The sequence below is a fragment of the Diospyros lotus genome, chromosome 6 (genome assembly GCF_014633365.1).
Source record: "Diospyros lotus cultivar Yz01 chromosome 6, ASM1463336v1, whole genome shotgun sequence".
NCBI lineage: Eukaryota > Viridiplantae > Streptophyta > Magnoliopsida > Ericales > Ebenaceae > Diospyros > Diospyros lotus.
This window is the reverse complement of record NC_068343.1, coordinates 12,199,136-12,271,224: the sequence shown is the minus strand read 5'-3', so window position 1 is coordinate 12,271,224 and position 72,089 is coordinate 12,199,136. Positions and strand designations below refer to the sequence as shown.

The 72,089-nt window shown below is 31.0% G+C and overlaps 4 protein-coding genes and 1 long non-coding RNA gene across 6 annotated transcripts; 4 read left to right on the top strand and 1 right to left on the bottom strand.

Annotated features, from left to right (window-relative positions):
• The first annotated feature begins 8,072 nt into the window (after nt 1-8,072).
• LOC127804818 (uncharacterized) lies at nt 8,073-8,957 on the top strand. The gene is made up of 2 exons (XR_008023747.1): nt 8,073-8,486; nt 8,646-8,957. It is a non-coding gene; the product is annotated as an uncharacterized LOC127804818 (long non-coding RNA).
• Nucleotides 8,958-19,438: 10,481 nt separating this feature from the next.
• On the top strand, nt 19,439-20,757 carry LOC127804813 (endochitinase-like). The gene is made up of 3 exons (XM_052341842.1): nt 19,439-19,970; nt 20,053-20,206; nt 20,301-20,757. Exons 1-3 carry the CDS (start codon nt 19,538-19,540, stop codon nt 20,668-20,670), a joined length of 957 nt encoding a protein of 318 aa, XP_052197802.1. The 5' UTR covers nt 19,439-19,537; the 3' UTR covers nt 20,671-20,757.
• Nucleotides 20,758-21,703: 946 nt separating this feature from the next.
• Nucleotides 21,704-23,846, top strand: LOC127804812 (protein trichome birefringence-like 34). Of its 2 annotated transcripts, XM_052341840.1 has the most exons (4): nt 21,704-22,334; nt 22,465-22,661; nt 22,870-23,028; nt 23,424-23,846. In XM_052341840.1, the coding sequence occupies exons 1-4, from the start codon at nt 21,783-21,785 to the stop codon at nt 23,761-23,763; spliced, it is 1,248 nt and encodes a 415-aa protein (XP_052197800.1). In that variant the 5' UTR covers nt 21,704-21,782; the 3' UTR covers nt 23,764-23,846. The 2 variants fall into 2 exon arrangements, with proteins under 2 accessions (XP_052197800.1, XP_052197801.1); XM_052341841.1 differs by lacking the exon at nt 22,870-23,028 and having other exon boundaries at nt 21,705-22,334.
• A 5,708-nt stretch (nt 23,847-29,554) lies between these two features.
• Nucleotides 29,555-30,788, top strand: LOC127804816 (endochitinase-like). The gene is made up of 3 exons (XM_052341845.1): nt 29,555-29,895; nt 29,994-30,156; nt 30,253-30,788. The coding sequence occupies exons 1-3, from the start codon at nt 29,607-29,609 to the stop codon at nt 30,614-30,616; spliced, it is 816 nt and encodes a 271-aa protein (XP_052197805.1). The 5' UTR covers nt 29,555-29,606; the 3' UTR covers nt 30,617-30,788.
• Nucleotides 30,789-32,708: 1,920 nt separating this feature from the next.
• LOC127804815 (basic endochitinase-like) lies at nt 32,709-33,900 on the bottom strand. Its single transcript, XM_052341844.1, has 3 exons — nt 33,543-33,900; nt 33,291-33,444; nt 32,709-33,180 (listed from the first exon to the last, which is right to left on the bottom strand). Exons 1-3 carry the CDS (start codon nt 33,838-33,840, stop codon nt 32,814-32,816), a joined length of 819 nt encoding a protein of 272 aa, XP_052197804.1. The 5' UTR covers nt 33,841-33,900; the 3' UTR covers nt 32,709-32,813.
• Nucleotides 33,901-72,089: the final 38,189 nt, after the last annotated feature.

Sequence of the window (72,089 nt, the reverse complement as noted above, 5' to 3'; positions counted from 1 at the left end):
AGTTTCCTTGACGGGTAAATTGGAGGGAAGTCTGGCCACCTCTAAAGGTAGTCAGACGAAACTCAAAACTTAAAAAAGAAAATAAAAAAGGAAAACAACCAAAAATTCAATTATAAATTTTGTTAACGGGATGTGGAAGAAAAAGAAATATACATAAAACTTGTACATAGTTTTATAATGTGTCCTTGGGGTGCATCGTAATCCCAGCGTCTCCTATTTGCCTACTAGACTGGGAAGAGGAGCTAGAGGAGTTGGAAGAGTCCGAGCTATTCCTATCTGAGTTGCTAGAGGAGGCCATGGAGATTGACTTACCAAAGCAACGTGACATGGGAAGAGAGACAAGAAAAAGCCACAAAAAATAAGAGAAAGGAGGCAAAGGAATACCGGCTGATAAGAAGAATTCCAAGGATGGAAGAAAAACGCACGAGAGAACCCTTAAGAGGGAGCTGGTCCGTCCCTTGATGAACTTGAAGGCACCACTTAGAATCTCTCGAACCCTGTGAGAATCTTGTGCAAACAAAAAAAAAAACAAAAAAACAAAAAAAGAGATAAGGGGAAAAGAGGTCTCAAGGTCGAGACCAAGGGCCTCTTAAAAAAAAAAAAAAAAAAAAAAAAGGGAGTCCCTCGCGCGGCCGAGGCGCGAGGACTCGGCCGACGCGGCCTCAGCCCGCGCGCACGAGCAAGCCCTCGCACGGCCGAGGCGCGAGGGCTCGGCCAGCGCGGCCGAGGCACGAGGGCTCGGCCAACGCGGCCTCGGCCCGCGCGCACGGGCAAGCCGCGCGGCCTACTCCAAACGTGGTCGAGACCTCTGGTCTCAGCCATGCAAATGAGAAAGCGTTTTTAAAAAAAAAAAAAAACTGAAATGAAAAAGCAGATAAATAAAATAAAAAAGAGAAGAGGAAGATGAAAGATCTCTTATCTTTTTGCTTCACCCCCAAATATGTTTTCACTCCAATAGTGTTTGTGAGGAGGGGACCATCCCCACCCCCCTTTTTATAGAATTCTTGGAGGGCCATGGGGAGTGGTGATGGGATGTTTAGTTGGGAAGCGAGCCAACAAAAGCCAATAATAGAGCTCTTTAATCTTATTCATTTATCTTTTTTGTAAAATCTCTTTTTTCAGGAAAGCTGAGAAGACTACTCCTTCAGCTGCCCGAGCTCCTCTCCCTCGCAGCTCAAGGAGTTGGGGGGGCAAGTGATGAGGGAATATTTTACTAAGGGCAAAAATACTATACTACCCTTGGAGATCTCCAATGTGGTGCCGCCACGTGCCTGCCCCAAGAAGTGTCACGTGTCACCTATATCTTCATCATTTATCTCATATTTGATTTTGATCGAGGTTGACCCAGTCAACTGAGATTCTCTCCAACGTCCGGTTCAAAAGTTATCTTATCTCTTTAGAGTGTGCTTTATCCCATCTTTAAATAGAGGTCGACTTCTACAGGTACGGATCATCTGACTCCTAGTTCAATTTCTATTTTGGGCATATTTCTTCTACTGACTTGAGCGTCAGAGTTCTCCCGGGGATTACAGCCCCGCCCCTGCCGGTACTTGGTTCGAAACAGACCTCGGTGATCGGTCCAGTATCATCAGTTTCCTTGACGGGTAAATTGGAGGGAAGTCTGGCCACCTCTAAAGGTAGTCAGACGAAACTCAAAACTTAAAAAAGAAAAATAAAAAAGGAAAACAACCAAAAATTCAATTATAAATTTTGTGAACGGGATGTGGAAGAAAAAGAAATATACATAAAACTTGTACATAGTTTTATAATGTGTCCTTGGGGTGCATCGTAATGCACAGTAAATTAAATTTAAGTTATCAAACATAAAATAAGATTATATATATAGTCTCACCATTACTTCATACTTAAATTATTATCATCACTATTTAAATTCAATATTTAAAATAATAGGATAATGATTAATTAAAGTGTAATAAATATATTTTATTTTTAATGTATAAATATCTTTTATTAGTTGGTTAGAAATATACTTTATTTTTCACCAATAAAAGTGTTTAGACATTATAAATAAAATCCACTTATTATACCATAACTATTGCCTCGTATTTAGTATCTAAATTAAATAGTGATGTTATTAAGTATAGGACAAAATTATAATAGACCTGTTTGGTATCCAAATTAAATATGGGTGAGATTAAGTTTAGGACAAATTTGTGATAGACTAAATAATTATATCCCATGTTTGATATCCTAAGTTTTAATTGCATAAAAATTAAAATTAATTCTGTCCCATGTTTAATATAATAAATTTTGAATTAGGTACACCTAAATTTCAATTGCTAAATATTTAATCACTACAAAAAAAAAAATGATTTTAGAAACGGATTTTAGAGGGGAAATTTTTTTTCTCTTGGAAAAATTGTTTTAGAAATGGATTTAGAGACAAAATTAGTTGTCTTTGATTTAGAAATGGAATCAAAAATGAATTTCTTCTATGTCTAATTTTTTTGCACAGAGATAGATTTAGAAATAGAATTTTCTGTCTCTAATGCCCCCCCCCCCCCCCCCCCCCCCCCCCCCCCCCACCAAAGATAGAAGCCCCCAAGAGAATGAATTAATTTCGTCTCTACCCTCAGCTTGGAGAAGGAATTAATTTCGTCTCTATTTGTACAAAATTAAAGAACATAAAATAAAAATAATTAAAAGTGAAAGTATGCGAGCGATAATAATTGATATTTTAGAATATAAAATAATTAATATTTATATTTTAAAATATAAATATTAACAATATTTATATTCTAGCACATGTTGAAGCATCTAAGTTCAGAGATAGAAAAGTTTATCTCTTTAAACTCTATATTAAGGGTTTTATTTTATAATAAATAATTGATATTTTTTTACATATGATAATTTAATAATAATTTGATTAGTCGATGGTAAGACCCAGAGTCCGACAAAAAATTGAAATTTTATTATAAAGAGTAGAAAAATATAATAGTTTAAATATAAGTCAAGAAAGTAACTGACTAAATTTATAGTTCCGTGGCCAAGTGACCCATGTTAAAGCCTTTGATCATGCCAAATTTTGAATTTGAGTCGTAGGAGAAACATTATTTTTAGAAAAAAAAAAAAATGGGAAGCCATGCGCACTGGCATAAGCCTCACGTCATGTTGCGATTGGCTTAATAATAGTGACAAAAAAATTTCGTTTCCAAGAAATTTTTTTCTTATTTAAAATCAAAATGTGACCTATTCTGTGATCAATTTAGTGACAAAATTTATGCCTTTAGCGGCACATTTTGTTATCTCTAATTAGCAACAAATGTAAAATTATGTAGCTAAGAAATTAGCGACGCCTACTTTAGAGACTAATTAAAATTCGTCGCTAAGTAATTAGTTACAGAATTTTAGACATCTAACAACAGATTTCTTTAGTCGCTAAAAGCCAACTTTTTAGTAATATAGATGAAGGACGTTTTTGTCCATTCAATTAAGATTTTGTTGTTTTTAATGAAACAATTCAATTAAGAATCTTATTCCCACAAAAGTGGGAGAAAATTATAGCTAGAATTTGAATTAATTTATCTCACAGTTGCTCCAAAGAGAGAAATTAAAATTAAAAGTGGAATTATTTAATTTCAACTTTAAAAAAAAAGGACAGTCTCTAACTCTTTTGATATTCTAAGCATGGCTATCGCCTCTTTGATGGTATAATCTTCTCTTTATCTTTATACCAAACATGAGTTACATCACTATAAGAAAGTTTTTGTTAGAGGCAAATAATTTGAGTTAGAAACAAATTTTAATATGTCTTTAAATATTTTATTATGTACATCTCAATTATTCAATGCGTACTTTTAATAATAATAATTTTCACTAAAAATATATTAGAGACATAAGCAAACATGGCACATATATGATAAAGCGGGTAAAACATTTAAGAAAATATTGCTTGCATAAATAATTGGGTGAGGATGACTAAAAGCATCAAATGACAAAAATGCTCTCGACCAATTTATAGATTCACCACTTCTACCCTCATCGCCCCGTTATAGCGCCTCGCTGGACTTTTGCTAAAGCCTTAGCGAGCTTCATTAAGGCTTCATTCGGGCCTGATCAAGTTTCATGAGACCCAAGCTTCTCTCGTTTGTGGAGTCTTGATGTGTAACATTTAGCATCGAGTGATAGGAATGACCAAATCAATTTACCTTGATAAGCTTACGCGAACTTTTCAGGTATTATTCATTCTTGAGCCACCCTAATTTAAGCACGTTTAATCCGGAATTATTTCCTTACTTACTATTCTTTTGATATATATATTAACTTTTTTAGAGTATTTTTTTTATTTGATTTTAGGCTCTCAAAATATTACATTCTCTTTTTTTTTTTTTTAACACATAACGTACTCATCATATCATCATATGACCTTATGATCTAATAAAAAACAAAACAAAAAGAATGAGAAACAATGTGAAAACCGTTTGGAAGAGAAGACGATGGAGTTAGGTGGGTAAGCATCGTGGAGGTCGATCGTGGTCTATTTTATTATTTTGTTTTTGGTAAACGTCACGGTCTGTCCAAGGGTAATGTATGCATAAAAAAGATAAGCACCACAGCTATTCGGAGAATGACATGACTTGCCTTCCTGAACTCATGATTGACCAACTGAGCTTATGATTTTGAAATAAGAATTAAGGTGGGGTTGGGTAGAAGAAAAATTTTAAGATTTTGGAGATGTTAGGTTGAGAATGTATATTCTCATATATGATATAACTTTTTCATAAACAAAATTTTAAGAAATAGGATTCTCTAGAATAATTTTTAATTAATTTTCTCATAAATTTTTTTTTTTTATAAGAGATTGGGAATCCAAATTTTTTATGAACTTAAAAATATTTTTAATAAAGAAAAAGACTAAAACACCTCTTATCATTTTATAACTATATACAAACATATTATATATATGTATATATATTTATAATATATAAATATGTATTATACCCCGTACAAACATATATATTATATATACATGTATATATATAATATGTAAAAAAATGATATTTTTTTTTTACTTTCTAGAGATGTGGGTCCTAGTATTTTATATAGTAAAAATAATTTATTATTTTTAAATAAAAAATTAAATAAATATAATTTTAGAAAAAGAATATGAATTCTCAAGAATGTTACATTTAAACTAAACATAGGAATGTAACATTCTCAGAGAAGAATACTTAATATTCTTGAAAATATTTAAATCTAACCAAATATAAAATTACACAAATCCTGAAAATGAAAGATTTCCAAGAATATTCTCAGAAATAATGAATTCTAGGAATTTAAAAACTTCTTTCGTACCAAATGCCCCCTAAAAGTCGGTATATTTATAGTGTTTTTCATTAATTTAATTATGAGAATTAAGAGAATCATTTTTTTATATAAAAACATTTTAATCAACAATTACACTAATGTAATCATTTAAACACTTATATTATAACATCAAATACAAAAAAAAAAATACAAATTAACAACATATTAAATAAAAAAGTTATGTATAACACGACTCGAACTTAAAGTCTCTAAATATTTGACCGTGTGTTTTTATTCTTTTAAACATGAACTTGTGTCTAACAAATAAGGCTGCGTTCTTTTTACTTTTCAATTTTCAGTTTTGAGTTTTGAATTCATTTTTAATTTTCTGTTTTGATAGTCTATTTTTAGAAAATTGAAAACGCGTTCTGTTTATCATTTTAAAAAATTATTTCTCAAAACAGAAATTAGAAAACGCGTTCTCTTTGAAATTTTAAAAATAATTTTTTAATGATATTTTATTCAATAAATTTGATTATTTAGTAAATTAGAAATATTTAATATTAATATATTATTAAAGATATATATTTATTTTAAAGTTAATGAATTTTATAATATTTTTTCTCATTACAATAATAAAATATGAATAAATAAATAAATAAATATATTTTGAGTTTAGAGTTTGTTTTAAATGAAAACATTCAAAATAATTTTTTGTTGTTTTGAGTTTTCTTTATAATTCTTTTTTATTTTCAAAGATATATTTTTAAAAACAATAAAGAGAACGCGTTTTCATTATTTTAGAAAATTAAAAACTAAAAATAACTTGAAAATAATAAAGAGAACGCAACCTAACACAACAAGAAAAATACTAAAATGGTATTTTATGTTGTTTTTGTTTTAGTTTGTTCGTATTTTTTTTACCAATTAATGCACTTATATTAAGCCAAAAAAATATATAAGCAAAATATATATGCATATATATATATTATGAACTTCCAGATGCTCTGGAGAAAAAATTAATGTAAATTGTCCTCAATTTTTTTATGATTTGAATTATTTGTACAAAAACTTCTTATACGTACTTGTGTCTCTAAAAATCTCTTTGATTTTTCTTTTCGACTTGAACATACCCTTTATTAGTTTTTGGCAAGTAAATCACACCAAAAGTCACAAAATTTTAGCGTTCTTTTTAATTTGGTCACTAAAATTTAATTTCTTACAAAGTAATAACAAATTTTAAAATATTTTACAATGTGGTCACTAAAATGATTTTTTAACCAAAATTGTTGACGTGGCGATGATGTGGCCATTGGCACGTCAGCAATTTTGGTGAGAAATTATACAAAAATCACTTAGTGACCATATTACAAAACATTTTAAAGTTTTATTATCACTTTACAAGGAATTGAAGTTTAGTGACCAAATTGAAAAGGACACCAAAATTTTATGACTTTTGGTGTGATTTACCCGTTTTTTACGGAGTCAAATAAACTTAAGTTATTTGAGATTTAACCATGGTTTCATCTCTTTTTAGACCTATCAAATGACATTTTACATTTTCAATTTTAAATTCTTTGAAATAATAGTAAAAGTCAAATGAAAGATTAGTTTTTTTTTTTTTTTTTTTCAATTGGAAACAAAAACTGAATATAAAAATTTGAAATCATAAACAGAGAGTTCACATATACAAAGTAACAACAAAATTAGTTGGCCCTAAATGAATGTTTTTAGAATTGAAATGGAATTTGATATGCTAAAAATGAAATTTGGTGGTGGGTAACAAATGAATCAAATCGTGTGATATTTCCTATTTGTATGAAAAATAATTATAATGTCATACATCTTATTAGACATAGCAATAGGATTGATGACTACTAGCTATATATATATATATATATATGAACTTAAAATTTTCTAATATACAAATATAAGCTCCAGGTAGCTAACCAGGGCAGGGATTGAAAACTACTGCCGCAAATTAAGCTAGGGCAAGGTTCTGTAAACACCCAGCAATGTTAGAGCTGAATATATATTTCACAAGTGGGGACTGAATTGGAAAATAAAAAGTTTTGTCCTCGTTTTTCAGTAGTTGCCAAAACTTGAATAATAATGTTTTAAAACTTGTATATATAATAATATTTCGAAGCTTCTTTTTTAAGTAAATTTCAAAACTTGTATTCTAAATTTTGAAACGTCAACTCTATTGGTTTTGAAATATATAGCAATATGGTCTTTGAATTCGTGTTGTCACTCTCCCGTGTTCTCTTCTTTCTAAGTCACTCTTTATCAAATACACAAATGTCAAGGACGGTAGCTTTGAAGGCAAGTTTGAAGGTTTCCACGTTATTATTGACCGTAGCTTTCTGGCGATTAGTTTAGTTGTGCTCTAGAAGTGAATTTACCCTCTTATATAACTCTAGGTCAAATTAACTATATGATATCTGATGCAATCAAGAGTTGAGATGGGTCATTCATTAATTGCTTATTGTTAAAACAGTCTTAAAATATAATAATATTGCTGCCCATTCTCATTGATTGCGTGTTTAAGTATAATATCCAGTTGCCTTGTTAAAAGTGTGATGATAAACATGAGAATTAATCATTTTTGTTTAAAATGATTACGCAGAAGACTTGGCAATGAGTCATCGCTCAAGGGCCCCATTCCGCCGTGAATAACGCGGGGGAAGACTAGACTGCCCACCGCCCCCTTCACACGCTTTTCTTTTCTTTTTTTTAATTTTCTGTCCATATATATATATATATATATATGTTCACAAAAGTTAATTGATGAATGAGAAGGATTGGAGGGCATTGTACGTGTATGGGAGGTGTTGGAAACCATGGTCAGTGACAATGCGATGCGCATCACCCTGCAGTGCAGCCAAAAATAAAGCAACAAAACCCCATGTCAACAATGCACTGAACTGAAAAGTTTATATGAAATTTGTCGAATGAAACCTAGGAGAATCCACTATGCTGGAGGAAGATGGATGATCTAATCAGTCACAAAGCCAAAAAAAACAATCAAATGCCTCTCCTTTTTCTGTTCTGTCCTTTCCCTGTCTTACCCAACTTTAATCATGATTCTCTTATCAATACTAATTAAAACCACCCATCTTCTCTCTCTCTATATATATATATATATATCTCTGTCTTTGGACTATGGTATATGGGTGTCAAATTATATGTTCCATGAGCAATGAATTTTGTTTAAGGTATTTTAATATTGAATCCTTACTGCTCTCATTTTCAATTTTTAAATATTTGGGATTTCTTAAAGAAATGACTTAAAAGAGTTTGATATGTGATGATTTTTGTGCTGCTCCGTGTTTGATATCTACTACCCAGCAGCTTCATATATCTTCGTGTTGCAGGGATTCCAGTTTGCCGGTTGAGGTTGGGCCTCACTCTCCCACAGCCCTGTTTCCTTCTGCTGCTTGTAATCTTCTTTTCTAGTCTAGAAATGAAAAAGAAGACTCACCAAGTCCAAACCCTACCAAAGGCCAGACTCCACCCACCCACCCAAATTCATTTAAAAACAAGTCACGCCTTGTGTTGTTTGTTGATTAGATACTTTTTATATCCCATACACTACACTACAGTATGTGTATATAAAAACATACAAGTCTGTGTGTTATTCTGTATCTATTCTATTATTATGCAGACAAATACATCATTTTGATGTTTATGAAGCCTTGTTAATAAAATTATTATTTTTTAAATATTATTTGTATATTTTATTTAAAAAACAAAAATGATGTGAACTCATGGTTTTTAATCAAATATATAGAATTAACTTTAAACTAATTTTATCATTAGTTTATAATTATCCCCTTTTTACATCTCAATTTAAAACCTTTGCATTCTTTCTACAATTTGAAATGAATTTTAATTGAATTGTCGGGGGGGAATGGATGGGTGGTTAATAATGGATCAAACTAGGTCTTTCTTAGAACTTTAGAAAAAAGTGGTCTGTTCAAATTCAACTCATCTAATAAACATAATAAATATAAAGTAGTCATGTTTAGGTTAGTCCAGACTCATTGATAAACCTACTCCTACCAATGCATTCCATTTATATATATATATATTCAAATCTTTATGTATATTCACAAATTAATTTTTTTTTTTTTTTTTTTTTGTATGCTCCACCACTACTGCTAGTGCATTTCCTTAATTTTTTTAGATATTATATATATATATATTCAAATTTATACATTTAGCTTTTAAATATATTTTCTGTATTACAGAAAATATGCTTAGAGAGAGAAAGAGAAAAAAATGTTTAATAGTATAGGGAAAAATAGTGAATTTATGCAATTTTTTAATAGCATCAAAGGTTTTTATTGTTTCCAAAAACACACGAGGGTATCACTTGTATTTTTACTTAATAGATCTATGACCAAAATCGAGTAGAGGGAGGATTGGACCTCTTCCCCGCTTTGGTCTGGATAAAATTTTTTGGGTGTGTTTGATTACATTAAGGTGGAAAAGAAGTCATTTTTCAACTTACATGAAAAATGAGAATCATCTTCTCTTAGATATAATTTTTCATGAAAATAGGCAAAAACATGTTTTAATGATTGTATCATGAAATTCAATTCTATAGAAAATATAATATATCAAATACTAAAGATGGAATTCAATTCCTTAGATATGACATTTTTCATGTATTTTTCATATTATCAAACACACCTTTCTAGTTTGGCCGAATCCTATAAATTGTGAATTGTGATGGCCAGGCCAGCCAATTTGGCGTTAAGAAGCGAACGGATATGATTTGTGTTTCTGGGTGACTAGAGCGGATGGACCATTTTGACAAGGGGGTGTCACAAAGCCATGAGGTGTTGTGATTTGGAACACAAGGTGGTAGTTCCAAGTGGGGTTGATATGGCCATGATGGTCGACAATTTGAGTGGAGTTGAGTTTCTTCTGTTGGGGTTGACCCACAACACGCCATAGCATGGTTTCGTAGTGCTTTGGACGTGAGGTGAGGTTGCAGTGGCCAACTTAGAAAATTATTTCAGCGAGGATGAAGTTGCACTGATAACAATGTTTACAAAGATGAATAAAAAAGAACAAGACATCATAAAAACAATACAAATTTTATATTTTTCTCTACTAATCTTATAATAAACACTTACAAATTTGTCTAAAAATTAAAGAATAAAATTTCACTTGTTAGACATACATCTTCAAGATTGAAACTTGATATAGATGAATAAGATAAGGGGAAAACAAATAAAAATAGAAAATTATAAGGGGAAAACAAATAAAAATAGAAAATTATAAGGGTAAATCAACCATATAACTCCCCAAGTTTGGCCCTTTGGTCTCAATGTAAAGTTCTTCGATTAATAATGGTTCAATGTTTTTATTATGTGCCAATTATGTTGATTTAGCTAAAAAAGTAGAGTGGTAAAATAATAATGGATGCACGTTCTTAATAGAAGAATGTACATATATATACATGGTTTGGTACCTAACATCTATCATATTTTTCTCTTCATCATACACCATTATTCGGGGTGTTTTAAAGTTTGGAAGTGTCAAAACTAACAAAAAAACGTGAGAAAACAACAATGGTAGGAGGTAATCCACAATTTATTTTTATTTTTTTTTTGTTTTTGGTAGACGTCATGGTCTTTTTTATTATTATTATATTCATAAAAGAGATAAGCACCACAGCTATATGGAGAATGACACGAGTAAGGGCAATTAATTATATGGGGGTGTTGACCAAGAAAGCTTATGATTTTGAAATAAGAATGAATAGTCGGTATATTAAGTGTTTTTCATTAATTTAATTTTCAGAATTAAAAGAAGCATTTTTTTTATATATAAAACCATTTTAATCAACAATAACACGAATGTAATCATTAAAATACTTATATTATAACAACAAATACAAATTAAATAAAAAATAAAAAAAATAAATAAAAAATGTATGTATAACACGACTCGAACTTAAAGTCTCTAAATATTTGAGCGTGTGTTTTTATTCTTTTAAACATGAACTTGTGTCCAACAAATAACACAAAAAGAAAAATATTAAAATGGTATTTTATATTAAGCAAAAAAAAATACCATTATTTGCTTGATCACAACAATTAATCCACAATTTATTTTCTGCATTGATCTAAATGTTATTAGATGTTTGTAGCATATTAGATTGGTTTATTTGTCTAACAATTGATATCAGAGCCATTATTTACTTTTGCCTTGACGTTTCCAAAATTCTAAAAAAAAAATCAAAAATAGATTTCGTTGAAGTTTAGATTTGATCTGTAATTTTCTGGAATATTTTGATTATTTGAGTTTAGAAATCTTTAGAAAATTATTTTTTTAATATTCTATAATTTGAATCATCTAATTTAATGGTTGAAATCTTGAGATTTAACCGGGTCTACTTGATGGGTTGAAAATATCCGGATAGAGATTGAGGACAACACTGTTCAGCTGGTGTTTCAATTAGGCCATTTAGTGGGCTGATTTTTTATGGGCTAGTGCTTCAATTTGGCCATTCAATGGACTGGTTTTACACGGGCTTTTAAGTGAGGTGGGCCTTATATGTTTTAATTTATTATTGGGTCTAAAAATTTCTAGTGTTTTCATGGGCTTTTAAGTGGGATGGGCTTTGCATGTTTTAATTCATTATTGGGCTCACATATTTTAATTTGCTATTGGGCTTGCATATTTTTCCACTTTGGACTTGCATGTTTTAACCCATTATTTGCCTGCAAAATTAAGGATAGTTGTTGGCCCATTTCTGTTAAAAAAACAAAAAGAATTTTGTAATTATTTGTTTCAACTTATTTGCATGAATTAATTTATTCTATCCATATTAATTTATGCAATATGTTGAATGAGTTCATTTGCATAAAATTAATAATATGTGCATAATATTATGATTTAATTATGCAATATTATGTTTATGTTTATTGCATGATATATGAGAATATTTTTGGTGCATAATTAAAATATGAAATACATATTATTTGCATAAAATTTAATTTTATGCATAATATTTAAATGTCTAGTGATCCATATAATTTTAATTAATTAAGGATTAGCCACAACATCCTTAATTAAATAAAATTATATATTATGTTTAGGATCACATAAAGAATTGTAATTAATTATATTTAATATTATAAATTTTATCCTACATGAACTTTTATTATATTTATATAATTAATTATGATAAAATATCAAATTATTTTCATAATATTCCTACAGGAATTATGAGTTAGTACATAATTTGATAGTTTTATCATAAAGTTTATTTTTAATAGAATTATTCTCATAATATATCCATAAATCATGAATTAAGTATATAATTTGATACTTCTATTATAAAGAACACATGAATCTGTTTGAATTAAAAATTTAGCCCACATGCAATTTTTATGTTATTAGATTCATTTATGTATGATTTACATTGGTAAAACATGCAATTTATTTAATTAGATCTCAAAATTTTGACATAAGCATTTATAATATTTATACAGCTTCACAACTTGTTAATTTCTCTGATATTCGTTGCGATATTCTTGAATTAACAGGTGATAACTTTAAGATATGAAAAGAAATAATTCTTCTCCATCTAGGGTGGATGGACATTGACTATACTATTAGGAAATACGAGCCATTAGCAATCACTGATACTAACATTATAGTGAACATCTCACTTTATGAACGTTGAGAGAGATCTAATTGTCTCAAAGTGATATTCATTAATACTAATTTTTTTGTTGGTATACGTGGTTTTGTCGATTAGCATAAAAAGGTTCAAGACTTGTTGAAAACGATTGATGATCAATTTATCACTTCTAATAAGGCACTTGCAAGCACCATAATTATGAAGTTCTCATCCTTGAGGCTCACCAGCGTGAAAGGTATGCATAAGCACATCATATAGATGAGGGACATTGGGCTCAACTTAAGAAACTCGAGATTACATTATCCGATTTATTTCTTTAGTGCATTGTATCCTGAATACTCTCCCACCACAGTATGGGTCGTTCAAAATCTCGTACAACACAAATAAAGATAAATGGTCAATCAATAAATTAATGATCATGTGTGTTTAAGAGGAATGGAGGCTTGTGATAGAGCATGGTGAAAGTGCAATGCTGACTACAACACAGGGAAAAGGCAAATCTCAGGCCAATCAGAAGGAGAAGGGTAAAATACCACCCTAAACTGATATTAAGAAGGAATCCAAGTGTTTCTTCTATAAGAAGAATGGACACATGAAGAATGATTGCGCTAAATTCAAGAAATGGCTTGAGGATAAAGGTAATCCAACCTCGTTTGTTTGTTATGAATCTAATATGCTTAATGTTAATATTAACACTTGGTGGATTGACTCTAGCTTTACAGTCCATACTGCAAACTCCTTGCAGGGTATGCAAAATCTAAGGAAGCCAGTGAAAAGTGAGCAAAATATCTTATTCGGAAACAAGATGGGCTCACATGTGGAGGCTATAGGGACGTGTGTTTTGACTTTAAGTAGTGGGTTTTTTAAAAAAATTAGATAAGACCTTCTATGTTCTAAGTTTTTCACGAAACTTGATTTCAGTTTCCAGACTTGTGCCTTTCGAATATTCCTTAAAATTTTTAGATATATCATTCAGTTTGTTTTATAACTTTGATTGTATTGGGAATGGTATTTTGTCTTATGGTCTTTATCGTATTAATTTTTAAGACAATGACATTTAGAGTTCAATGCATGTTTATACTAGTACTAAAAAGTATATTATTAACGAGGACTCCTTTATATTAAAAGATTAATGAATGATGGGGTACTTAGTACTCTAGATTTTACTGATTTTGAAACATATGTGGACATCATTAAGAAAAGTAGGCCAATAAGTCCAAGAAATGTGCTAATAGGAGTTCAAACATATTAGAAATGTATATATTGATATATGTAGTCCAGACATAAACTCACATGGTCAGAAATATTTCATCACTTTCATTGATGATTACTCACGATGTATGTATCTCTACTTGCTTCATAACAAAAGCAAAACATTAAATGCCTTTAAGATCTTTAAGGCTAAAATAGAGAAACAATGTGGGAAACAAATAAAAATTATAAGATCAGACAGAGGTGGAGAATATTATAGTAGATACATTGATGATGGATAAGTACGTGGTCCGTTTGCTAAGTTTCTTCAAGAGCATGAAATAGTTGCTCAATACGCCATGCTTGGTTCACCAAACTAAAATGGTGTGGCAGAAAGAAGAAATCAAACATTATTGGACATGGTGCGAAGTATGCTTAACAGCTCCAATCTTTCTAAATCCTTGTGGACTAAAGTACTAAAGACGACTGTCTATATATTAAACCGGGTTTCAACCAACGTTGTTCCAAAGACAATTTGAATTATGAAAAGGTTGGAAATCAGGTTTGCGACATATGTGCATTTGGGGATGCCCGTCTGAAGTGAGAATTTATAATCAACAAGAGAAGAAGTTGGACTCGAGGACCATTAATGGGTTTTTCGTTGGATATGCCAAAAGCTATAAAGGATACAGATTTTATTGTCCATACTCACAGCACTAGAATTGTGGAATTAAGAAGCGCTAAGTTTCTTGAGAATGACTTGATCAGTGGAAGCGATCATATCATGAACAAAATTCCATAACATGATCATTCAGAATTTTAACATTCCACATCAAATGATAGATTGGTTATAGTTCACAGCACTCTTCAAATTCCAACCGATGTTGAACAACCAATCAATGAAGTTCCACAAGCCGCTAGCAACATTCTAGTGGATCAAGTAGTTCAGGAATTACTAGCACCTCCTGAACAGTCGGTTGAATCACAAGCTTCTCAAGAAGATGTTGATACAACATTAAGAAGATCCACTAGAACTAAGAGGTCGACAATCTCTAGTGATTATAGTGTACCTACAAGAATCTGCCTACAACGTTGAAGCCGAAAATGATCCTGAGTCATTTTCACATGCCATGAGTTGCAAATAATCAAAATTATGGTATAATGCCATGAAGGAAGAGATGAGTTCTATGAAGAGTAACGGAGTTTGGGATTTTGTTGAGTTATCTCATGGTGCAAAAACCATTGGTTGTAAATGGGTCTTTAAGACTAAGAAAGACTCATTAGACAACAGTGAGAGTTACAAGGCAAAACTCATTGCTAAGGGATTCACTTAGAAAAAAGGAATCGATTACACGAAAACCTTTTCTCCAGTATCTAAGAAAGATTCATTGCACATTATTGTGGCATTAGTAGCTCATTTTGACCTTGAGTTGCAATAAATGAATGTGAAAATAGTTTTTCTCAATGGAAATCTAGAAGATGAGGTTTATATGAAACAACCTAAAGGATTCCCCTTTAGTGATGGTGAGCATTTGATTTGCAAGTTTAAGAAATTCATATATTCTCTAAAACAAGCGTCCCATCAGTGGTATTTTAAATTCCATGAAGTAATTTATTCATTCGAATTTGTTAAGAACCCCATGGATCAATATATATACCAAAAGGTCAATGGGAGTAGGATTTGTTTTCTTATTTTATATGTGAATGATATTTTGTTTGCAACCAATGATAAAAGTTTGCTACACGAGGTAAAACAGTTCTTCTCTAAAAATTTTGATATGAAGAATATGGCTGAGGCATCTTATGTCATTGGCATTAATATCCATAGATAGATTTCAAGGCATCTTGGGTCTATCTCAGGAAACTTGTATCAATAAAGTTTTAAAGAGATTTCGGATAAAGGATTGCTCACCAAGTGTAGCTCCCATTGTGAAGGGTGATAGGTTCAATTTGAACCAATGTCAGAAGAATGGTTTTGAAAGGGAACAAACAAAGAACATTCCATATGCTTCTATTGTCGGAAGCCCAATGTATGCTTAGTCTGCACAAGGCCTGACATTATATTTGCTGTAGGAATGTTAGGACAATATCAGAGTAATCCAGGTATGGACCACTTGAGAGCTGCAAAGAAAGTAATGAGGTACCTTTAAGGGACTAAGAACTTCATGCTTATGTATAAACAGACGAATAATCTAAAAATGATTGGTTACTCAGATTTTGACTTTGCTCATTGCGTTGATTCATGCATATAAATCAATATCATGATATATTTTTATGATGGTCGGTGGAGTTGATCATGGAGAAATGTTAAGTAGACCTTGACTATTACTTCCACTATGGAAGCCAAGTTTGTCTCTTGTTTTGAGGCTACTTCACACAATGTATGGATCAAAAGTTTCATATTTGGGCTTAAGATTATGGATTCCATTTCTAAGTCATTAAGAATTTTTCGTGACAATTTAGTTATTGTCTTTAGTTTTAAGAACAACAAAAGTTGACGTAGAAATAAACACATCAACATTAAGTACTTAGTTGTAAGGAAATGTGTTAAAGAAAAGAAAGTGGTCATTAAGCACGATTGAGTTGATAATTGTTGATCCTTTGACTAAAGGCATGCTCCCATTGAAATTCAAGGATCATGTTGATAAGATGGGACTTGGTTCCACCATGTAATTGTATACATTTGATATTTGAATGAAACTCTTATTTATTATGATGTTTTCTCATATTTATGTGCACCTTAATTTATTTGAGAAAACACATCTGTATAGGACCAAGAACAAACACAGGGTTTATTCATTAAGTAATGTTGCCACATGAAGTATAATTCTTGAGAAAATGAATACATTATAATACATGGAAGGTAATATTCGTTGTTAGAGGACTTACTGCCATGATTCATATATTTATTTCTTGAGAAACGACAATCAATGAGATTAAGTTAAGGCATCAAGTTAAACGTATGGACCAAGTGAGAGAATGTAAAGTTCTTTGATTAATAATGGTCTAACGTTTTCATTATGTGCCAGTTATTAGTTCATTGATTGAGTTGTAAATTGATAATAAATGCACGTTCTTGATGAAAAAATGTACATATATATGGTTTGGTCCTTAGGCTCTATCATCATTTTCTCTTCATCATACACCATCATTCGAGGTGTTCTAGAGCTTGGAAGTGCCTTGGATGTAATTCACGATTTATTTTTCGCATTGATCTAAACACTATTAGATGTTTGTAGCATGTTAGATTAGTTTATTTGTCTAACACTCAATACTCTCCAAATATTGAAATCGTCTAATCAATTTTTAAACTTCAAAATTAGTAGTAATACCACCCTAAAATTAAGCTTTTGTGAGGTTCTCATCACTAATTTTAAAAAGTTTAGGAATTGATTAAATAGACCTTAGAATTTAGATGGGGTCTAGGTCAAATGACAAAAATTTAGTCTGATCAATTTACTCCTATAATAAATACAAACCCCAATAAATCAACTCTAAATAAATAAAATCATTCTCTTTTTAACTCGACCAAATAAAGAGTATTAAAACATTGTTCATATAAATCACTCAACTTATTAGAATGATTAAATTTTAAAGAGTAGAATAGTAGAATTATTTTATGTGTGGCAATGCTTGATAACCAAGCTTGTAACTTGGATCCCTGTAACAATATATATATTTTTATAAATAGTTAGAAAAAAACTTGCAATCTAAATTGTCTATAATTAGTTTATATTTAAACTTAAGAAATTAAAATAAAAGTTCAAATAATTGAGAGGTATAAGAAATTAAATTTTAAATAGAAGGACCAAAGCCAAATTGGATTCTAATTGAACACTAAGGTTGCGTTTTTTTTTACTTTCAAATTATTTTTAATTCTTAATTTTTTAAAATAATAAAAACACGTTATTTTTGTTATTTTTAAAAATGTATTTTTGAAAACAAAAAAAAAATTATAAAGAAAACTCAAAATAACAAAAAATTATTTTGAGTGTTTTCATTCAAAATAAACTCTAAACTTAAAACACATTTATTTATTTATTTATTTATATTTTATTATTGTAATGCAAAAAAATATTACAAAATTCATTAATTTTAAAAAATATATATATATTTAATAATATATTAACATTAAATATTTCTAATTTACTGAATAATCAAATTTATTGAATAAAAAATTATTTTCAAAATTTCAAAGAGAATGTGTTTTCTAATTTTCTGTTTTGAGAAATAATTTTTCAAAATGATAAAAGAGAACGTGTCTTCAATTTTCTAAAAACAGACTACCAAAATAGAAAACTGAAAATGAATTCAAAATTCAAAACTAAAAATTGAAAAGTAAAGAGAATGGAATCTAAACTATTCAGGCAAATCACCATTTTTACCAATTTTGTTTTTGCTGAAAAAAAAAATTGTGAATTTTTTAATTAGTTTTTGAATTTTGAAAAAAAAACATTAGTTTTATTCTATTCAATTAATTTTTGAATTTTAGCATAACATAACATATATATAAGGTAGCTTAATCATATAAGGGGTACAACGGATTTCTGTCTTCTCGGTGGCAACAAGACCACCTCTTTATCATATCAATACTAAGAAAGCTCGCACGAGTATCCTGCAGTGGTCAAACATTTAAAGTTTTATATAGAATATCAGGATTCAACTCAATACAGAGATTTACTGGAAAGTTTAAGTTCTACATGAACTGCACTAAACATCCAACTTTAAGTGTGTATAGATTGTATCTGCATCTAAATTTATTCGAAGAATGCATTAGGGGGAAAGGTCACCCGTTCCTGGGGATTCGTCGAGCAAAGTTTGGATATCCCATGTGAATAAAAAAAAAAAATAACGTCAAGCAAATATAAATCCAAAAAAAGTTTAGAAAATAAAGCAACATAGTCATGCAATTGCAAATAAATTTTTATGTATCTTAACACTGTGATTATTATATTTATTTATTAATAATTAAAAAAGTATAATAATATTTTTTAATTACATAAATACCAATCTCTGATACGTCAGCTATTATTTCTTACACGAAAATTCATTAAAATGCTTGTACAAAATGTTTAATGTATCCGAAAAGATATATTAAAATAATTCTTTGATAGAATTATTATATAAAATATTAATTTTCTGTTGGATATTTTTTCCGTGACCAAGCCAGACTTCCCATTCTGGCCGTGACTCAAGTCGTAGAAATCCAGTCAACAATGGCAGGTCGTCTACGTAAGGTATACCATCTTTGACTGGAAGTCTGGAACTGCCAAATTTAAGACAAGTCGATTACGCAATTTCCCCAACAAATATTAAACTATCGCCCTTACCTTAAGCCTCAAGTCCGAATGCCCCATCTCCTGAGTTAACACAAATTCCCACAACAAAGAAAGGAAGAGCAACCCAGCAAGTATGAAGATCTGGCCGCTGGTTTTGTTAGCCTTGGCCACGTTGTCAGCTCTATCCGCTGAACAATGTGGTAAACAAGCTGGTGGCGCCCTGTGCCCAAATGGGCTTTGCTGCAGCCAATACGGTTATTGTGGCGACACCGATGACTACTGCCTAAAAGGTTGCCAGAGCCAGTGCAAGTCTGGTGGCGGCGGTTCAACTCCCACGCCCTCCCCTAGCGGCGGTGGAGGAGGCGTTGCTTCCATTATCACCCCGGCTCTTTTTGACCAAATGCTCAAGCATCGAAATGAGGAGAGTTGTAGCCACGGATTCTACACTTACGATGCCTTCATTGCCGCTGCACGGTCGTTTAATGGGTTCGGGACGACTGGCGATGACGCCACTCGTAAGAGGGAGTTGGCCGCGTTTTTGGGCCAAACCTCTCATGAGACAACTGGTTAGTGGCTGGTTTTTGTCTTTTTTCCTTTTTGTTAGGTGGTTTAATTTCTTGTGCCGGATACTGACGGTCGTCGACGTAGGTGGGTGGCCAAGTGCACCGGATGGTCCGTATGCGTGGGGATATTGCTTTGTAAGGGAAGGAGGTGATCATACCGATCCCTTGTGTACCTCCAAAGATTGGCCATGTCCCCCTGGTAGAAAGTACTATGGTCGTGGACCAATCCAACTAACCCAGTGAGTTCCCCAACTCTTTTTATCTTTCAGTGATGAGACTCGTCTTGTGATCCTGATTTTTTGACCATGGTCCTTTCTTGACTTCTTTAATTAGCAACTACAATTATGGTTTAGCGGGCAAAGCAATTGGAGCGGATCTGATAAACAATCCAGATCTGGTAGCCACAGACGCGATCGTATCATTTAAAACGGCCATATGGTTTTGGATGACCCCACAAGCAAACAAACCGTCATCGCACGACGTCATCGTCGGAAAATGGACGCCGTCCGAGGCAGACAGGTCGGCGGGTAGGGTTCCAGGCTATGGTGTCATCACCAATATCATCAATGGTGGGTTGGAGTGCGGTCAAGGCCCAAAAGACAAGGTGGCAGATCGGATCGGGTTTTACAAGAGATACTGTGACCTACTAGGTGTGAGTTATGGAAACAACTTAGACTGCTACAATCAAAGGCCTTTTGCCTAAGGGGCTTCGCGGCCCATTGAAGTTATTGGCAATTTGCCAAATGTCTTATTTAAAAATAAAGATAAAGCGATATCTTTGTACGCATTATCTATCAGTTGCTTGTACGTATCGTACCTAAATTTATCTGAAGCAAAATATTTTATTTAAAAATATAAAATCTTATTATGCAAGCAAAATTTGAACTCATAACTTTTCATATCTAGTACAAAATTAATTAATTATACCACTATACTCAAATTTATCTCCATATAAATATTATCTAAAAAATTAAACTCCACCTATATATTTATATATGTGCCAAATTCAGCAGTAAAATCCACAAGCACGGGCACGGCAGCATAGACCCCCATTTTAATAACTTGAACTAAAAAGCAAACAAAAATCCAAACTGCCCGATTAATTAATGAAGGCAAAACTCTAATTAAAATCCAATCCATTGGTCATCTATCCCCATTAAAAGTCAATTATTCTCTGCAAAGTTACAAAGTTAATTATTCTGGTATGATGTGACATCCAATAATCATAATACCAAACTCGTCTCTTTTATGAATGAAAAAGTAAAATTGTAGGGCACCCACCACCAGAGGCACCTGCACCTTTTCCCATTTTAAGTGTACCGTTTGTCTTCAATTATATTATTTTACTTACTTTTTACACTACACTCTCATTATTTGAAGCACATTATATTTTTTATATAATTTTTTTGATTATATGGTATCTTAGAGTGCTAGTCCTAAAAATACTATAGAAGAACCCAAAATATACAATGTCTTAACTCTTAATATTGTCTTTTATTAGAGTTTGCATGATTTTGTATCATTATTTATCGAATTTAAAGAATAAAGAGACAAATAATACTGCTAATGACGCCTGTTAAGAGTAGATTAGATTCCTTAAATGTTTCTTAGTTATATATATTTTGTGAAATTTAAAAATAATTGTCTAAAGAAAAATAGATCTCAAATGCACAACAAAAATTTTCATGTGTTAACGCCTCCGATTTTGCCACGTAGCACCGACAGCTTGATTTGGGGCAAGACTAAAGAAGAATAAATACTCTGCTTTCTGGTGGCAAGGAGTAATGATCGCCGGACATAGGCAGGCAGAGAAAGATGACGATGACGATGAGTGACAAACAGGCGGCCCATAAAGTTTCAGGATCTTGGAAAATCAGCTACAGCTTCCATTTACTTGTAGCACTGCCAGTGGGCATCTTCCTCATTCTGGCATTTTACTCAACCAGTAGAGAGAGCCAGTTGGTGGCGGAAGAAGATCATCGCCGCCGGCCAAACAAAGACGGTGCCGGTGGCGGCAATGGGTGCGACTTGTTTTCAGGCAAATGGGTGCTTGACAAGGAGCCTAATTTTTATCCTCTGTATAAAGAGCAAGATTGCTCTTTCATTCATGACGGGATAGCTTGCGAGAAGTTCGGCAGGAAGGATCTCAAGTATCAGCAATGGCGGTGGCAGCCTCATGACTGTGATCTCCCAAGATTCAATGCCACAGCAATGCTGGAGCGGCTAAGGAACAAGAGGCTCGTATTTGTGGGGGATTCAATTAACAGAAATCAGTGGGTTTCAATGGTCTGCTTGGTCCAGTCTCCCATCCCTCCCGCGCTCAAGTCCGTGCACCTCAATGGCTCCTTGATCACCTTCAAGGCGACTGTGAGTTAAAACGCTAATTATATATAACTGGTGATCTATGATTGGATTTCAAAAATTCAATCCATTCAATGAGAAGCATATACATACATATATATATATAATAATATAATAATGGCTGGCTGATTATTAGGAATACAATGCAACAATTGATTTCTACTGGGCGCCGCTGCTGGTGGAGTCTAACTCCGACGATCTCTTCCACCACCGCATCGCCGACCGGATCGTCAGAGCCGAGTCGATAGAGAAGCATGCCCGGAGCTGGACTGACGCGGACATTCTCGTGTTCAATTCCTATCTGTGGTGGAGACGGCCTAAATTGAAGGTCTTGTAAGTGGATGTGTTTTATATATGTATCATCATCGTCTTTGAAATTATAGCACTCAAAAGCTCATAAAATTCAAATTTGGGACACCTTAAAATTTAGTAATATTAGGGCTTACAACAACTACAGTACGTACCAAATTCAGAATCAGGTGGTTAAAACACCAAATTTATAGAGAGGCAAATAATAAGATGAGCGTACGACTACGAGTAGGTGGGGATCATTCGGAAGTGGAGATGGAATATACAAAGAGGTGGAGATGTTGCGTTCGTATGAGATGGCTCTGAGAACATGGGCGGATTGGTTAGAGTTTCATGTTAACCGCAGCAAGACCCAGCTCTTCTTCGTTACCCTGTCCCCCACTCACAACAGGTATAATATTTTTAATTTTATATTCCTTTTATAGCTTCTTGATATATTCAAAAGTAAAAAAGAATAATAATAATAATAATTGGATAATAGGGCCAAGGAGAGGGATGAACATTGATGAATGGGATGGATCCATACGAGTGGGACATTGAACCAACGTGTTATGTTGGAAGATGTTGGTTGGGATTTGTCCTGGAACATTGATCATTCCTGCAAGCCTTATCCCAACCAACCAACGCGCACACACACATAGTATTGACTGTTTGAGAGGGACACCATTCTTCAGCCCTGTTCATAATATTAAAAAAAAAAAAATTGTCATTAGCTGATGATGTTTAAAATGGCATTTTCTATTCAAAAACAAAAAAAAACTCAATGAATGTGCTGTAAAATTGCAGGGCTGACGAATGGGGCAAGCCGCCAAACCACAAGTGCAACAATGAAACAGAGCCAATCGCAGAAGAGGGACACCAGGGGATGGATTCAGACCCTCAAATGATGAAGATTCTAGAATCAGCCATTGGTGAACTGGGAAGCAGAGGGTTGAAGGTTCAAATGTTGAACATAACCCAGCTTTCAGAGTATCGCAAGGACGCCCACCCATCCATCCATTCCAAGAAATGGGGCCCCGAGGAAATATCAAACCCTGTTCGTTTTGCGGATTGCACCCATTGGTGTCTTCCTGGAGTGCCTGATGTCTGGAATCTCATCCTCTATGCCTACATTTTTGGTTCTTGATTGGATGCTTCAGTCGGCTCGCTATTTCTGTTGTTGATTATAATTTATATGCTGAAGATTGAACCCAAATTCATCTTCTTGTCCGCTTCCATTCTCAAATTCATTTTCTTAAATGTTTTTTTTTTTCAATTTAATTTTATGGCTTAGGGTTAGGGTTCCAAGATAAGACATGCTTAATGTATCTTACTTTTATTTTTAATTAAAATTAAATGATCACACATAACTGAAATTGAGATATATAATAAAATGCATGGTATCGCATATATTTTTAAAAAATTAGAGTACATTTAATGTATCTATCTTGTGCATGCAGAACACATGATATTTAGTGTTTTGGCAGAGGTTCTTGAATGTTACTTAGGTCTTACATACAATTTTAATTTAATTGTCTTCACTTTACTTTTTGATGGTTAGAAGTTAGATTTTATGGAACTAATTTAGATCGAGTAATGGTAGGAGTCGGTGTCAATATCTTCATTGAAAGAGATGTTAGACAGATGAAACAATGACATACCTTATTATCTTCTAATAATGAGAATATATTATACGTCATAATTTTTAATATTATTGATTTAGATGAGAGAATTTAGGCATGCTAAGTAGCATTTCTCAAGTTCAAGTTGTGGGTGTACATTAATTGTATACATTCTCAGACACCATATAACTGGTTTTAAATGATCATAGGGTGGCATTTATTGTTTTGGGCTAAAAATCAATTCTTAATTAGAATCCCTGAAACCAAATTAGAGACAAAGAGAGAAGAAATTAAAGAAAAGAAAAGTAGAAGAGAAAAAATTGATTTCTTTTTTTTTTTTTTGGAAAAATAAATGACAGCCTTTTCTTTTCTAAAAGGAGAAATTAAAATGATAAGTGTTAGTGGTAATTTTTGTCTTTTGGAGGGGGATAATAAAATAAAAGGATAGATGCCAAAAGGATGGGCAATCCAATTTTGCTCGGTTCTACTGGCCATTTATATAGGGTTGAGTTAACCTATTTATTTTTTGGCCCAAGGCCCAGCCTGTTTAAAGGCTCAACTACTCAGCTCAATTCATGGGCCCAACAAAATTTGTATTTTATAGAAAAATAACATTATTTATAATTTAATTTTAAATTTTAATTTTTGATATATAATTTAATAACTCTAATACATTAAAAATTATATAAAAATTCCATAAATTTATAATAACAATCAATAAATCCCAAATAATTTATATCCAGTACAAAATTTTACACTAGTTTACAAGAAAAGTTAATATTTCATATATGAAAAGTCATAATCACTTTAAAAAATTCTCAATATATAAATAAATATGTAATTATACACAGCTATTGCAATTCAAATTCAAAATATAAAGTAATTTTATAAATTTTAAGAGTTGGAATCTTTCCATATCCTTTAGTGTATATAATTTCTATAATTTCTCATGTATAAAAAATAAATGTAATTATATCAATGACGCAATTAATTGCCTCCACAAATATCAGGCTCAATGTATAGCATACGATAGATGGAAAACTATCAAAATTTGGGTCCCTGATTGCCTTGCATGGTTTTTGATATTTATGTCTTCGATTACGTTAGGAGAGATAAATTATAAGTGTGAGACTTTACTTCACTGTGCAGGGTGATAATTAAATTTATAACCCATCAAACTAACACTGATATATCACTTATTTGACCGCTTGATCTACTTAGGCCAAAATTTGAGCCCATGCCCTCACAAGGGTCTGCCTATGTCTAATATTATTATAAGTGTATATAAAGGATGAGCAGCATTAGGGTCAAACCTATAGGTTGTGATTTGCATGCTAATGAGTGAGACCAGTCATTTACTTGTATCGGCTGATGTTAAATCTAGCATCGCATAATACAAATCTTCAGAAAAATCACGGATAGAACTAATTTTTGCAGAAATATACAAAGCAAGGTAGAACCACTCACCTATTTTGTTTGTTGGGTTCAGATGTCTAAAATTTTTGTTACTCGTGCATAATTTAATTAAGGGTCTTTGGGTATCAAGAAATCTATTTTGTACTTCTTATTCTCATTTATTATTATTATTATTACAGACTTTTGATTTCTTTTTTTTTTTTAAAAAAAAAAAACCCATTTCCAAATTTGGGTTTGAGTCTAGGGTCTCCTTAGAAAATGGGTTGGGGCTTTTAGAAAATGGGTTGGTATAAGGGGTTAAATCCTGTGTATCAGTTATATCTTTTAAGATCAGAGTTTAAATTATTTTTAAGATGAATCTACACATATTACTTCTTTTATGCTTATATGACAAATAAGATTATATAAACTCAAGACATTTTTTCAACACCTGTCCTAAATGCTCTCAATTGAAAATCTACCAAGTTTTAAAGGGTATTTCAATGCCCACTAATCTTCTAATCGAAGTTGAACACAAAGAAAATGGAAACGAGACTGGAATGGAAGGATTTATAATCTATCAAAAAAGACACGAAGATTTATGGGCTGAGAGATATCATTAAATTGGGGTCGACATAAGTAAGAAAGGGTATGTATGCAATATTGCAAGACACATTAGATACGGATGAGTGACCGTGGAGTGGCAATAAGATGTCAGCATGTACGATAGGATGCTGCCACGTTATAGCCACGAATGCCACAGCCTGCATCATCCAGTTGTTCTTATCTTTTTTCCTTCCACAAAACGCCACAAACGTACGTGGTAGCAAGGATTCAAATCAAATGCCTATCTTCCAGTCTTTTGTTTGCTTTCGGTCGTCATACCAAACATTTATTCACGATTGATTCTCCTCTTGTCCCCATAACTTGAAAGTCACAAAATAGAAATTCACAAGACGCCTCCTTCCTTCCTATCTTCTGTTGTCACAAACATTTATTCACAATTTTCCTCGTCCCGTGACTTGAAAGCCACAATAGTAGATTCCCAAATCTCCTCATCCCCTGGCTTGGAAGTGAGGCATATGTCCTTTATTTTTATTTTTTTTAGATTAAGTGCTACCACTCGCACTCCCGTCGAATTTATCTCAAGGTCATCACGAGAGAGATAAATCAAAATATGCTTAAGTGACCATGATTTTTTTTTTTGAAATTGCATCCACTAGCACTTTACCAAGAATCACTTTCAAAAAGATGTAAATTTTTTACTTCCCTAAAAAATCGATCTCATACTCACAATTTTTAGCATGACTTTATAATCTCCTCTTTTACCACCCCGCTACGCCACTCGAACAAGATTAAATGAAACTCTCGAAAGACAAATAAAGTACACATAGGCATGTCTTTCTCCTATAAATCAACTCGAGGTGACATTGCTATGCAAACAAAAATATATTCTACAATGAAGAAAGAAAGAAATTAAAAAGCCTAATACAATCTTTATTAAATAAGATATAACTCTTTTTAAGACGTGCCACAATAATTTCTAAGATATAATCATTGTTTTAATGATAACAAAAGGAAAAAATTCTTATAAAAATAATAATCTATTTTTTTATTTTTTAATATAAAATTTTAAAAAATATTCATACATATATATCCAAACAAATTTTTTTATAAAAATAATATATTATATATGAATTTTGATCCTCTAAATAACGTAATTTAGTTTATACTAAATAACGTTAATGTGATAACTCAAATATAATGATTATGTGGGGTCTATCTATTTAATTTTTTAACACAATAACTTGATAGGGTGAGCTTCGCATCATTATATTTGAATTGTCACATGAGCGTTGTTTAGTATAAACTAAATTATGTTACTTAAAGCCTCTAGGGCACAAATCAAGTAGTTGGGCTATAATAAGTTAGAATTCATACTAGTAGAAAATCTTCATTTGTAACCTCCTCTGACAAAATCAGAGGCATGAGTGACAGAAGATCGCGGAAGAACAATAATCTCAAATAATGTTACTTACGACAGATAAAAAATTATTATATTATATATATATTATGAATAATATAATATATAATATTGGTACAACTCAATTGAATGTTTGAACTATTTCAATTTTGAATATATAAAGCTGACTGGTGAGCCTCCTTTATAACTCTTTCTTCTGCTTATAAGTGTTGGAGATAGTAAGGAATAACAATATTTGAATTCATGAAAAACCTCTATATCAATTTTGTGTAATTGTCAGCTTTGCTAAGAAAAGAAGTTTCGTGGGATAACCTTAGTTTATTTAATTATGAGTCAACAATGAACAAGCTAATTAATTAGGCGCATATAATTAATGCCAAGCAACAAATTAAGAAGAAATAATTCAGTGTCTGCAGTTTGTAAAATCTCAATGGGTGTTTAGACAGAATTCCTAAATATTTAAAGTTGAATTTGTTTGAAAGATGGATAAACAAGCGACGACAATAAATGATCAGTTCTATGAAATTAAGTAGAAAGAGATCAATTATGGGAGCAATTTTTATCTTACAACAAAAGAGAGAACATCAAATCTAGAGGTAAAATAGTTATATAGACTGTTAATAATTAATACCTATATATTTCAATAAAATTTATTAATACCTCAGTATGATTTTCTAATTTATCTTCCAAGATAAACGAATAAAATTTCGTTTCTCACAATAATCACATAAAATTATCAACTACAATGGTTTAAGTAGAATGAAGAGAAAAAGAATGTGATTGAGAAACATGAGATATCATATATTTAATTTGAAATTGAACTAATTATGATTTTGACAGTTTTTGGTCAACTAGATTAATTTCTCAAAATATATAGTCCTATTCTATTTTAGAAAACTTTGTCTACAAAATTGGTTCTGAATATATATTTTTACTAAACTATACTGGTAGATTTTAATTAGCAGACCAAACTTTATTTTTGGCCTACTAAACCGAAATCTCAAAACTTTAAAAACATACCGATAGACAACAATTTTTGTCACCTACGTCTATAACATTGACCATTAAACTAGTAGCCCAAAAAGTGAAAAACACATTAACCATTAAACAATCTTTAGTCGACTGTATCTATATTTTTTTGTAGACTAAACAAGATTAAAAATCTAATTTTACATTCTGTGACACTATGCTCATCTAGACTCATTGTAGATTAAATTAATTTTATCATCTTCAAAAAATAATAATTATCACATTGAGGTTACCCGGAACCAATGGGGAAGGGGCCATGCCCAGTGCACACTACCACCCCCCACCCCCCATCCCCCAGCTGCAAAGGAATTCACTATTCTTTTGTTTGTTTGTTAGATGAGTCTTTTTATCCTTAGAAAAGTCAAACTCTCAAAGTATAAAATACAATTAAATTTATTAAAGTTAATGAGTCCAGCACATTTCTAATTTCACATCCCTTTAATTTCACCTTTCTCCACACTTAAAGTGAAAAAAAAATCTTTTTCTTTCAATTATAGTTAAATTAAGATTTTGATTCTCTAATTCAAATAAGATCAGGATTGTAAAATACTATATATTATTGTATTTTTATTATGAAATTGACCATATAAGATTAAGATTGTAAAATATTACATTTTGATTTTTATATTAGAATTGTAAGATTGTATTTTTTATTTTGTGGGATGAAACATAGGAATTCACAAAATGACACTAAGCAGCAGCTAGATTCAAATCAAATGCCTCTTCCTTCCTTCTTTTGTTTTCTTTTTGTTTTCAGACCAAATTTCATCCACAATTCTCTTCTTCTATAACTTAAAAATTAAGTGATGATATATATGCTGTCTATCCGTCATTCAATGGCTCTGTTGGAAAATGGATTTGGTCAAAGACAAGTAGAATACACCATCCATTCCCTATATATATATAAACCATCATGGTATGAAATTGCTATTGAATTGACACACTTTCAACCAGGAAAATATGAAGATCTCGGCACTGGTTTTCTTGGCCTTGGCCACATTGTCAATTATACCAGCACAAGATCTCAGCAACGGCGTTGGAGACGTTTGCTCCATTATCACCTCAGATCTTTTTGACCAAATGCTCAAGCACCGGAACGATGATACTTGTCCCAGCAAGGGATTCTACACTTACGATGGCTTCATTGCAGCCGCAAGGTCGTGCAACGGGTTTGGCACCACTGGCAATGATGACACGCGTAAGAGGGAGCTAGCTGCGTTCTTCGCCCAAACCTCTTATATAACGATTGGTTAGTGTGGTAGAAATTAAATAGTTGTAGATTATTTCTTTCTTCTTTTTGGTGGGTGGTGGTTTTCTTATGGCAACGAGTGATGGTTGTTGGTGAAGGTGGGAATTGGCAGGCGGGCAACGCATCGGATGGTCAGTTTGCATGGGGATATTGCGTTGTAAGAGTAGGAGGTCATCATCCACCTCCATATTGTACCTCCCCAGACTGGCCATGTCCCCCTAGTAAAAGCTATTATGGTCGAGGACCCGTCCTTCTAACTCAGTAAGTCCCCTAACCTTTTTTGTCTTTTGTCGAAGAGTTTGGTCATCTTCTCTTTTATGGTGACTTTAACCGTTACTTCTTCTTTGGCCATTTCAGCAACTACAACTATGGTATGGCAGGCCAAGCAATTGGAGTGGATTTGATCAACAATCCAGATCTGGTAGAAACAGACACGACCACATCGTTCAAGACGGCCATATGGTTTTGGGTGACCCCACAGGGGGGCAAGCCGTCGCCGCACGATGTCATGACCGGAAGATGGACCCCGTCTGCCGATGACATTTCGGCGGGTCGTCTTCCTGGCTTTGGCCTTGTCACCAACATCTTCAGTAGTTGGGCGTGCGGTCGAGGTGAGCCCGTGGAGGACCATTGGATCGGGTTTTACAAGAGATACTGCGACATATTGGGCGTGAGCTATGGGGACAACTTGGATTGCGACAATCAAAAACCTTATGCCTAAGCGGCTCTTTGTAGTTTGTACGCGTTATGACTCACTAACTCACTGTAAGGTAAAGCTTTTCCAAAGCAATTAAATAAAGGCAAAGCTCTTGTGAGTCCTACCAATTAAAATGCCATCCGTTACTTCTCCATTAAAATCAATTATCGTGATATCAATCGTGCAATTACATGCTTAAAGAGATTGCAACTCTAGTTGTACGAAAATAAAAACAAAAAATAGATGCGATACAAAATGAAAATAGAGAACGTTATTTTTTAAAAAAGTAAAAAATAAAAACTCGAGAAAATACGTAAATAAAAATTTATAAATAAAATTTTTAATATAAAAAATAATTATTTAATCTAAAAAATATAAATTCTATAATACATTCAAACAAATTTTGAAAGTAAATTCTAGAAAAAATTAAAAATTTTGACTTAGAAACGAAAAAAATTTGATCCCTATTCATGGATTGATATTTTTTTAATATTACGAAATGGTTACAAAAAATTTTTGAAATTGAAGAAGTGGCCTAAAAATATTTTTTGATATTTTAAAAACAAAAATATTTTAAAAATATTAAAACAACACTGAAAAATTTCTGTAGATCATAGATTGCAAGTAGGTAACAAACCAAGGTACGTATTGCTTCCATTTTCGTGTTCCTGAGGTGGAGATGTTGCGTTAGTGTATTGATTGTTCTCTGTGAGTCGCAGCAGCAACAACATATATAATATCTCTTTTTATTTTCTCATGAAATCTGATTTTGATATTAGGGAAATATTTTTTTTATATGTTATAGTTTCTTCAAATCGAAAATACGGTTTTCAAAACTACAAATACAAATCAACATTTAATTATGCGGCACCAAACTCATAAATAGGGTGTTGAGGGAAGCTACTGGCTTTGTTTTTTTTCTTTTTTTTTTTATTTTACAATGATTGAGGATTATCTCTGTTTTTTTCTACTTTAAAGTGTTTAGAGGACTATTTTCTAACATCAATTGACTACTTGCAGTTAATACTATGTTTATTTTTTTTTTATAATTTGAATTATGAAATATTTTAAATGCTCATTACAATTCTATTTTTTTATATATATTTTATTAAGAGGTATTTAAAATATTTTATAATTTAGACTGCAAAAATAAGTGAAGTCTGAACTAAAAATAGTTTTATTTATTTTAAAAATATTTTTCTTAAAAAATTGAGACAAAAGTTTAATTAGATATAAACTAAATGTGAATATTCACCTCAAGCGCGTAAACAACTAAAAACAGTTTTTTTATAAAATAAAATATAAAAATAATTCTCATAATTTCTATAGGATAATTTCTCTATTTTTTGATTTTTTTATGTAGTTATAATTTGATGTTAGTAGGGTGTGCATTTTAATTTTTGATTTTTTTTAGATTGCAGAGTATTAGTTGTTGTGCATTATTTGATATTTAATTTTTTTTATATTTGATTTATTTGGAATTGTATAATATAGACCGGTAATTAATTATAGAATACATGCTGAAATTGTAAAACACATGCTGTTTTATTATATTGACTGATACTTTTTTGTAAAATACAAATTGAATTTTTTTTGTTTATACAATAACTTTAATTTTTATTTTTTGTTCAGTTTTTAATTTTTTTTTACTTACTCTTATATTTTAATTTGCAATATTGGTTAATATTATAAATTTTATATATTTGTTTATTATTTGAGTTTCGTAGAGCGTTTAATACAAAAAAATTTACAAGTTCTTCATAAATTTCAACATAAGACACCGTGCATTTTAATCTTAATTTTATTTATACCATGTCTTTAGGCACGTTTATATTCATTGTTTGATAATTTCATATTTAAGAACTATATACATTGTCTTTAAACACGTGATATAAACGAGTTTAGATTTTTAGTTTAGTACATATCTAAGTTCAGTACTTGATTATTTTGTATTTAAATTTAATGTTCGAATTTTTAAGTTACACCGTCCCTTTAGGCACGGGTTATCCCTAGTATATATATATATATATATATGCATGTAAGAAGACGACCTTAATTTGGTATTATGGTAATTGATTTTATTGGTGAACTAATTAATTAATTGATGGGATTTCAATTGCTACAGCTCAAAAGAGCTTTGCCTTTATTTATTAATTGCTTCGGAGAAGCTTAAGCTTACACTCAACTCAGTAAAAACTCATAATTTGTACAAAGATGTCGCTTAAGCATAAGGCTTTTGACAATAGCAATCTATATTCTCCCCATAGCCAACGCCTAGTATATCGCTGTGCCTCTTGTAAAACCCGATTGGGTCGTCCACCCCCTCGTTTGGACCCTTACCGCATGCCCAACTATTGAAGATGTTGGTGACGACGCCGAAACCTTGAAGTCGACCAGCTGAAACGTCTTCGTCTGATGGTGTCCATTTTCCGACCATGACATCATGCGGCGATGGCTTGTTATCTTGTGCGGTCATCCAAAACCATATGGCTGTCTTGAACGATATGATCGGGTCTGTTTCTACCAGATCCGGATTGTTTATTAGATCTACTCCAATTCCTTTGCCCGTCTTACCATAGTTGTGGTTGCTGAAAAGAACAAAAAAATCAGTACTAGTAGCGCCAATTAAGGTAACTCACTGTCAAAAGAGAAGACTACCAAACCCAACGGTGAAAGACAAGCTTAATTAGGAACTTACTGCTTAAGTTGGAGGGGTCCTCGGGCATGATATGATTTGTAAGGGGCACATGGCCAGTCAGGGGAGGTACAGCAGGTAGGTGGATGATTACCTGGTTCTCTCACTATACAATATCCCCATGCGTATTCACCATCTTCCGATTCTTGCCCCCCACCTGCACCAATGACCACCACTCATCACCTTCATAAGAAAACCACGATCCACCAAAAATAAGAAAGAAATTAACTACAAATAATTAGTTCTACCACTAACCACTTGTTCGATAAGAGGTATGAGCAAAGAAGGCCGCCAGCTCCCTCTTACGGGTGTCATCGTCGCCGGTGGTGCCAAACCCATTGAATGACCTTGCAGCGGCAATAAAGGCATCGTAAGTGTAGAATCCCTTGCCAGCACAAGATTCGTCATCTCGGTGCTTGAGCATTTCCTCAAAAAGATCTTTGGTGATAATGGAGCTAATGTCAGGGGAGGGTGTAGGAGGAGTGCAGGCATCTTCTACTGATATAGCTGACAATATGGCCAAGGCCAAGAAAACCAGCGTCGAAATCTTCATATCTTCTTGGTTTCGATCTTCTTCTCTCTTTGTCTTGTCGTCTCTGTTTGAAGATTAATATCTGCAGGCTAAGGTGATTTATAGAGGAAAGACATGCGCTCGCGTATTCTACTTGTCTTTTGGCGCTTCCATTCAATGATTAGCAGACGACATATCTATGACTCAATTTTAACTTGTAGAAGAAGAGAATTGTGAATAAAGTTTGGTACTACGTACGTACACTACAGAGAACATAAGACGAGAATATATGGAGGCATATTTGATTTCAATCTTCCTACTGCTATAATATTCGTTAATTCGACAAAATGTCCCGGCGTCAGCAGCACCATCTGCACCACTGCTACGTACCACCCTCAAACCCCAATTTGCCATCTCTCTCTCTCTCTCTGCGTATATATACACACACACCCGCACCCACATATATGTATATATACAGACATATATGTATATATACAGGCACGCACACATAAGCATTAATACGTACATAGGTGAAGGAAGAAGAAAAGTGTAATATAATAAGGAAGGAATTAATTATTAGACAATACATACAAATGATGAGAACAGCTGATTCATGTCTCTTTAACAATTTGTGTATCCTTTTATTCTTGTGAGTATTCAGTTGAGTGCATTTGGAATAGGCGTAGGCAAATTGTCTACATTTATTATCATCTTAATTATAAGAACAAGACAGAAAATTTATACATGTAAATTCTGTCTAAACATTTTGACCTCTAACCTCAAAAAAGACCAATTGATGCGTGGTCTGTTTAAAAAAAGTTTGGCCAAAATGAAAATATCTAGTTTAGTGTATATATATCTTCGTTATTTTTATTTTTTATTTTTGTGAATTTAGTACTTAAACTTTTAAAATCGGCGATCAAATTAACCATTAATTATCATTAGTTAAACTACAGTGATTCACGCGTATCAAACTAACTTTTTTTTTTAAAGTTTTAGTATTAAATTAACTCAATTTTTACTTATACGAAAATTTTGCATTATTTAATGCTAAATTTTACTAGATTATTTTACTATGTTTCTTTTTTATAGTTAAGTAGTTAGAACATGTCGCCTTTAAATTCAGGGGTCTAATATTAAACTTAAATCTAGATGTGTTAATTTTAAAGAAAAATTTTTATAGGTAATTTTAAAGATATGAATGACCCTACTCTAAACCTAAATATGACCTGTTTAATCCAATCTAATATTAAAATATAGATTCAATTAAGTATATCAAAAACAATCTTGATATAAATAATTCTAAAATAATTTGGAAGATTTACCCACTCATAAATTACCCATATGGATATTTACCCACACATAATGGTAATAATATTTATAGGTAATTAAATTAGAAAAACTCATTATATTATCCATATTTATTATATGTGGATAAATTGATATATCCACACTTATTTTGGTGAAAAAAATTCTTCCATTTTCAGAGATTGATGGGATATTTTTTGGTAAAATTTTAGTTGACGTGACATTTATTTTGGACCATATTGCTCACACATATTAATAAATGTTACGTATGTGTGGATAATTATTTATAAACTTACCCACACATAATTACAAATATTATATATGTGTGGGTATCCACATATTAGCTGATGTGACAATTTTTTTGGATTATATTGTCCACACATATTATACATGGGCGATTAAATTATACAAACTTGTTACATTATCTACATTTTATTATGTGTGGGTAAATTGATATACCCACACTTATTTTGACGAAAAAAATTTCCTCCACTTTCAGAGGTTAGTAGAATATTTTTCAGTAAATTTTTAGTTAATGTGACATTTATTTTGGATTATATTGCTCACACATTAATAAATGTTACACATGTGTGGGTAATTATTTATAAACTTATCCACACATCATTACAAATATTATATTTGTATAGGTATTCATGTAGTAGTTGATGTGATAATTTTTTAGATTATATTACTTACACATATTAATAAAATTACGTATGTATAGGTAATTATTTATAAACTTACTCACACATAATTACAAATGTTATATATGTGTGGGTATTCACGTATCTATGATTTTATATTTAAATTATAAAATTACATCGTTTTAATATTTATAATTTAAAATAATTTTTTTATTTCATTTACAAATACAAATAATAAACCTAAAACTAAATCTCTATACTAAAATTCCCCCTTCTCTAAAATTAAATTCCTACCCGATTTCTAATTTCTAAAATCCCTCTTTTACTCATCAAGTTCTTTTGCTCATATCTACTCATTTTTAGAATTCCTAAAACTTTAACACACGGTACCATTAATCTTATAAAAAGTTTATATAAGAATAGAGACAAAGTTGTAAAGTTCTGCACATTTTTCTATCATTTGCAACGTTTCTCGTATCAGTTAGTTGTCAAGTCTATCTTGATCTTTTTTAACCTTGTTTATAATTTCATCTCATCTTTTCTCTTCTCTTCTCTTGCCTTATTTCTCTTTTCTATAGTTTTTTTTATGTTTAGGATTATATTTATAGTTTTTTCTTATTAAATCTATTTTCGTTAATTCTAATCAAAAAAGAATTATTAAGATTTAATTCATACTATTATAAACAATTCCTAATATAATTTTGTAAATGCACGAATATAATTATTAAGATATTATAATTAATTAAACATTAATTATTTATTAATAATATAATATATTAAAAATTATGAACATATTAAAAATAATATAATATATCAAACTAATTTATTATAATTATTAGATTTATTAAATAATTAAATTTTAAATAAATATTAATTTGATATAATAATTTAAATTATTTTATTATCATATTTTAGATAATTATCATAATTTTATCCGTTATCATAATATTAAATTATTTTATTTTTATCAATTAAATAATTATTAATATTATTTTTATAAATTATTTTATTTTTTATTTAATAACTAAATATTTCCAAAAAAAAAAAACTATTTTACCTTCCCAAATTCCAAATTCCAAATTCCCAATTCCCTCCTTATCTTTGGCCAAAACCCTCACTGACTCTTCCCTCTCTCTCTCTCTCTCTCTCTCTCTCTCTCTCACTCTCCCCTTTCCCTCTTTAAACTCCTGCCGTCAACCCCTCTGCCTCTGCCTCCGCCTCCGTCTCCGTTCGTCGTAGTCGCCGCCTCCAGATCGGCCTCCGGTCGTCACCACCGCTCCACAAGGTCTGGTTCTCTCTCTCTCTCTTTTTCTTTCTCTTCCCCTCTCTTCGCGACTCGTTGCACCTCCCGTTGTCGTCGCCGCTACTGTTGTTTGAACCTGAAGGGATTTGATTTTTTTTTTTCTGTGCTAAAATGAGTGGTTATAATCTGGAATTTTCCAGTTTGATTTTGTCTTGCCTTGATAGGTTTGGGCTAATTTTAGTATCTGTTCCCATCTTGTTGGTTAATCTATTAAATTGTTATTATCTTATCTAATTATTTTGGTTATCTCAATCGTAAGTAGCATTTTTGTACAATGCCTTGGTTCTGGATTGTGGGTGCAATTCTTAAATGAGGTTTTTTTTTCTTTTGCGCTCTGTTAAGTATGGTTTTTTCAAGAACCTGTTATAAGTCTTGTGTATTTTCTTGTAATATGTTTGGATCCAGAACGATTGTGTATAAATCTATAGCTTGCTTGTGCTTATTCATGGAGTTTACTTGTATTAAGAATTTTATGGGGAGGGGGGGATGGGGTATTAGTGATTGTCTGGGCTTATGTTTATGGGCATGATAAGCCAATAACCTGATATTTATTATATTCATGCCGGTGGTTTTGTAGCATAACATGGAAAACTAATATTAAGCTGATAGTAAAACTCTGTTAACTGTTTATCTAACAAGAGCTATAAATTGTAGATGTACGACTCTGTTAACTGTTTACTCTATTTATATTTTGTACCATATTAACATAAATATAGATGCTGCCCTTGCTACATTGCATACAGAGGGACTCAACTTGAATTTGATTGTTTAATTAATCGGTTTCTTTAGAGCTCTGTCAGTCTTGAGAGATTTGATCTTAGTAAAGCTAATATGTGATGTTTCTAATAATTTCTTTGGCTACTAATAAAAAGATTTGGTTCTAATATGTGATGAAATTTGATTATTTGAAACAAAGTAACAATAAATAGAGAGATGGATACAATGAAAAAAATAATACTATTCATTTTATTTATAGTGTTCATTAATATAATAACCAAAAAGTAATGAAATTATTGAAATAACCCCACTAATCTAATATGAACATGGCACTTTATATATAATAATAATAATGTACAAACTACTAAAAAGAATGTTAGTCCAACATAAATAGAGCACTAAATCCGTAAACATAAAAAAGACAATTATATTGGAGGCAAATTAGGATCAGTGTCTTTTTATACCTTATCCAAAATGTGTTATATTTGTAATGTATCCCAAAACAAAGTAAAAAAAAAAATACTTACTGGAAAATAAGTAATAAAAACTATAGTGAAAGTACCTTCACGTCCATGGCATGTCCAATTCATGTTCATGCATGTTTGTAGATGTGTCAAGTGCCCACACATCAGCCAAGGGTCGCTTGCCTGAAACCATGCATTAAATTACTGCTGAGGATCGAAATTGAGAAAAATACTCAAGCAAACAACAGGAAGCATCTATAAAGGGGCTCACCATCATTTCCACCAATTGCCATCAGGTACCTTTGCCCTACAAGAGCCATAACATGCCCATAATGTGGACTTGGTACAGGACCTTGCACAACAACTGTACAATAATGTTGAGATTGGGTGAATTAGTTTATTACAAAAATTACGTACTTGAACGCACACAAAAGTAAAGCTAATATGTGATGTTTCTAATAATTTCTTTTGCTTAGTGAATCAGTCAAAGTTGGTTCATAGAAGCAATATAAGTTTAACTAACATTTCTGTGTTATTGTTGATTTTTTATTTACTTAATATATCTCGATGTATTACTTTTGTGTAGAGCGTGAAAAGATAGAGTATGGCTCATGAATGGGTAAAGAACCCGAATAGGGTGTCTCTTCAATATGTGGCAGGAGTAAAAGAATTTATTACTGTCGCAAAACAAAGTTTGAATTCTGCAGGGTTAACTCTATGTCCATGCTTCAATTGTGCTAATAGGAGGTTGCAAAGCATAGATGTCATTAGAGCTCATTTGATTAAAAAGGGAATTGATGATTCGTACACACGATGGGTGTACCATGGTGAGAAAGAACCTGAGGAGGAAGAAGTCTCTTTTTCAAGAGTTTCGAGGAGAGATAAACATGTTGCGACAAGTGTTGATTGAGAAGAATATTATGTCTCCTCTGTCTACTTCACATGTACCATTGGATCATTGTTTAGAACAATCTCACCTCGACCTATCCAGCTCCAGCCCTTCTCTTCATTCTACTGAACAGGAGTTTGTTGATGAGATTTGAGAATTTGTTTTATAACTTTTTTTCATATATGTTTGAATTTTTTAGACGACTTTATGACTTTATGCTTATTTTGTGATTTTATGACTTTTTATGTGTGTATATGTTTGAAATATATTGTAATAGATATTACAACAATTGAAATTTAAATATAAAATTTTAACTTTGTCCACACATAATATATTTTTTAGTCACACATATGAAAATTATCTTCTCATACATAAATTATTTTTTATATTATTATCCACATATAATATGTTTGTTACTCACATTATAATTTTTTTACCCACACATATTTAAAAAAATTTATATTATTACCCACACAATATTTTTTTTACCCACACATATAAAAATTATTTCTTATATTATTACCCACATATAATCTTAATTTTACCTATACATAAACAAATACACAAACAAATACACGTGTCATGTTATATCATCATCTAATTAAAGTCACGTCATCAACCATTTTACAATTTCAACTTTCTTATATAAAAATACTTACACATGCATAAATATTTATTTACACATGTTTGGGTAATATATTAGACTTTACCCACGCATAAATATATGTGGATAAAAGTTATTTTCTAATCTCCTTTTACCCACACATATTGACATTTACATTATGTGTGAAGAAAAATTATAGTTGACACAATGTAATTTTTATTCACATTTATGTGTATGGGTAAATCTCTCAAATTCTTGTAGTGTTATAATAATAGATTAAATAGATAGTATTAAATATATTTTATAGTTAAAACCATATACTATATTAAATACTAATATAAAATATTAAAAGATATTTAAAAATATAATATCAAATGGTATATAATATATTATGTATAGTATTAAATATAATAAATATTATATTATACTTTTTTTCTTAATAAGAATATCATAAAACAAAAATAACCACAAAAGTACGTATTTATAGTTTTTTTGCTAGAGCATACTTAGAGCATCATAAGGCAATATTAAAAAAGAAATAATCTAACTTTCATGCGCATGGCGCAACGGTAAAGCACAAGAAGAATAATAGGAGTATCGGAGGTTTGAATCCCTGTGGCATATTGGAAGGCAAAATTATTAGTGAAAGACAACAATAAAGCTAGAGGGCAAGTCGTATACGTAGGGACATGGTTATGGTGTGTCCTGTGCCTTTCGAGGGTTCCATTCACACAACATAAATGTGGAGTTCACGAGGAGGTACTATAACAAATTTTGAATTAAGAGGCATTTAAAAATGCTTTAATAGATAGTTTATTGGAATATTTTAACTATTAAGGCACTAATAATAATGCCGCGTGTAATTGTGCCCCAAAAACGTATTGAGGCACATGCAAATGTCTCAAAAACAACTATAAATTTAAGTTTGTTGCGACACTTAAAAATACCTCAAAAATCACTATAAATTTATTTTTCATATTCCCCACAAGGCTTTCTCTTAACTCTAACTTACTTCTCTCTTAGGTCGAATCCTGAACATTTCCTTCTTCTTGCACACGCGTGACCACCTAATCTACATATCATCTTATTAATATATGTGCCTATGTTTATTTTATAGTATATCTAAGTTTCATTAGAATTATTCTATTGGGGCATTTAAGATTTGTCTATTAAGATACTTCATTAGAGTGTCTTGTTAGAATTATTTTAATAGGATATTTCAAAAATTTTGTCCTATTAGATTTATCTATTAAGACACTTAGATTTTTCTATTAGGGCATTTCATTGTCGTGCCGCATTAGAATTGTTTTATTGGGGAATTTCTTTAAATTGTGCCTTAAAATGGTATTTTATAGGGTACTTAATTGTTATGCCTCATTAAAGTTATTGTATTGGGGCACTTTTTTAGATTGTGCCTTAAAATGGTATTTTAGAGGACACTTTCTAAAAAATGCCCTAAAAAAGATGTCTCAACAAATCATTTTTGTTGTAGTGAAGATAACCGTTTTTCGAAAGTCTACTCTGAGTGTGTATAAGCTGTGACTACATCCGAAATTATTAGAAGGAGAATCAAGGGGAAATGTCACTTTTCCCAAAATTAGTTGAGCGAAACTTAGACATTTAGGTCATAAAAAAAAAAAAAAAACTAAACAAGTGAATAAAGAAATTCTCCGAACAAGGAAATAAGAAAAAAAAAAAAAAACTATACAACTATGTACATGTGTTAGAGAATGTCTTTAAGTCTATACCGAAAAGGCTAACTCCTGATCGTCTAGACAACCACTTCCCTAAACATTATTTCAGCATTGGACTCCAATGTTATTATTGGTACTAAAAACCTCATGTTACTAACAAAAATAACAATTTAGGGTATTAAGATCGTACTCATATCACAAGCCATCATTTGATGTGAGAGTTGTCATTTGTGATTGTAACCCTCACTTACTAAATAGTTGAAACTAGAGTAGACAACTAACATATAGTAGAATTGTCAATTCATGTACTTCCCTAAGCATTATGTTAACTTTAAACTCCAATGTTACCACTTATGATGGCAAACCCAGGATACTAAAATAATCACTCCAATAATCCAATTTGAATTCAATGGGAAACTAGTGAGTTTGGGTGGATGTTTAAGAAGTTTGGATAGTTATTGGATTGACTCATAAGAATCTATTGAGTTCAAGTTGATAACATGCCAACTTGAAAAAACGAACCCAACAACAAAGCAACTTTAAATGGGTTAACAAAAACTCGAAATCAAAATTGACTTGTCATGACCCATTAATTATAATATTGTTAATTTTCAAATACTCTAGAACAACTTTTTCAATTTCTATGTTTTCACTTACTGCCAAGTCATTTTTAATATAAGACTTTAATATTTTGATTATTTTTTCAAATTGTATCATTGATGATGGATGTATTATTCATAGTTTATATCTTTATTATTTTGGATTGTTAAAAATCAGAACAAAAATAATCACTTAATTTAAAAATTGTAAGTTACTTTATTTCATTTTTTCAATATTTTGATTAGTATTTAAATTTAAATAAGTATTTAAGCAGATTAATAGGTTAACTTGATCAATACATGTTAACTTTAATAGATTAACTTGATCAATACATGTTAACTTTAATAGATTAACTATTTGTTTGTTTAGTTAATATGTCTAGATTCAATTCGGATTAAGGTTTAGGATTCTTGACCTAATAAGTTAATAAATCAGATTTAACTTAAATTTTAATAAATCACGACCCGTTGATAACTCGACCTTAACCCGACTTGTTTACTTATTTTTGACTCCCAACTGTAATGTCCAATTTTCTTCTGGTTTGAATTATCAATTAGAGATGTTGAGTTTATATGAGATGGATGGTTAAAGTTTCATATAAACCGTAACAAAAGGATACTTTTCTTCTTTACCATGTATAGTACATATGTTTCTATTTATGTGAACTTTATATTTTCTTGTAAAGTTTGTGATTAAATCCATTATATAATAAGCTCTAATTTCATGACATAAAACTTATATGATTTTTACAGTACAATAATCAATAAAATAAAATATATACATAATATGATAAGTTTTGTATTTTTGATAAATGATATAATAAAAGCATGTTACTTAAATTATATTTCAATAAAAAATTTATTTTATTAACATAATTCCGCATCCAATTATGTTTACTTACAGCTCAAATGAATAAATAGGATTACTTGGGTTTCCATGTGATATTCTGCTTTAAGTTTACTTGGGCCTAAGTTAAATTTTAATGGGTCTTTATTTTCCTTCACGTTGGGCTTTCATTTTTACTTGACCCAAAGCCCAAGTTACCCCCACTTTTGAGCCCTTCAAGCCCCCTCGGCGTGGCCCCATTTGTAAAGTTCAGTTTGGCCCATCAACCCAAACTTCTCAGTGAAATCTCCTGTTAGGTAAGCTTGAATCAGATCCATTAAGTCCAGTTTCAAAAACTAATGATTTGATTTATATCTATTTTCAGTAGACCGGATTTAATGGATCTGAACTAGATCTAAATCCTTTTTCTAGAAAAACCTTTCATTTTATTTCTTAAAACAAATGAATCTAGTCGATCTGCATTCTAATGTATCTGGAAAAAAAAAAAATCTAAATGTTAATATATTGGATCTAGACCTTATTGGATTTGTACCAAATTTGATTGATTTCAAGCCTGCTCTTAGGCATTTGTTAGCCAAATATTAACCTCATTTCAATGGAGCACAATTTAATCAAAAGCTAATCTTAACTTGTTTGTTAAGCCATACTTTAGGAATCCAAATGACCCATATTTTAACTCCTTTAAAAATAGTTATTAGAGATAAAAATTAATAAATTTCTCTGAATCATTTAATTAATATGTGTCTCCAATATAAACTACCATTAAAAGTTGTCAATAAGGATGGTTATGACAACTGCCGCTAAAATATCTGCCAGGGAAAACACTTTTTCCTGTACTGTAGTGACATATGTGTGTGTATATATATATATGTGTGTGTGTGTATGTGTGTGTGCAGATACATATGAATATACATATACATATCTATGTTTATGTGTGTATATATGTATGTATTTTTATATATACATGTACATAAACGGCTCCTCGGAGACAATGGTAAGTTATTGTTCCACAGCTCACGTCCAGCTGTAGTTATGACTTGTTTGTTGTCTGATTATTCCTTACTTTTATACACTATCTTCTTCCTCACCCATGCCATGAATGCTTTTGTGTGTGTGTGTGTGTGTGTGTGTGTCTAGGATATATATATATATATATGCTTGTAGGGAAATGAAGGCCATTACATAAGCAGTAGGAAGATTCAAAAATCAAATGCCTAAATATAGTCATTCTTGTTTTCTTCTGTTACGTACCTTGTTTGTCACCAAACCAAAGTTTATTCACGATTCTCTTCCTCTATATATGAATTGGGATTGGATTGAATCATAGATATGTCGTCTATATATCTATTATCGAAGAGAACTACCAAAAGACAAGTATATATATACGTAAGAGTAGTATTATGCAAGTGCACGTCTTTCCTAGCTAAAAATCACCTTAACCTGAAATTGATTTAAAAATAGAGACGCATGAACAAATAAAGAAATTAAGATATCGAAACCAAGAAAACATGAAAATTTTATTACTAGTTTTCTTGGCATGGGCTATATATTATTGTTAGCTATATCAGCAGAAGATGCGTGCAGTGCAGTACTCCTCTAGCACCCGGACCCTTCTACACAGCCCAACAGTCTCACCCAGCCCTAGTGCCAGCATTGAGGTGTTTTTTTACATGGTCAGATAAGTTGACAAACAAGCTTATAGAATAGCGATTAAAATATTAAAATACCTTCACTCTATATTACATTAAAAAAAGTATAATACAATATAAACGATGACATTTTAATCTTTTATCCCTACTCTGTAAGCTTTTCTAACAATTTGTCTAAGTCTCAAAAAATTTCCCAGCATCAAGATGATGTTAGCTCCTCCGTTATCACCCTATATATATCTTTTTTTTTATGAAAAGCTCAAGCACCGAGAAGACTGTAACAATCACACATTCTACATTTATGACGCCTTCATTACCGCCGCAAGGTTGTTCAACGGGTTTGGCACCACAGGCGATGGTACCACGCGTAAGAGGGAGCTGGCCGTTCTTGGGCCAAATGTTAAATTCGGAATATTGCATAATTACGGAGAATAAGTACAAAATTTAAAATGAAACAACAACAATAATAAATAATTTTTTTTTATAAAAAATCTTCAAGTTTGTAGAAGTCTTGAAACAGGAAAAAAAATCTCGTTCTTAAAAGTGAAATTTGCCCTCCCTCCACTTTGAGTTTGTTGTAAGGATTTATCAAATTAATTTAATGGATATGACAAGTTCTTTTATATTTTTGCACTAGCAAAAAGCGAAGGAATCAAGTTTTAAAATAATAAAAAGAGTTTTGATCTTCTTTAATAGAAGAAAAAACTATTTCAAACGTATTACATTTGTCTCTAATTTCCAAAATTGTCTGCATACATATAGACAATGTAGTTAGAAATTTTGAAAGGAAATAACTTTTCAAAATTTTATTTAAAATGTTGAAAGCAAACAAGATTTTTTTTTAAAGGAAACAATCTTTTTTTTGAAAGGAAATAGTTTTTCAAAATTTAGTTAGAATTTTGAAAAAAAAAATAACTTTTTAATATTTGAAACTAGGGTAGTTAGAATTTTGAAAGGATCTAACCTTTCAATATGCGAGACTAGGGTAGGTAGATCTAAAAATTAAATTTATGAAAAAATATTACTCATTTTTAAAAAGGCATCATTGGCCATTGCCTATGGCAAATTCAGACGATTAGAATCAATTATCGGAATCACCTTGATATGGTAACCAACGTACAAAAATCAAAATGATCTAAGGATTGGATCTCAATATTAGATCTAAAAATTAAAATTAGAGAACATTATGTTCTTAACTTAAATAGAAGAAACTTTGGTTGTTAGCGTCTAGGACGACAGTCAATGGCCAAAGAAGAAGAGAAGAGAAGTCAAGCCTATAGTTGGCAACTACTAGTCGAGGAAACAAAAGAGAATGAGACACAACAAGAGAGAAAGGAATAGGCAAAAGGAAAGGAGATGAGGTGTAATACCCCGGGAGCCCAAAGAAGTTAGAATATATCGAGGATAGTGTAAGAAAGGAAACAACACCAGCTGGATACCTTTTGGGCTGAATGTTGGCAAAGAACTCCCAAGTTAAGCGTGCTTGACCTGGGGCAATCCAATGATGGGTGACCCCCCTGGGAAGTTCATGTAGGCCCATCAGGGTAAGTTGTTCCGGTCCTTCCTATCGCTCGAGTGGGATGTTACATGAGGAGAAGCATAACATAATGAAAGGCGTGCATATATAAAGAAATTTAGAGATAAAAAAAAAAATCATCTCTAATTTCCATCTCTGTTCAAATTAGAGACAAAATTTTTCGTTCTAACCTGGAGACAAAAATATAGAAGTCCATCTTTGACTTAAATAAATCATTTGAAACGAAAAAAATTTCATCTTTCTTTAACAAAAAATTCAAAGATGGAAAATTTTTTTTCCCTTCTTTGAGAGTAAGAAAATATTAGAGAAAGAAAATTTTCATCTTTGATATCAGAGACAAAAAAATTTCATCTCTGATAAGAACTTCAGAGACGAAAACTTTTCGTCTCTAAACAATAAAAAATGGAATTTTTTGTCTCTGATATTAAAGACAAAAAATTCCATCTTTGATTCTGTCTCTAATTCGAAAAATGTTTAGAGACAAAATTTTTTCGTCATTAATTTTGTCATTTGATTAAGAGATGGAATTTTTCGATTTTTAAAATTGTCTCTAAAACAAATTTTAGTTATTTTCATTATTTGTCTCAAAATCTATTTTTATTAGAGATGAAATTTATTTCTCTTTTTAAAAAAAGAGAAATAAATTTCATCTCTAAAAATAAATTTTTTTTATAGTGTTGTGATGTAATTAAAATAGTGAAAAATTCAAATAATCGTGTAAAAAAAACGTAAAAGTACATAGACAAATATAAGTTTGGCCATTTATGTATGTATGCAACCTATGGATACATAAACACGTACATATATGTATATATATATGCTTTATTTTTTAATATATTTATATATGTATTTGTACATTTATCTATGTTTATGTATGTGTACGTATATTTACATATTTTTATATATACATATATATATAAATGAGTTTTGATGAAAAATTTTTATAATTTATTAGAACTTGTGCGATAATTGTTGAATTCTTTGGATGAGATTTGATGATTTTGATGCCTAACAAAATAAACATGGAAATATAAATAATAATCTCTTTGTATATCCTCTTAAAATCAAACTTAACAGAGTTTTTCCAAGTGCTTTGAGATTTAGAAGCAAGATAATCCAGTATGAAGAAAATCAAGTTTAAGATTTTTTGAAAAAGATACTCAAATATTGAAATATATTGAAAAGAAATACTTAAGTATTTTCTTGAGAAATCAAGAGTGTTTTAATTTTAATTACAATCTAAAATACTCAATTACTGTAGAAAATAAACAACAACAACAACATATCCAGTCTTTATCCTACTATGTGGGGTCGGTTACATGAATCTAGACTTCTATGTATTTCTGTCTTTTGTCATATCTTCATTGAGATCCATACATTTTATATCAAACTTTAATGTCTCTCCCAAAGTCTTCTTAGGTCTGCCTCTACCTCTTTTTTTGACTAATTATTCCATTTCATCAACTCTCCTCACAGAAGCGTCTCTTGGTCTCCTATTCACATGACCAAACCATCTTAGTCTAGTCTTTCTCATCTTCTCCTCGATTGGCACTACTCCTACCTTATTACGAATAACTTCATTTCTAATTTTATCTTTTCTTGTATGGCCGCATGTAATACCCTTAGTTATCGTGATTTACAAATCAAAATTTTGTGTTTTTAAGACCCTAAAGAAATTATAGAATTTTAAGATAAATATAAATTATTTTATTTAGTGTTTAAATAGGATTTTTTTGTGTGTGTGTGTTGCTGTATATATAATTTAGTATGTATATATGTATGTATATAGCTTGCTGTATATATAAATTAGTATGTATGTATGTAAATTCATATGTATATATGATATATATAGGTATATAGGTGTATATATGATATATATAGGTATATATATCTATATCTGTATATGTAAAAAAAAAAAAAGCAAAATCTGTAGAAAATTGGAGCAGGCGCACGATCGCGCTGTGTAAAAAAAAAAGAAGCAAAATCTGTAGAAAATCGGAGCAGGCGCACGATCGCGCCTGCAACAAGAAAAATCAAAGTAAGGGGGGCATTAATGCCCAAAAGGACGACGGGAATGGCTTTAGGGACGCGTGGCACCTTCGATGGGACGTTCGCGGCGGAGCTTTGGCTATAAATAGCCGAGTTCGCGCATGCCCATTCATCCAAAAATTTTACTTCTTAGAGTAGTTGATTGAGGCAGCGTTTGCGAGTTTTGGAAGTAGGGTTTTGATCCTTGAGGTGTGGGCAAACTTTCTGGTGATTTTGGTGGCCAATGGAGCATCAAGGAAGGAGAATCGAAGCTCGCCGGACTCGAGCCTTCAAACGCTAAATCGAGATACTTCGTGTTGTTTTTTTTTCTCAAATTTAATGCTATTTTCGGGCTCAGGAGGTCGGGTTTAGGGGGGTAGGGCTTCGTTTCGAAGCTTGGAGGCTCGGGAGGTTCTCCGGCAATGAGGAAGCTGCCGGAGAAGATGAACCAGGCGGGCACATGGCTGCACGCGCCCGCGAGCAGGAAGAAGGCACGTGCCTTCCACGCGCTCGCCAGAAAGAATAAAAAAAAAAAGAAAATGAAATAAAATAGGAAAAAGTTTTGAAAAAATTTCAAAAATTTTATTTAAGTCTGGAATATTGTTTATGTCTTATTTTGTGAAAAAATTTCTGGAAAATGTTAAATTAGTCATTTATTTAAATAGTTCTTCTATTATGGAAATAAGGAAAAATAGGAATTTAATTCAAAAAATTCCAGAATGTTAGAAATATTATTTAAGGAATATTACTAAAGAGAAATTAGATTTTTTGAAAGTCTAGATAATTTTTATTCAATTTTTGAAGAGATAAGGCTTAGAAATAAAAGAAAAATTGAAGAAATTATGAAAAATAGTAAAATGATATTGTAAAAATAAGTTTACTATTTTAGGAGTCCTTGAGGGCGAGAAGATTAAGAAATAGCCGCTCGACACGATTTTCGAGGCCGACATGCCTTTCGAGACAACTTAGCTGTAAGTGTACCGTTTCGAACTTAGTACGATTATAAATGTTTATCTTCGAGAATACTTACATCATATTGACATGCTATGATATGAACCCAACACGTAGACTGCATCCATGACATGATTATGAAATGCATAAATACACAATGATATCATTGATCATACGCATATGAGGTCGTAGGGAGTACGAATTGGCACTGCTGCCTTACCAATGGTGCATCCATACAGCCCGACTTCAATAGAGGTGACCGCTAAAATGGTAGGTAGCATGAGGGTGTAGTTGACACCTACGAGGTAAGACATTGCATACACACATGGTATATCATTATGTACCCTTACTTAGATGGTTCATCATCTAACTTGGGTTCGCCCTTGGAACATTCAACGTTCCAGTCGGGACTTACAGTGATGATACCGAGATTGGAGATGTGTAGTGACGCGAGACGTCAATAAACAAGGAAATGCGCCATGTTGTAATATGATTAGTCTAAGAATTATGTACATTTGTTTTATTTTCAGAAACTTATGTAATAACTTTATAATAAAGGCTATGTCCAGTTATTCATGTATGTATTGTCATGAGCAGGTTCGATTCAGTTTTCGTTTTGTATTTATTTTCTAGTGTAAATATCTCGCATAACACTAGATAAGGTCTTAGGGAATTTTTTTTTTAAAAAAAATAAGTCCAAATTTTCTAAGGCATAACACGCCTTGAAAAGGTGGGCTGTTACACCACACATACATCTTAACATCTTCATCTCCGTTACGCTCATCTTTTGCTCATGCTGGTATTTGATTGCCCAACATTCTGAGCCATACAACAAAACTGATCTTATAGTTGTCCTATAGAATTTTTCTTTCAGTTTTAATGGGATTTTACAATCACATAACACCCCCGATGCATTTCTCCATTTTAGCCAACCTGCCTTAATTCTATGTGTGACATTCTCGTGAATTTCTCCATCTTTTTGAATCACTGATCTCAAATATCGAAAATGATTTTTTCTTTGTAAGATTTGGTCTTCCAATTTTATTATAACATCCTCCACTCTTGCATTCTTACTAAATTTACATTTCATATATTCTGTTTTCTTTCTACTTAATTTAAATCCATTAGAGTCTAAATTGTTTCTCCATAACTCAAGCTTAGTGTTCACTCTTTCTTTTGTTTCATCCACCAACACTATGTCGTTTGCAAATAGCATACACCATGACACCTCTATCTGAATATCTTTAGTGAGTTTATCCATTACTAAAGCAAACAAGTATGGACTTAGTGCAAAACCTTGATGCAATCTTATTGTAATTTTAAATGGTTCAGTATCCCCTCCGCATGTTTTGACCCTTGTTTCTGCACCATGATACATGTTCTTAAGGGCTTGTATATAGGCTATTCGGACTCTTTTCTTCTCTAAAACCCTCTATAATACTTCTCTAGGGACTCTATCATAGGCCTTTTCTAGATCTATAAACACCATATGTAGGTCATTTTGATGCTCCCGATACCTTTCCATTAGGCGTATCAGTAGATATATAGCTTCTATTGTTGACCTATCAAGCATGAAACCAAACTGATTTTTCGAGACCTCTGTTTCTTTTCTGAGCCTCTACTCTATTACTCTCTCCCAGAGTTTCATGGTATGGCTCATTAACTTAGTTCCTCTGTAATTTTCACAGTTTTGAACATCTCCTTTGTTCTTATATATAGGGACCAAAGTACTCTTCTTCCACTCATCTGACATCTTTTTTGATTTAAGAATCGCGTTAAATAATTTCGTTATCCAGGAGATGCCCTCTTCTCCCATGCATTTCCATGCTTCTATTGGTATATTATTCAATCCCACCGCCTTATGATTTTTCATCTTTTTTAATACTTGTGTTATTTCATTTGGACTTATGTGTCGATAAAATATATAGCTCACGTTCCCTTCGGAGTTACTAAGATGTCCCAACCTAACTCTTGTGTCGCCATCATCATTGAATAATTTTGTGAAATACTCCTTCCATCTCTCCTTAATCTCTCCCTCATTCACTAATACATTTTGATTTTCATTTTTTATGCATTTCACTTGATTTAAATCCTTTATTTTTCTTTCTCTTGCTTTAGCTAATTTATATATATCCCTTTCTCTATTTTTTGTATCAAGTCGTTTATATAGATTCCCGTATGCTTTTGATCTTGCTTCACTAACAGCTTTTTTTTGCTGTCTTTTTTTATTCTTTGTAATTTTTTTAATTTTCTTCATTGTTGCACTGATATACAGCCTTATAGCAATTTTTCTTATTTTTAATTTTCAATTGTACTTCTTCATTCCACCACCAAGACTCCTTAAGGTTAGGGGCTCTACTATTTGTCTCTCCAAGCACTACCTTTGCTGTGTTTCTCAGGACATTAGTCATTTCTCTCCACATTTGGTTTGTTTGTCCTTCTCCATTCCATTCTCTTCTACCCCTTAATTTTTCTTTGAAGATAGTTGTTTCTCCCCTTTTAGATCCCACCACCTAATTCTTAGATTTTGTTTTATGTGATTTTTTCTCTTCCAATTTCTTACTTGGATATCAAGTACTAGAAGTCTATGTTGAGTAGTCAAACACTTTCCCTATATAAAATAATACTTGAATATTTTCTTGAGAAACAAACAAGGGTTCAGTTGTAAACTAAAAATACTTGAATACTCAAGCAATGAAGAAAATTATACTCGAGTGTATGGGAATTTCATCAAAAATTAAAATAATATTTTTCACGATACTCTAAATAGTCAATTACTGAAAATTGAAGGTCCAAAAATTTGAAATTCTAGCCATTGGAATGCAAACATTTCATTTTGATATCGTATCAAATGATTATTTTATCTCTCTATTTGTTGCAAATTGATTTTTAATTCATGAACTTGTTTATCTCAGAACATGATAAGATGACAAGTCTGTCACAAGCAAGTATGAGTAAATTAGCTATTGTTTCAATGTACAAGCCATTAGTGCAACTGATTGTTAATTAATAATCTTTGCTATATATAAGGACGTGATAAAGAGAGAAGAAGATGAGAGAATTCAACTGAAAGAAAAAGAGTCTCACGTTTATCTTCCTTTAATAATTCTTCTGCATTCTTTAACTACACACAAAATAGGGTCTGTTGCAGATATGAGAGTCCTCCTTTGTATGCCTATTGCGAGACACCTTGAATGTTATCTTTTGTAAGAATTTCTTATACTATGAATGTATCTCACAAACCTTTTTCTTTTCATTGTAAAGATCATTGAAATAGTGATGTGTGAGAGGGTAATTGCTTCAACACTAGAAAAATATTTTTAAGATTAAGTGGTTGAGCCTGTGAAAAAACACAAGGAAGGTTTTTTTTTTTTTTTTAAATGAAAATATATTATAAAGAATTAAATAGAAAAATTGAACAAAAGACTATAGGAAGACCAACCGGCATACCCCACAAAGCCACTTAGAAACAAACCAAACATCGAATTAGCAAATGAACCAATTTCCTAGCTTCCTCAAACAAGCAATGCGAAGAGATGCTAAAACTATAAATAATAAAAAAATAAGAGGACAACAATAAGAAGTATCCCATAGAGATAAAATACACAAGAGATATGGGAGGACACAGAAGAAGAACCCCCGAATATGAGCCAATTGAGTAGGGAAACGAAAATAGGCCCACTCAAGACCTCCAGAAGGCCCCAAGGCTGAAAAGCGAGGTACACCACCATATCCAATGCCACCAAGCTTCTGGAATGAACTCATCCCATAATGACATTTGAAACAGGATGAATCTTCTCCTAATGATGACAACAACATGGGTAGATCACCAAAAAACAAGGCAGAATGAGGAACAACGTTTTCAGAAGTCTAGCAAAACAAATACACTTTCAAACTAGATGATCAAAAACATCTGAAACAACATTTGGACACAATGACAATAAAGAGAAAATGATCTAGATAATACATGAAGACGGAAGATGCCAGTAATGAGCAAAAGCCAAACCTTGTAATGATTGAGGGAAGCACATTGAGGACAAACGAGTTAAAACAAAAGTTTAAATTTGGTAAGCAATTTGAACGAGGGTTTGCTCATGATCACGAAAGCATATGTTATTACGCTATTAACAAAGGAAATAGACTGTCGCTTGCAGGGTAAGTCTGGTAGCCATATTCCACATCGATTTACCACGCCATATATGGGCGCCCCATAACATCCCCCACAACTAGCATCTCCAAGGCTACTTTACCTTCCACCTTAGCAAGGAAACAACCTACCAAGAGAAGGAACATGCAAAAAATAAATGGTTGTGGCACTCCGCCGCTCTCCTACACAGATAACACTTGTTTGGGAAAGGTAAATAACTATTGATCCAATCAAGGGTGGAAAGTCGGTCCTGAATAGCTAACCAAAGGATAAAAGCATATGAGGAGACACCTGATCTATGCCAGACAATCTGAAACCATGGGACCTTACTGTGCATGTTCTGTAAATCCCTCACCGCTAAACGTACTGAAAAAATCCCATCAGAGGTAGGGAGTCACCTTGGTCAATTAGGAAAATTAATCCTAGAGGGGCTTGACATAGAGGAAAGGATGAGCTGAAGGGCCTGTGATAGGACTGGCACAGGCCAGCACCAATCACCATCCACAATAATATCTACCACCCTACTGATAAAAGGAATGGAAAACTAACAAGGGTGATGGCACGAAAAGTAATCAACCAATACCCTTAGGGGATGCTAATGTTCATACCAGAGGAAAATCCTACTACCATCACCCACGTTCCATTCGAAGAACTTACGTACTTTACCCCTGATTTGGAGAAGCTTTTGCCAATACCAAGGATAAGAATAAGGGGGTTGGAAGGAACCAAAAACAAGGCTTGATTCTATTAAATCAACAAGGATTCAGAAGAAGCATGCATGAGACTCCATATGAGTTTAGCAACCAGGGCTTGATTCCACAGAAACAAGGGCTAAAGCCCCAAACATCCTTGATCTTTGGGGTAACAAATATCATTCCATGCTACCTTGGCCTTATGAGAGGATAATTCAAAGCCACTTTAAAGAAAAACACAAGCAATTTGCTCCATCTCCTTAATAACTCTCTTTGGAAGAATAAAAACGGATGCCCGGTAGACATGGGTAGTGGATAGCACTGATTGAACAAGTTGGAGCCGACCAACAAAGGATTAAAGACAACCTTGCCATAAGCCTACCCTGATCAAACACGATTAAGGATAGGACGACAATCACTATATATACAGAAGCTTCTTAGATATCAGGGGATTACCCAAATAATGAATAGGTAAGGAGCCATGACAAAACCGGATTCCCTAACCAACTCATCACGCAACTCTGGGTTAAAACAACACACAAAGTAGTTGCTTTTAGACAGATTAGCTTGAAGGCCAAAGAACTCTGAAAAGTCGGACAAACAAGCTTTCAAAACTTTGACAAATACACAATCTCCACGACTGAAGAGTAAAAGATTATCGAAAAACATGAGCATGACAAGCTTTAGGTTTTCACATTTCCAGTGATACTGAAAATTGTCATTCTGCATGTGATACCTAACAATGTTGTGGAGAACTTTCATAACAAGCACAAATAAGTAGGGAGACAAGGGATCCCCTTGGCGAAGCCCACGCCTCCCAAGAAAGAAACCATGAAGCTTTCCATTAATCTTAACCGAAAACCTAGGAGAAGTCACACAAGCTTTAATATAGGAACAAAAGTGCGGAGGAAAATTCATGAGCTTAAGGACCAAAAGCAGAAACTCCCAATTCACAGAATCATATGCCTTTTCTAAATCCATTTTCATTGCACATCGAGGGGGATCACGTAAGAGATAGTAACGATAAAGGATCTCCTAGGCTAACAAAATATTATCCCCAATGGACCGCCCAGGCACAACGGCTACAAGATGAGGTAAAAGAGGTTTAAGCCGATTTGTAAGAATCTTAGAGATAACCTTGTATATCATAGTGTAACATGATATCAAACAGAACTGATTTGGGGATTCAGGGTAGGAAACCTTAGGGATAAGGCTAATTATGATAGCATTGACTTCCCTAAGCAACTAACCGAACTGAAAGAAATTACACACATTAGCAATGAAATCAAGACCTACCACATCCTAGGCCTGATGAAAGAATTTGACAAAAAAACCATTTGGTCCTGGGGCTTTGTCATCGCTCACGGAAAAGAGTGCTAGCCTAATTTCCTTCGATGTAACATCCTTATCAAGCCGAGGCCAACAATTGGGAGACATTGAGTGATACACATACCTCACAACGTCGACTTGAGAAGTGAGAGAATCATCCGCCTGGATAAGGCTATGGATGTGGCGATGGTTTCTATCACTACAAGAAAATTAGTGTTTAGCGAACAAATTTAGTGAAGGAACTATTCTGTCGTTAATTAGCGACGAATAACGATGGAATTTCCATTGCTAATTTTTTTAAATATTTTTTTAATTTGGCGACGGAATTAGTGACGAACAACCCGTCACTAAATTTAGCGACGGAATTAGCGACAGACAGGCCGTCGCTAAAAAAGAAAAGAAATTTAAAAAAAAAAATTAAAATTTAGTGACGGGGCCAAACCCGTCACTACAAAATAAAAGCAATTAAAAAAATTCAAATTAAAATTAAAATTTAGAGACAGGAATAAACCAGTGGCTAAAAAATAAAAGAAATTAAAAAAATTAAAATTAAAATTTAGCGACTAGAATAAACCCATAGCTAAAAAATAAAATAAATTTAAAAAAATCAAATTAAAATTAAAATTTAGCGACGGTGATAAACCCGTTGCTAAAAAATAAAATAAATTAAAAAAAATAAAAATTTAGCGATGAGGCCAAACCCGTCGCTAAAAAATAAAAGAAATTAAAAAAATTAAATTAAAATTAAAATTTAGCGGCGAGGATAAACCCGTCGCTAAAAAATAAAAAAAACTAAAAAAAATTATAATTTAGCGACGGGACCAAACCTGCCACTAAAAAATAAAAGAAATTAAAAAAAATAAATTAAAATTAAAATTTAGACAGGGATATACCCGTCGCTAAAAAATAAAAGAAATTAAAAAAAATTAAAATTAAAATTTAGCGACAGGGATAAACCATCGCTAAAAAATAAAATAAATTAAAAAAATTAATTTTTAGTGATGGGACAAGCCCATGGCTAAAAAATAAAAGAAATTAAAAAAAATTTAAAAAAATTAAAATTTAGTGATGGGGCTAAACCAGTCGCTAAAAAATAAAAGAAATTAAAAAAATCAAATTAAAATTAAAATTTAGCGACAGATTTGGCCCGGTCGCTAAATTCAAATTTAAAAAAGAAATTAAAAAAAATCAAATTTAGCGACGGGGCTGAACCCGTAGCTAAAAAATAAAAGAAATTAAAAAAAATTCAAATTAAAATCAAAATTTAGCAACGGGTCAAACCCGTCACGAAAAAATAAAAGAAATTATAAAAAAATTCAAATTCAAATTCAAATTTAGTGACTGGTTAACCCCATCACTAAAAAATAAAAAAGGTTAAAAATTTAATTAAAAACTTTACATTTAAACATAACATAATTCTTTAATGCTAGTATAATAATTAATAAATTTTTATTTGAATTAATAATTAAATAAAATTAAAATTAATATTCATTTCCCTTTACTAACATTAATATTAAAATTAATATCATTAAATAAGTTTGAGAAATTTTGGTGTATAAATATAATTCTGAAATATATGGAAGAGAATACTATAAATATATTTTATATACATCAATAAACAAGAAGACTTCCATATTGATAGCTCGTGCGCGAAACTTGATTATGAGAGGTTGGGGGTTCGAATCCAGTAAAGAGTCTGAGATAATAGCTGGGAGTAATATTCTAGCGCTACTATGTGGGAAGCAGATCTGTTAAAAAAGAACCAAAAAAATAAATTTAAAATTAAAAAATAGCAATGAGAATGCATCTCCGTCGCCAAAAAAAGAAAAAAATATAAATTTAAAATACAAAACTTTAGCTACAGGAACGCATCTGTCGCAAAATTTTGGTAGTCCGATTCCAAGGTGCAACACTTTTAATTATTGATGAGATTAATATTCCAGCGCTGCCACGTAACGCGCTCATGAGGGGAGGGTAGGACTTGGCACACGTTCAAATTTGAGGCATAAAATAAAAAAATAACAAACTTTAGCAATGGAATAAATATGTCGCAAGAAAAAAAGAACATAAAATAAAAAACTTTTAATTTCAAAACATAATTTTTACATTTTAAAAAATGTTTAAAAATTTGAATTTTTTTTTTATAAAATATGAAATTCAAACTTTAATTTCACACTTTAGTAATTAAATTTATATTATTGATGCAATTTATTTAAATATACATTTTTAATTTTGATAACTGATGTATTACGTTATTTTGATTACATCTATTTACTTGTATTTATCTTCTTCTTTTTTTACACATTAAAGTAAAGTGGTTGAATTAAATTAAAAATACATATATAAAAATAAATTTAACTTAAAAATATAAATAAATAAATGTAATTAAAAAACAAAAAATTAAAATGACTGTACAAAAAAAATGCATTAGTACATAAATTAAAATCTAAATGTGCCCTATATACACATACATTTTTTAAAGATATTGATCTTCATTATTGAGTAATATGTTATCCTTTAGCGAATACCCTTTTTTTTAAATGAATAATATGCAGATAAAATAAAAATAATAACCACGATATTTAGATGATACGTACGTTTCACTTGTTTTAAATTTCATCATTAACTATATGATGTCATGCTATATAATTCAACAACTTAGTAATGTTGTTGAAATTAACGTTGAACAAAATATTAATAAAAATTTAATGTAAAATTTATAAAATATTTAAATTAAATTTAAAATTTGATTTAAAAATGCAATATTTCTCAATTGAGATAATTAATATGAGAATTAAACTTCTTAGTGACAATATTTCTCAATTGATTGAAGGCTTACAAAATAAACATATAATAATGAATGCAACAATTATAATTAAAAAATTGTGTCAATTTAAAGCATTAGAGATAAAATATAAGAACTCGTAAGTTAGAACACTTGTAATGAATGTTCTCTAATCCCATAATTAATTAATGCTGCAGCATCTAAGTATTTATAATTGACAGTTGAACTACTGAAGAGAGTTGAGCTGCATTAAATGCACTTGAAATAAATAATTACTCTTTAGTATTTTATTTCTATTATTTTTTTCCTTAGTTTTTTTATCTTTTATACTTATTTTTTTAATTAATGTGAAGTCGTAAAATTAAATATCTATAAAAGAACTATATTAATTTTTAAAAATTTATTTTCCAGCGACTAACAATCACTCGGCACTAATTCTCCATCTGGGATAGGTAACTGTCCGTCGCAGATGATTGTTGATTTTAGTTTCCTCTCAAAATACTTATCATTTTCAGTTTACAAAATATATGTAATTTTTAATTTAAATTAATTAGTAAAATTATATTTATTTATAACATAAATATTATTAATCATTTAAAAAATAAAAAATACATTTTTATCTCTTCTTCTACAATTAATAATAAATTTACAAATTCTTAAAAAATATTTTATTTATTTTTTGGTTATTATTCTTTAAATAATTTTAATTGATTTATTTTTATTAATTTTTTTCATTTTTCTTCTCTCTTGATTGTAAAATGTTTTTTTCTTGATTAGTTTAATGTTGTAAAATTAAATAACTATAAATTAATTATATTTTAAAAATATATATTTATTTTTAAATTTATATATTAATTTAAAAGAATATATATTAATTTAAAATAATTGATTAATATATATTTTTATTAATATATATATATATTAATTTAAAATAAACCTGGGGTGCAATGCACTGCGCCCCCAGAGTTAGCGATGGGCATTGCCAGTCGCTAATTAGTCGCCCGTCGCTGACTTTGATGGGCATTGCCCGCCCCCTCTCTTTCCCTGACAAGTGCCCCATCCCTCCTTCTCTCCCTTTAAAGCTTCCCCCATTTCCGTTTCCCATCCCCTCCGATCCTCTCATCTCTTCTCTGTAATTTCATCCAAGTGTGCCTTTCCTCCTAATTTCGTTTTCTCTTGTTTTATCTCTTCTCCGTTCCTCACTGTCTCACTCTCACTGAAATCGCGATAGTAATTTTATTTTAGTGTGATTTACATTCGAAGCTCATCAAGATTTGAAGATATTTTTTATTTTTAGTTGTTAATTATTTAAAATTTAAATTACAATATTGAATGTTTGTTACATAATAGGTACTATTTGATTAATTATTAAGTTGTTAATATTAATATTTCTGTTAACTGTTTACATAATAGGCACTATTTAATTAATTGTTAAGTTATAAATAGTCGTTAATGTTAGTATTTCTGTTAATGTTGTTAACGTTAATACTTCTGTTAACTGTTAATGTTAATATTTATTATAATATTAATTAACTGTTATTTATTAATGTTAATATTTGTTAAGTAATGACTATAATCTGTTTATTTATAATTATTTCTATTATTTATGTTGATGAGTATTCGCTAAAGTAATACTAATAGATTTATTTATAACAGAAATAATACTAACAGATTTATATTTATAACAGAAATAATATTCTATTTACAACATAAATAATAACAAATTTGTTAGTATTATTTATAATAGAAATAATAAATCTTTTAGTATTATTTATAACAGATTTATAAATAATCTGTTAGTATTATTTTTGTTATAATTTTAAATATTTGTTAGTATTATTTTTGTTATTATTTATAAATTATTATTATATTATTATATATTATGTGATTTAAATAAATAAATTAAATTTAAAATAATATATAATTAAAATTTAGTGACTGTGGGGGGAGAGGGGAGGGGTGGCTGTTGGGGGGGGCGGGAGGGTATTTTGTATAAATTATTATTATGTATTTTGTGATCTAAATAAATAAATAAATTTTAAAATAGTATATAGTTAAAAACTTAGTGACTTGGGGGAGGGGCCATTGTTAGGGGTTAAATTAAAAATAAAAGTTTAATATAAAAAATATTATATTAAATAATTAGTAAAATGATTAAAAATATGAGAAATGAATAAAAATAGGAGTTTTAATATAGGAAATTAAATGATTTGTAAGAGTTTTAATAGAGAAAAAATTAGAGTTTCTTCTCCTTGTACCTTTTATACGTTAGATTTTAAATTATAAGGAAGATGAGAAATAAATAAAAATAGGTAGATGATATTTTAAATAGGTAAAAAAAATTGTAAATCAAAAAATATAAGAGTTTTTTGTAATTATTATTTTTAATATCAAAAATATTTATTCAATCAAAAAATAGATATAAATTTTATAATGATTTTAAACAAATTTAAAAAAATAAAAATTTTTGAGTAAAAATTCATATGGAATTTTCTTTTGTTTCTAAGTTAAAACATATATTTTTTTTATTTTTATTTTTTTTGTTGATGAAAATGTTTTTAATTTCATTTTTTTGACACATAGAATGAATAATAAGAATATGAGTTTTAATTTTTAATAATATATGTATATTTACTACAAAAAAAATCAGAATTTAGCGGTGGTTTTTAACCATCGCTAAGTTAGTCGTCGCGGAGTGTTTAGCGGCGGTTTTTTCCAACCGCTGGAATAACCGCCGCTAATTTAAATTTTACAGTAGTTTTAAAAATCGCCGCTAAATAAGTGATTTAGCGGTGGTTTCTAATATTTAGCGGCGGTTTTGAAACCGCCACTAAAATTAAAATTTTATTTTTTTAATTCTTTTTAAAATTTTATTTTTAAAAATTAAAAAAATATTTAATTTTAGCGGCGGTTTCAAAACAGCTGCAAAAATTAATAAAAAAAATTAATTTTTTTAATTTTAGCTGCGGTTTCAAAACCGCCACTAAAATTAATAAAAAAAATTAATTTTTTAATTTTAGCGACGGTTTCAAAATCACCGCAAAAATTAATAAAAAAATTATTTTTTTAATTTTAGCGGCGGTTTCAAAACTGCCGCTAAAATAAAAAATTTAATTTTTTAATTACTTGTGCGGGCCAACCCAGCACGCGCCCGGCCGCTCGACCCGCACCCGCTCGACCGCTAGACCCACGCCTGCAAGCCCTACGCTCGCCCAACTCTTGCACACCACGTGGCCATCTGTGCGCGCGCCACGTGACGATGCTGGAAATTAAATCCCAGCACCTTCCCCCACCCCAAATTTCGAACCCAGAACCCTCACTGTTCACACGCGCGCGTGAACCACTTGATCTGCGAAACACTCCTTGACATATGTGGACATATATATATTATATACATTAGCAAAATTATATTTCATATATTTTAAAAACAAATATATAAAAGAAGAATAGAATAAATTAAAAATAGATTTTTAATTTATTAAAAATCTATATTAAAATTTCATAATTCTGAAAATAAGTTTCTAACAACTAATTTTATATTTATTAAAATAAGTTTATTTAAATTTCAGAATTATATTTTAGAATTATATTTATAAATAGATTTTTAACATTTAATAAGTTTATTTATAAATAAATTTCAGAATTATATTTATTAAAATTTCAGAATTATATTTTATATTTTTTAATATATAATAAAAACATTTATTAATTGATTATTTTTTAAAAGAATAATAGAATAAATTAAAAATAAATTAATTGAGTTAAATTAAATAAATTATCAAAAATATTAAATTAGATTTTCTTAAATTATATTTTTAATTAATTTTGCTATTAATTTAAATGCAATTTTAAATTTATTTTTAAGATTTTATATTTAATTTTATTAACTTAATTTTTAATTATTTTCTTAAGCTAAATTTAATTTTTTTTAATGAAAATAATGAATTTTAATATTTCAGATTTTTATTTAATTTTAATTATATGATAATTATAAATATAAATTAAAACTCTTAAATATGAGTAAGAATAAGTTTTTTCAATAATAAAAAAATTTTAAAAAAATTAATTTTGATTTCTTCCATAGTCTTAAAAATGTGATATCTTAAATATTAATTAGCATTGAAAACCATAGCATTGAAAAACTGTAGCATTTGACAACCTTAAATAATTTTTTATTAATTTGTTAAGGCATCACATTTTCAAAACTATAATATAATTATTAAAGTAATTAATAATTAATTAATCACTACCTTTGATTTAATGCAAGTTTTTGAGGGAAAAAATTCATCATTGATTGACACTTGGCAAAATACTTTATTTGACTATCCTATTTTAATATTATATAAATATACGTAGAATAAAGATATAAAAATATTATTTTAAATAAATGAATAATTTTCTATGACTTAATTAATAGTTTAAGTTGTCTATTAATATTTCTCATAAAACTCATGCAAATTTAATACAAAACAATTAGCATTGAAAAACTTGTATATTTAAAATTTATTATTAATTTTACAATAATTAGTATATATTATTTCAAAACAATTGAAAGATTTAAATTATTAATGCAAATTATAAAATGTAAATTATTAATGCGATAAGTAGTAAACGCAAATCATTAATGCAAGTTTTTGGGGAAAATTTTATTACTACTTATTATTTCAAAGCAATTGGAAATTTTAAATTATTAATGAAAATTACAAAATATAAATTATTAATACAATAAGTATTAATTGCAAATAATTGATTAATGCAAGTTTTGGTAAGAAATTTCTTTTTTCAAGACTATCCTACTTTTATATATATAAAGATGCAAATTACAAAATATAAATTATTAATGCAATAAGTACTAAATGCAAATCATTAATGCAAGTTTTGGGAGAAAATTTTATTACTACTTATTACTTCAAAGCAATTGGAAATTTTAAATTATTAATGCAAATTACAAAATGTAAATTATTAATATAATAAGTATTAATTGCAAATCAATAATTAATGCAAGTTTTAGGAGGAAATTTCTTTTTTCAAGACTATCCTACTTTTATATATATAAAGATGCAAATTACAAAATATAAATTATTAATGCAATAAGTACTAAATGCAAATCATTAATGCAAGTTTTGGGAGAAAATTTTATTACTACTTATTACTTCAAAGCAATTGAAAATTTTAAATTATTAATGCAAATTACAAAATGTAAATTATTAATACAATAAGTATTAATTGCAAATCATTAATTAATGCAAGTTTTAGAAGGAAATTTCTTTTTTCAAGACTATCCTACTTTTATATATATAAAGATTTTGTAATTAATTTAAATTAAATTTTTAATTTCTTTTTAAGATTTTATATTTCTTTTTATTAATTTAATTCAATTTAATTTTAATTTTGAATTATTTAATTATTTTTAAATTTAGCGGCGGTTAAAAACCGCTGCCAAATTAAAATTTTTAATGAATTTTGCGGCGGTTTTTAAAAATCGCCGTTAAATTAAAATATTTAATGAATTTATAATTTAATTTTAATTTTAATTTTAAATTATTTAATTATTTTTGAATTTAGCGCTCGGTTTTTCAAAACCGCCGCTAAATTAAAATTTTTAATAAATTTTACGGCGGTTTTTAAAAATCGCCATTAAATTAAATTATTTAATGAATTTATAATTTAATTTTAATTTTAAATTATTTAATTATTTTTGAATTTAGCGGTGGTTTTTCAAAACTGCCATTAAATTAAATTTTTTATGAATTTTGCGGCGATTTTCAAAACAGCCGCAAATATTAATTTAATTTTAATTATAAATTATTTAATTATTTTTGAATTTAGCGGCAGTTTCTCAAAAACCGCCGTTAAATTAAATTTTTTAATGAATTTTGCGGTGGTTTCGAAAATCGCCGCAAATATTAATTTAATTTTAAATTTTAAATTATTTAATTATTTTTAATTTAGCGGCAGTTTCTCAAAAATCGCTGCTAAATTAATTTAATTTTTTAATTATTTAATTATTTTCTAAATTTAGCGGCGATTTTTTAAAAACTGAAAAATCGCCGCAAAATTGAATGTTTTAGTGAGTTTTGTGACGATTTTTCAAAACAGCCGCGAAATGTTAAAAAAACCACCGCTAAAATAGTATTTTGGGCGGTTTACAAACCACCGCAAAATTTCATTTTTTGCGGTGGTTTTAGAAACCACCGCAAAAAAATCGCTACTAAAAATCAATTTTTTTGTAGTGATTAGGTGATTTTGTTTAGTTTTTAAGTCGTTGAAAGTTTAATCAATATTATTTGGGCAAATTAGAATTAAAGAAAAATCAAAACATTAAACATTAGAATTTGAAAACATTAAATGAGTGGATTCTTGAATGTTTTAATTTAAAATTTATGATGTGATTTAATTTATAGTTCAAAAATGATTTAATTTGTGATGTAATCATTTAATTCAATGCTCTAGCCACCGGTACGACAAGCACTGGAATCAAACATGGAATATTTCATGTTGATCCCACTATAATTGTAATTGCTTGCACAAAATTCATAAATTAATTTATGTTTAGCATTAGGTGTGGAGTTTCATTTATGTTTGGCATGTTGACTGTGAGGATTATGAGGTAACAAATTAATTTATCTCATACTCAACATTTTTAAATGCTAATGAATTGCGATACCAAAAATTAATGGCAAAGTTTGAAGAGTTATATAATTTTCTTATATGTCTCATGTTTTGGGATATATAAGATATATATGGTTTAATTAATGTTAAATTTTAATTAAAAATTTAATTTTAATTATTAAGAAATTATAATTAAATAATAAAATGGGGCCGGTTAAGGGTTCAAGTGGGTGAGTGTTTTAAAAATAAATTTTAAGTAAAATTTTAATTTTATATTTAGTATTATTTAAAAAACTTATCTTATTGATATTAATAATATAGTTAAATAATTTTAGTAGATTAAATAAAATTATTTTGCACAATGAGGGTTTTAAATGTATAATCTTAATAAAATTAGATAATAATATATAATTTTAATTAAATTAATAATAATCACAATTAGGGTTTTAAATGTGGTGTGGTCGGGGCTTTGGTTTACAGGGGTTTGGTTAATTGCAAATTTGGAATAAAATTTTGTAAAATAATTTATATTAAATTTTTATTAAGTTATTAATATTACTATAAATTTGGTTGTTAAATAATTTTTTTAGGGCCAAATCAATATTTTCTTAATTAATTTTGATATTTTGACTTTAATTTTAATTAAAATAATTATTCACAAAAAAATTATGTAACATCCCGCATCGAGCGATAGGAAGGACCGGGACAACTTATCCTAATGGGCCTACACGAACTTCTCAGGGGGTCACTCATCCTTCAACTTCCCCATCTCAAGCACGCTTAATACCGGAATTCTTTGCTTACATTCAGCCCAAAAGGTATTTAACTGGTGTTATTTCATTCCTTACTTATCCTCGATATATACTACCCTTCTCTGGGCTCTTGGAGTATTACATTTTTCCCCTTTGAGCACATGACGTCCTCGTCATACGACCTTACAACTGATCTCAGATCTCCCTCCCTTTGCATGGCCGATGTGGGATTCACCTAAGGTGCCTACACGGACCCCTTTTAGGGACTCAACGTCCTCGCCGAGGTTGGCCCCACCACCGTGCTTAGAGGCTCGGGGGTCGGCTCTGATACCACCTGTAACATCTTGCATCGAGCGATAGGAAAGACAGGACAACTTACCCTGATGGGCCTACACGAACTTCCCAAGGGGTCACTCATCCTTGAACTTTTCCAGCTCAAGCACGCTTAACACCGGAGTTCTTTGCCTACATTCAGCCCAAAAGGTTTCCAACTAGTGTTGTTTCCTTCCTTACTTATTCTCGATATATACTACCCTTCTCTAGGCTCTCAGGGTATTACAAATTATATATTATAAATTTAAAATATTAAATATATATTTTTTTAATTTTTTAATAATAATGGGTGGGTTTCAAGATTTAAGTAGGGTTTAACTTTAGGTTTAAAGAAGACTAATCTTAACAAAATTATACAATAATGCATAATTGAAATAAATAAAAACTTTTGGTCTAGTCTAGTTTAATTGTAAAAAATGATTAGTTTAACGATAAATAATATGTATAAATATAACAGTTGAATGTTCGATAATATAGTTGTTGAGTTAGTTATTTATTTAATACAATTTTAAAATTATAACTACAAATATAATGTTATTAATTATTTGGTTAAACTTTTGTTATTTGGTACAAAATTTAAAGTAGTGTAGGTCTGAAAGTGCAATTATAAATAACGTACTAAAAGATGGTTTTGTAAATTTTCAGGATAGTTTTTTTCGTCATACATATTATTTAATTTAAAATAGAAATTCCATCGCATTGACAGTGGATTAATAATAGGTGTAACCCAAGAAAGAGCGGGATTACTAGAGAATTTTATGAGGGTGTCGATGAGTTTATTTAATTTGTGTCTACCCAAGAAACTTTTATAAGATTAGAAGGAAAGTTAAGTGCCTTTGTATAAAATGCGAGTGTTTAAGATTTAAATCAGTCAATGAGGTGAAAAGAGATATTTGTAAACATAGATTCATGAAAGGTTATTATTATTGGATACATCATGGTGAAGAAGTGCCCGTTGTGCCTTATTCGGTTGTTGAAAATGAATATTATAGAGAAGACAATTTTAGGGACCAGTTTAATTCCTATGAACAGATGGTAATGGATGTGGCTGGGCCATCAAATGTGTCATATATAATGCGAGAGACTGGTACTGGAAGTGGTTATCAGACTTACAATGTAGATGAAGCACCGAATGAAAATGCACAAGCATTTTATGACATGTTATCTACTGCACAAGCTCTATTGTATCCAAACTGTGAAGTAGAAAGTGAACTTTCTGCTGCAGTTAGGATGTTGAGTATAAAGTCTGATTACAACATTCCCGAATGTGGATATAATAAAATCATGTAGTTTATGCATCAAACAATGCCAACTGGTAATCGGGTGCCAATTGATTTTTATCATACCAAGAAATTAGTTTCGCAGCTTGGCCTCGGTTATCAGAAGATTGATTGTTGTTCAAATGGGTGTATATTGTATTACAAGAATGACGAATTCGAGATCAGTTGTAAGTTTTGCGGTCATCCTCGTTTTAAACTTGTAAGAAATGGGAAAGGAAAATTTAAACAAATTTTTTATAAAAAAAATGTGGTATTTGCCTCTCATACCAAGATTGCAGAGAATATATGCTTTTATGGTTACAACTGCGAGCATGAGATGACATCATGAAAGTCGAAGGGAGCCTAGTGTCTTGTGTCACCCGTCTGACGGGGAAGCATGGAAACATTTTGATTAGAAATATCTTAACTTCTTTGCCGATCCTAGAAATGTGAGACTTGGTCTTTGTGCAAATGGATTCACTCCATATGGTAATTCGGGTCGGCCGTATTCTTGTTGTCCGGTTATTGTGACGCCATATAACTTGCCTCCTGAATTATGTTTGAAAAGAGAGTTTCTTTTTCTGACTGCTATTATTTTAGGTCCATCAAATTCGAAAAACAAGATAGATGTGTTCTTACAGCCTTTAATTGATGAACTAAAATTGTTGTGGTACGAAGGTATTCTGATTTATGATATATCAACCAAAAATAATTTTTTCATGAAGGCTGCTCTATTGTGGACCATCAATGATTTTCCTTCCTATGGAATATTATCTGGTTGGATGACATCGGGTAGATTAGCGTGTCCATATTATATTGAGAAAACTAAAGCTTTTAACCTCAAGTATGGTGGAAAAACGTTATTTTTTGACTGTCACAGACAATTCTTGCCTATGGATCACACATTCTGGAGAAATACAAGTGCATTTAGAAAAAATAGAGTTGATAATTCTTCTCCACCACCACGGTTAACTGGAGATACCAATTTTCAGAGAGTCTATAATTTTCCTTCTATCCTCTAGTTACAGGACTGTGCGATGCCTGGGTATGGTGTTGACCACAATTGGACAAAACGAAACATTTTCTGGGAATTGCTATATTGGAAAGATAATTTGATCCGACATAACTTAGATGTTATGCATATTGAGAAAAATGTTTTTGACAATCTTTTCAATACAGTTATGGATTTGAAAGGTAAAACTAAATATAATACCAAGGCTAGAATGGACCTTAAAGAATATTGTAGACGCAAAAAACTTGAACTAATAGACCGTGGTGGGGGAAAATATTGGAAACCTAAGGCCCAATACACGTTCACAAGGAAATAAAAGTTAAGTGTTTTTACGTGGATAAAAGAACTTAAGCTCCCTGATGGATATGCTTCCAGATTAGGTAAGTGCGTTGATATGAGAAACACAAAGTTAGTTGGGTAGAAAAGTCATGATTGTTATGTTCTCATGGAGCGATTACTTCTAATGGCATTTGCAGCATTTCTAGATCGAATTTGGAATTTGGTCACTGAGTTATGTCAGTTTTTCAAAGATATTTGCTCAACAATATTGAGAATTGAACACCTAAATGTCATAGAACAAAATATACCCATTATTTTATGCAAATTAGAGCGTGTATTTCCTCCCAAATGGTTTAACCCAATGGAGCATCTCTTAGTGCACTTAGCTTACGAAGCAAAGGTGGGGGGACTAGTATAATACAGATGGATGTATCCATTTGAAATATACGTTTGATATAATTTGAATCGTTAATTTTTAAAGATAATAAAATTATTTTATATTGATGAAATTTTCGAATGATTTAGGTTTTTCAACACTTTAAAGAAGAATGTCTGCAATAAAGCTCGTGTAGAATGATCCATATATAAGGCATATTTAATTGAGGAGACGTCCACATTTGGTTCATATTATTTTGCACCAAATATTTCATTAAGAAGAACGAGAGTCTCTCAAAATGACGATGGGAGAGATTCTTCATATCCACAAATTTCCGTGTTCAATTATCTAGACCGTGCTGTGGGAGTAATGAAAATCAGGTGGATGGATCGGAAAGAGTTTGAAGCCGCCAAATTATATGTCTTGTTGAATACTCCGGAAGTCGAACCTTATATTGAGTAAGAATTAAAATTTAAATAAATATATTTATAAGTTTATTCATGGTTCATATTAAATAATTGATATATCATTTAAATTTTTCAGCATGTACATCAATCTATTGCGTCAGCTATATTCAAATATCATAGATGCAGAAATAGACAAAGAAATCGAGAAACATTTTCCTAAGTGGTTCTATCATCAAGTATGTTACTTCATATTAGATTATTTTTTAATTAAACTTTAAAAATACATTAACTGATTCAAATATTTTCTCAGGTTAATTCGAATACTCAAGTTGTTATAGATCTATTAATTCAGAATATAGGATGGGGACCGACTCCAAACGTGCGGTATTGGCCAATATATTTCGTGAACGGATATAAATTTCATACCGTCGAATGGAGTACTAGTAGATCTACCAAAAATTTTGGTGTTTGCGTGCCTGGGATAAGGGTTGGATCCTCAAAGACCTATTATTACGGAAAAATTTTAGATATTATTGAATTGGAATATGCAGGCCTACCAATCAAAAGGGTAGTTATGTTCAAATGTGAATGGTACGATCTAAGTCCTAGGGGAACCAAAATCCATGAAAAGTATGGTATTATCGATGTTCGATCATCAAGAAGGTATAAGAAATATGATCTTTTCATTTTTACTCAACAAGCTGAACAAATGTACTACGCGTCGTACCCTAACACTTACCGTGATAAAAGTGATTGAATGGTTGTTATTAAAACAAAGGCACGACCTACAATAACGGCTCCCGAGGTTAATATGGAAGAACTTTTCAAAGAGGATGAAATACCAGAACTCTCGCAAATTGATCAAAATGATGACCTTAGAGGTAGTTTACAAGATTTAGATGGGATAGTCGAGAAAATAGATGTTTCAAATATTATTCAGAAAGAAGAAGATGATGATGCAGAGGAAGAATCTATATCAGAAGATGACGAAGAAGAGTTATTGTCTGATGACATAGATAGTGATGAATTTGTATAAGAAGATTGATATATTTATGAATACATGTGAATTTAAATATATATTATGATATAATATCTTTTGTATTTTTTAATGTCTGTGATATTGTACGTTTTATTGTGTTTTTTTTGTTTCATGTAATTTCAAAAACAGATGTCAGGGCATTCATCTCCCGAACCAAGCAGGGGTAGGGGTAGAGGAAGAGGTCAATCTTATAGGGACACACCTTCCCTAGATCTTAGTAGTGTTGGTTAACAGTCTTCTCCTTTTATCTCTACACACGCTGTTCCGTCTACTCCTTTATATCCTCAGCCATCACACCCACATGCTTTCGTTCCCATGCCTCAGTCCCAACAACCATTCCCCTCTATACCATATCATATGGGTTATACTACAGTCTCACTCACATCCCACCCACCTGAGACTGCACCATATTCTGTCCCCTATCCTGGGTTTACTTTTCATCCCATAGAAGGTTCATATCCATACTCATTTATGCCGACACCACATGCACATCATTCGACATCTTTTCCTGTGCAGAATATTGACCCGACTCCATCTGAGCCAATTAATACCGACCGAGCTGATCACCGAGTAGAGTTATCGTGCAATTAGAACTGTGATCAGTGAGTATCTTAATTATATTATTTTTAATTAATTGTTTGTGAGTGTTTTACATATAAATGCAATTTCTTACATGATAAATATTGGTTTTACAATTTTTTTTCCCGAGGTTGGCCCACCAAGTGTACAATCCAAGATTTGGAAGAGACGGTACACTGAAGCTTGGCTTCATTGGGATGGCGTGCCTGAATTAACACGACGGATGTGGCTAAACGAATTTAGCGTAAGTTTAATTGCAATTCTTAATTATAGAAAGTTTCATTTTAAAATTGTATACATATTTATTCATTTTTAATTTCTTGTAGAAAGAGTTTAAGTGGCAACCCGATGAGAGTGATCGTATATGGATCACTTTGAATAAATCTAGTCGAAGAAGTTTAGAAATAATTTAAACAAAATTAAAGGAGGTGCAGATAAGGGGGAATAGATGGATCCGATGGTGCGGCGAGCATTACAGGTCAAATGGGATGAAGATGAATACAAGAAGAGAGTAAAACAAAACAAAAAGAATCGCGCATCCGAGACTGATAGGTTAATCCACACAGGTGGATCCATTCCTTTCACAGAGAGCTGAAGAAGGATGGTAATTAGTTTTTCTACTAATTAAATGTGAGTTTTATAAATTTATATAATGGTTTATATTATTTTTTATTTATTTTATATATTTGTCATGCAAGCAAGGGAATTAGACCGCGAGCCCAATGAATTTGAGATTTTTAGGAGAACCCACACTCGAAAGAAAGATCAAGGACAAGAAGTGTGGGTTGATAATAGATCAAAGACCGTCGCGGTAATTGTATTTTGCACAATTTAATAAAAATTACAATTTAATGATTTTTTTTATTAGTTGACAACGTCAATATTTTAATTTATATAGGAGGCGTTCGAGAGATTAAGTGCAGAGGCATCTTCAGCATCAGCTGGCGGTAGTGAGTCATCTTCTCCACCTACAATCGACGAACGTTAGATTTTTTATCAAGTTGTCTCTGGTAGGAACAAGAAAGGTCGTGTCTACGGTCTCGGCTCTCAAGGTAAGCAATCCTTCCCGGTTGGATCGGATAGCAGTTTCAGTAGTTCATATGGTTTGTCGACGGAATTAGAACAAATGATTTTGAGGGTCACCCAGATAAACAAGGAGTTACATTCTACTCAAACCAAGGTCGTCGAGGTGGAAAATCAGCTACAATCCACCGAGTCTCAGATGAATGTGGAGTTGCATTCTACTTGGATCGAGGTGACAGAGGTGAGAAATGAGAATGTGCAGATGCGTCAGTAGTAGCAATAGATGATGGCGTGGCAAGAGCAGATAAATAGACAAATGATGACGTTACAACAACTTGGCTCGTCTTATCAGCAACCTGGACCGTCGATTCAACCAAGATCGAGTAATCAATTTTTTTATGATGAAGAACAAAATGATGATGATTGTAACTGA

Coding starts and splice junctions, on each gene's coding strand:
- LOC127804816 (XM_052341845.1), top strand. CDS start 29,607: ATGAAGATCTCGGCACTGGTTTTCTTGGCCTTGGCCACATTGTCAATT. Junction 29,896..29,993: donor AACCTCTTATATAACGATTG/GTTAGTGTGGTA, acceptor TTGTTGGTGAAG/GTGGGAATTGGCAGGCGGGC. Junction 30,157..30,252: donor GGACCCGTCCTTCTAACTCA/GTAAGTCCCCTA, acceptor TGGCCATTTCAG/CAACTACAACTATGGTATGG.
- LOC127804812 (XM_052341840.1), top strand. CDS start 21,783: ATGACGATGACGATGAGTGACAAACAGGCGGCCCATAAAGTTTCAGGA. Junction 22,335..22,464: donor TGATCACCTTCAAGGCGACT/GTGAGTTAAAAC, acceptor GCTGATTATTAG/GAATACAATGCAACAATTGA. Junction 23,029..23,423: donor CTGTCCCCCACTCACAACAG/GTATAATATTTT, acceptor GTAAAATTGCAG/GGCTGACGAATGGGGCAAGC.
- LOC127804815 (XM_052341844.1), bottom strand. CDS start 33,840: ATGAAGATTTCGACGCTGGTTTTCTTGGCCTTGGCCATATTGTCAGCT. Junction 33,445..33,542: donor TACCTCTTATCGAACAAGTG/GTTAGTGGTAGA, acceptor TCATTGGTGCAG/GTGGGGGGCAAGAATCGGAA. Junction 33,181..33,290: donor GGACCCCTCCAACTTAAGCA/GTAAGTTCCTAA, acceptor TGTTCTTTTCAG/CAACCACAACTATGGTAAGA.
- LOC127804813 (XM_052341842.1), top strand. CDS start 19,538: ATGAAGATCTGGCCGCTGGTTTTGTTAGCCTTGGCCACGTTGTCAGCT. Junction 19,971..20,052: donor AACCTCTCATGAGACAACTG/GTTAGTGGCTGG, acceptor TCGTCGACGTAG/GTGGGTGGCCAAGTGCACCG. Junction 20,207..20,300: donor GGACCAATCCAACTAACCCA/GTGAGTTCCCCA, acceptor TTCTTTAATTAG/CAACTACAATTATGGTTTAG.